Source organism: Eleutherodactylus coqui, chromosome 2 (genome assembly GCF_035609145.1).
Source record: "Eleutherodactylus coqui strain aEleCoq1 chromosome 2, aEleCoq1.hap1, whole genome shotgun sequence".
In the NCBI taxonomy this organism is placed as follows: domain Eukaryota; kingdom Metazoa; phylum Chordata; class Amphibia; order Anura; family Eleutherodactylidae; genus Eleutherodactylus; species Eleutherodactylus coqui.
This window is the reverse complement of record NC_089838.1, coordinates 134,643,267-134,715,355: the sequence shown is the minus strand read 5'-3', so window position 1 is coordinate 134,715,355 and position 72,089 is coordinate 134,643,267. Positions and strand designations below refer to the sequence as shown.

The following is a 72,089-nucleotide window of genomic DNA, read 5'->3' as shown; positions in this document are numbered from 1 at the left end:
CCGTAAAAATTGGGTGCTATTATCTAGCTTTACATTTTCATGTTTATACAAATTGGCATTTTGGAAATTTGCCATGGATGGTTTCTTGGATCAATGTTCTTGTGAGCCTTGAAACTGCTTATAGAACGCCAAGTGCTGAAAAATGTTCAGTCCTGGATGAAAATATAAATTACATTGCAATTGTGTCAGCGCAACTCTATAAATAATGACTAATACAGATAAGCAGAAGCGAGAAATACACTAAAAGCATTGTTGAATTAATACAAATTATTATTTCTATTGCGCCTTTAATTTCCAGGTCGCTATAGCCATTAAATACAGAGGAGTCTAAAACACATAACATATACAAACATGATAAAAATACATTAACCATGAACATACTGGCAAGAGGCTGCTTCTATAGTAGTATAGTGGATACAGGGTTATTACAGGTTCTTCGCTCTAGAAGTGGGTTAGGGTGCTTTTCAGTTTAAAGGGTTATATACAGACGTATTGGGGTAATTAGTAGTGGGGATGCAATGTCTTGTAGAATAGTGGGGATGTTAGAAATTACTTAGATGTTGATGGCAGGAGCAAACAAGTGGAGAGCAAAGAGGACATTGGCAAAATATAGTAATTAAAGACAGATTGTATGAGTTTTCCTCAAAAGTTTAATATATACACAACAGCAAGGGTTCTAGAATGAAGCCTTGAGGGATACCATGACGCTACGCAAAAGCGGGTGTGGGAGTGGGAGACAAATATTGGGTTGGTGAGGTATGAAAAGGTCCAGCAGGGAGCCAAGTGTGCAATGTGATCTGAAAGAGAGATTGTAGGTGGTCAAAGCTGGATGTGAGGTGAGAGGAGAGTTCAAGGTGGCTATGTTAAGGTACCTTTACACAGAGAAACTATCATTCATATTGTCATTCAGAAGTCATTTGTTTGCCTTTATACACAGTGATGATCATTTGTTAGTTCTTTGTCAAGATGTCGACCATAGAACAATTCCCATGCAAATCCATTTGCAAGTCATTTAAATATAGAGTACAGTGACTTTACACCAGATGACTTTTGATTAGAGATGAGCGAACGTACTCGTCCGAGCTTGATACTCGTTCGAGTATTAGCGTGTTCGAGATGCTCGTTACTCGTGACGAGTACCACGCGATGTTCGACTTACTTTCACTTTCATCTCTGAGACGTTAGCGCGCTTTTCTGGCCAATAGAAAGACAGGGAAGGCATTACAACTTCCCCCTGCGACGTTGAAGCCCTATACCACCCCCTGCTGTGAGTGGCTGGGGAGATCAGGTGTCACCCGAGTATAAAAATCGGCCCCTCCCGCGGCTCGCCACAGATGCATTCTGACAGAGATCAGGGAAAGTGCTGCTGGTGCCGGAGCTGCTATAGGGAGAGTGTTAGGAGTTATTTTAGGCTTCAAGAACCCCAACGGTCCTTCTTAGGGCCACATCTAACCGTGTGCAGTAGTGTGGAGGCTGCTTTTTGCAGTGTTGCACTTTTTTTTTTTTTTTTTTTTTTGTATATCGGCCGTGCAGAGCATTGCGTCCTGCAGTAATTTTACATTGTCCAGGGCCAGTAGTGGTGAGGCAGGGACAGAAGACATATTTAGTGTATATGGGCAGTGGGCCTTTCCAAAAACATTTGGGAAAAAAAATCTATTTGGGCTGCCTGTGACTGTCCTCAGTGTACTGGGTCTCTGCTGGGGGTAGTTGTCCTAATTCATACGCAGCCAGCTAAGTGTTACAGCAGGCTTGCGCAAAATTCTTTTTTGCCTCTGTGTTGCCTCTTACATCACCGCTGTATTCCTGTCCACAAGTGTACTAGGTCTCTGCTGGGGGTAGTTGTCCTAAGTCATACGCAGCCAGCTAAGTGTTACAGCAGGCTTGCGCAAAATTCTTTTCTGCCTCTGTGTTGCCTCTTACATCACCGCTGTATTCCTGTCCACAAGTGTACTGGGCCTCTGCTGGGGGTAGTTGTCCTAATTCATACGCAGCCAGCTAAGTGTTACAGCAGGCTTGCGCAAAATTCTTTTCTGCCTCTGTGTTGCCTCTTACATCACCGCTGTATTCCTGTCCACAAGTGGACTAGGTCTCTGCTGGGGGTAGTTGTCCTAATTCATACGCAGCCAGCTAAGTGTTACAGCAGGCTTGCGCAAAATTCTTTTCTGCCTCTGTGTTGCCTCTTACATCACCGCTGTGTTCCTTTCCACAAGTGTTCTGGGCCTCTGCTGGGGGTAGTTGTCCTAATTCATACGCAGCCAGCTAAGTGTTACAGCAGGCTTGCGCAAAATTCTTTTCTGCCTCTGTGTTGCCGCTTACATCACTGCTGTATTCCTGTCCACAAGTGTACTAGGTCTCTGCTGGGGGTAGTTGTCCTAATTCATACACAGCCAGCTAAGTGTTACAGCAGGCTTGCGCGAAATTCTTTTCTGCCTCTGTGTTGCCTCTTACATCACCACTGTATTCCTGTCCACAAGTGTACTGGGTCTCTGCTGGGGGTAGTTGTCCTAATTCATACACAGCCAGCTAAGTGTTACAGCAGGCTTGCGCAAAATTCTTTTCTGCCTCTGTGTCGCCTCTTACATCACCGCTGTATTCCTGTCCACAAGTGAACTGGGTCTCTGCTGGGGGTAGTTGTCCTAATTCATACGCAGCCAGCTAAGTGTTACAGCAGGCTTGCGCAAAATTCTTTTCTGCCTCTGTGTTGCCTCTTACATCACCGCTGTATTCCTGTCCACAAGTGTACTGGGTCTCTGCTGGGGGTAGTTGTCCTAATTCATACGCAGCCAGCTAAGTGTTACAGCAGGCTTGCGCAAAATTCTTTTCTGCCTCTGTGTTGCCTCTTACATCACTGCTGTATTCCTGTCCACAAGTGTACTGGGTCTCTGCTGGGGGTAGTTTTCCTAATTCATACGCAGCCAGCTAAGTGTTACAGCAGGCTTGCGCAAAATTCTTTTCTGCCTCTGTGTTGCCTCTTACATCACCGCTGTATTCCTGTCCACAAGTGTACTGGGTCTCTGCTGGGGGTAGTTGTCCCAATTCATACGCAGCCAGCTAAGTGTTACAGCAGGCTTGCGCAAAATTCTTTTCTGCCTCTGTGTTGCCTCTTACATCACCGCTGTATTCCTGTCCACAAGTGTACTGGGTCTCTGCTGGGGGTAGTTGTCCTAATTCATACGCAGCCAGCTAAGTGTTACAGCAGGCTTGCGCGAAATTCTTTTCTGCCTCTGTGTTGCCTCTTACATCACCACTGTATTCCTGTCCACAAGTGTACTAGGTCTCTGCTGGGGGTAGTTGTCCTAATTCATACGCAGCCAGCTAAGTGTTACAGCAGGCTTGCGCAAAATTCTTTTCTGCCTCTGTGTTGCCTCTTACATCACCGCTGTATTCCTGTCCACAAGTGAACTGGGTCTCTGCTGGGGGTAGTTGTCCTAATTCATACGCAGCCAGCTAAGTGTTACAGCAGGCTTGCGCAAAATTCTTTTCTGCCTCTGTGTTGCCTCTTACATCACCGCTGTATTCCTGTCCACAAGTGTACTGGGTCTCTGCTGGGGGTAGTTGTCCTAATTCATACGCAGCCAGCTAAGTGTTACAGCAGGCTTGCGCAAAATTCTTTTCTGCCTCTGTGTTGCCTCTTACATCACTGCTGTATTCCTGTCCACAAGTGTACTGGGTCTCTGCTGGGGGTAGTTTTCCTAATTCATACGCAGCCAGCTAAGTGTTACAGCAGGCTTGCGCAAAATTCTTTTCTGCCTCTGTGTTGCCTCTTACATCACCGCTGTATTCCTGTCCACAAGTGTACTGGGTCTCTGCTGGGGGTAGTTGTCCTAATTCATACGCAGCCAGCTAAGTGTTACAGCAGGCTTGTGCAAAATTCTTTTCTGCCTCTGTGTTGCCTCTTACATCACTGCTGTATTCCTGTCCACAAGTGTACTGGGTCTCTGCTGGGGGTAGGTTTCCTAATTCATACGCAGCCAGCTAAGTGTTACAGCAGGCTTGCGCAAAATTCTTTTCTGCCTCTGTGTTGCCTCTTACATCACCGCTGTATTCCTGTCCACAAGTGTACTGGGTCTCTGCTGGGGGTAGTTGTCCTAATTCATACGCAGCCAGCTAAGTGTTACAGCAGGCTTGCGCAAAATTCTTTTCTGCCTCTGCTGTGCGTTTCGTAAGCGAAGTCAGCCTCCAACCACAGGCCAATAAGCGGCACATTTAATTACAGCGTTCTGTTTCTGCACTACTGGTAATACACCATGCTGAGGGGTAGGGGTAGGCCTAGAGGATGTGGACGTGGCCGAGGACGCGAGGCCCAAGTCAGGGTGTGGGCACAGGCCGAGCTCCTGATCCAGGTGTATCGCAGCCGACTGCTGCGGGATTAGGAGAGAGGCACGTTTCTGGCGTCCCCACATTCATCTCACAATTAATGCGTCCATGCGGTAGACCTTTATTAGAAAATGAGCAGTGTGAGCAGGTCCTGTCGTGGATGGCAGAAAGTGCATCCAGCAATCTATCGACCTCCCAGAGTTCTGCGCCGTCCACTGCTGCAACTCTGAATCCTCTGGCTGCTGCTCCTGCTTCCTGCCAGCCTCCTCACTCCATTACAATGACACATTCTGAGGAGCAGGCAGACTCCCAGGAACTGTTCCCGGGCCCCTGCCCAGAATGGCCAGCAATGGTTCCTCTCCCACCGGAGGAGTTTGTCGTGACCGATGCCCAATCTTTGGAAAGTTCCCGGGGTCCGGGGGATGAGGCTGGGGACTTCCGGCAACTGTCTCAAGAGCTTTCAGTGGGTGAGGAGGACGATGACGATGAGACACAGTTGTCTATCACTCCAGTAGTAGTAAGGGCAGTAAGTCCGAGGGAGGAGCGCACAGAGGATTCGGAGGAAGAGCAGCAGGACGATGAGGTGACTGACCCCACCTGGTTTGCTACGCCTACTGAGGACAGGTCTTCAGAGGGGGAGGCAAGGGCAGCAGCAGGGCAGGTTGGAAGAGGCAGTGCGGTGGCCAGGGGTAGAGGCAGGGCCAGACCGAATAATCCACCAACTGTTTCCCAAAACGCCCCCATCCGCCATGCCACCCTGCAGAGGCCGAGACGCTCAAAGGTCTGGCAGTTTTTCACGGAGAGTGCAGACGACCGACGAACAGTGGTGTGCAACCTGTGTCGCGCCAAGATCAGCCGGGGAGCCACCACCACCAGCATGCGCAGACATATGATGGCCAAGCACCCCACAAGGTGGGACGAAGGCCGTTCACCGCCTCCGATTTGCACCGCTGCCTCTCCCCCTGTGCCCCAACCTGCCACTGAGATCCAACCCCCCTCTCAGGAAACAGGCACTACCGTCTCCTGGCCTGCACCCACACCCTCACCTCCGCTGTGCTCGGCCCCATCCACCAATGTCTCTCAGCGCACCGTCCATCCGTCGCTAGCGCAAGTGTTGGAGCGCAAGCGCAACTACGCCGCCACGCACTCGCACGCTCAAGCGTTTAACGTGCACATAGCCAAATTTATCAGCCTGGAGATGCTGCCGTATAGGGTTGTGGAAACGGAGGCTTTCAAAGGTATGATGGCGGCGGCGGCCCCGCGCTACTCAGTTCCCAGTTGCCACTACTTTTCCCGATGTGCCGTCCCAGCCCTGCACGACCACGTCTGCCGCAACATTGTACGCGCCCTCACCAACGAGGTTACTGCCAAGGTCAACTTAACAACGGACACGTGGACAAGCACAGGTGGGCAGGGCCACTATATCTCCCTGACGGCACATTGGGTGAATTTAGTGGAGGCTGGGACAGAGTCAGAGCCTGGGACCGCTCACGTCCTACCCACCCCCAGAATTGCGGGCCCCAGCTCGGTGGTGGTATCTGCGGCGGTGTATGCTTTCTCCACTCAACCACCTTCCTCCTCCTCCTCCTACGCAAGCTCTGTCTCGCAATCAAGATGTGTCAGCAGCAGCACGTGAACTGCTGCAGGGTCTGACAGAGCAGACCGACCGCTGGCTTGCGCCGCTGAGCCTCCAACCGGGCATGGTCGTGTGTGACAACGGCCGTAACCTGGTGGCGGCTCTGCAGCTCGGTAGCCTCACGCACGTGCCATGCCTGGCCCACGTCTTTAATTTGGTGGTTCAGCGCTTTCTGAAAAGCTACCCACGCTTGTCAGACCTGCTCGGAAAGGTGCGCCGGCTCTGCGCACATTTCCGCAAGTCCGACACGGACGCTGCCACCCTGCGTACCCTGCAACATCGGTTTCATCTGCCAGTGCACCGACTGCTGTGCGACGTGCCCATACGGTGGAACTCTATGCTCCACATGTTGGCCAGGCTCTTTGAGGAGTCTACCCAGATGGTGAGCGGCGATGCTGCAATCATTAGCGTCACCATTCCTCTGCTATGCCTCTTGAGACGTTCCCTGCAAAGCATAAAGGCAGACGCTTTGCGCTCGGAAACAGAGGCGGGGGAAGACAGTATGTCGCTGGATAGTCAGAGCACCCTCCTGTCTATATCTCAGCGCGTTGAGGAGGAGGAGGAGGAGCATGAGGAGGATGAGGAGGAAGGGGAAGAGACAGCTTGGCCCACTGCTGACGGTACCCATGCTGCTTGCCTGTCATCCTTTCAGCGTGTATGGCCTGAGGAGGAGGAGGAGGAGGAGGATCCTGAAAGTGATCTTCCTAGTGAAGACAGCCATGTGTTGCGTACAGGTACCCTGGCACACATGGCTGACTTCATGTTAGGATGCCTTTCTCGTGACCCTTGCGTTACACGCATTCTGGCCACTACGGATTACTGGGTGTACACACTGCTCGACCCACGGTATAAGGAGAACCTTTCCACTCTCATACCCGAAGAGGAAAGGGGTTCGAGAGTGATGCTATACCACAGGACCCTGGCGGACAAACTGATGGTAAAATTCCCATCCGACAGCGCTAGTGGCCGAAGGCGCAGTTCCGAGGGCCAGGTAGCAGGGGAGGCGCAGAGATCAGGCAGCATGTACAGCACAGGCAGGGGAACACTCTCTAAGGCCTTTGACAGCTTTCTGGCTCCCCAGCAAGACTGTGTCACCGCTCCCCAGTCAAGGCTGAGTCAGCGGGAGCACTGTAAAAGGATGGTGAGGGAGTACGTAGCCGATCGCACGACCGTCCTCCGTGACGCCTCTGCCCCCTACAACTACTGGGTGTCGAAGCTGGACACGTGGCCTGAACTCGCGCTCTATGCCCTGGAGGTGCTTGCTTGTCCTGCGGCTAGCGTCTTGTCAGAGAGGGTGTTTAGTGCGGCTGGGGGAATCATCACGGATAAGCGTACCCGCCTGTCAACCGACAGTGCCGACAGGCTTACACTCATTAAGATGAACAAAGCCTGGATTTCCCCAGACTTCTCTTCTCCACCAGCGGACAGCAGCGATACCTAAACAATACGTAGGCTGCACCCGCGGATGGAAGCATTGTTCTCTATCACCATCAAAAACGTGGACCTTTTAGCTTCATCAATCTGTGTATAATATTCATCCTCCTCCTCCTGCTCCTCCTCCTGAAAGCTGACGTAATCACGCCGAATGGGCAATTTTTCTTAGGCCCACAAGGCTCAGTCATATAATTTTTGTAAACAATTTTTATACGTTTCAATGCTCATTAAAGCGTTGAAACTTGCACCTGAACCAATTTTTATTTTAACTGGGCTGCCTCCAGGCCTAGTTACAAATTAAGCCACATTAACCAAAGCGATTAATGGGTTTCACCTGCCCTCTTGGTTGGGCATGGGCAATTTTTCTGACGTACATTAGTACTGTTTGTACACCAATTTTTTGGGGCCCTCGCCTACAGTGTAATCCAATTAATTTTTAGCCCACCTGCATTAAAGCTGACGTTACATCAGCTGTGTTGGGCACTGCAATGGGATATATTTATGTACCGCCGGTGGGTTCCTGGCACCCACCCATGCTGTCGGTCCACACGGAGTTGTAACTGCATGTGTCCACTTCTAAAGAACCCCAGTCTGACTGGGGCATGCAGTGTGGGCCGAAGCCCACCTGCATTAAACATGACATTACTACCTCAGCTATGCTGGGCACTGCAATGGGATATATTTATGTACCGCCGGTGGGTTCCAGGGAGCCACCCATGCTGTGGGTCCACAGGGACTTCACAATAGGGAGTTGTACCTGCCTGTGTCTATGAATTAAAAACCCCGGTCAGGTTGGGGCATGCAGTGTGGGCCGAAGCCCACCTGGATTTAATCTGACGTTAGCTCTGCTGTCCAGGGCACTTCAATGGGATACATTTATGTACAGCCGGCGTGTTCCAGGGAGCCACCCATGCTGTGGGTGCACACGGAATTCCCATTGCGGAGTTGTACCTGCCTGTGACTATTTATAAAAAACCGCGGTCTGACTGGGGCATGCAGACACCTTGACAGAATGAATAGTGTGTGGCACATAGGTTCCCCATTGCTATGCCCACGTGTGCAGCTCCTGATGGCGGTGGCACAGGATTATATTTCTCATTGCTTCTGTACAGCATTGTGGGCTATCGCCCCGCCCCTTTTAAAGAGGGTCGCTGCCTAGCCGTGCCAACCCTCTGCAGTGTGTGCCTGCGGTTCCTCCTCATGGCAGACGCACTTATAAATAGACATGAGGGTGGTGTGGCATGAGTGCAGCTGAAGGCTGCGCAGGGACACTTTGGTGTGCGCTGTGGACACTGGGTCGTGCGGGGGGGTTGGGCAGCATGTAACCTAGGAGAAGTGGCAGCGGAGTGTCATGCAGGCAGTGATTGTGCTTTGTTGGAGGTAGTGTGGTGCTTAGCTAAGGTATGCATTGCTAATGAGGGCTTTTCAGAAGTAAAAGTTGTTGGGAGGGGGGGGGGGGGGGCACTCTTGCCGCTATTGTGGCTTAATAATGGGACCTGTGAACTTGAGATGCAGCCCAACATGTAGCCCCTCGCCTGCCCTATCCGTTGCTGTGTCGTTCCCATCACTTTCTTGAATTGCCCAGATTTTCACAAATGAAAACCTTAGCGAGCATCGGCGATATACAAAAATGCTCGGGTCGCCCATTGACTTCAATGGGGTTCGTTACTTGAAACGAACCCTCGAGCATCGCGATAATTTCGTCCCGAGTAACGAGCACCCGAGCATTTTGGTGCTCGCTCATCTCTACTTTTGATGAAGCAGTGACTATTATTTTTTTTAGTAAGCTGATATGAAATGACTAGCGACTTATTGCTAGTCACCCTGGTGGTGGCCAGGTTTACACTGGCCAACTATCATTCGTACTCATTCTTTCGAGCAACTACTCGGCTGAAAATGTGACCCTGGGCCATCCATCTCACTCTGTGTGAAAGCTCCTTGACACGTAGTGAGATGGAGCAGTAGTTAAATGGAGATGATGAGTTGATAAAGTATAAGTGTGATTGTTGTATAGTCAAATGAACAAGGGAAGACACCAAAAAAGCGAGTGATAGATTAAGGCTAGTGCTAGGATGAATGCAGTTGTAAATGTTAGGATGAGGCTGGATGCGATTAGGTCGAGAGCCCGGGTGGTGAGGTGGAATTTGAAGAGTAGTGTAAGAAGCATTTCCTCAGTTGAGCCGGGCAAGCAAATTATTGGGGAGACCCAAGTGGTTGTGTAAATGGGTTATATGGACTGTAGGTTAAAACTCTTAAAAAGGGTTGATCTCTTGTTGAAAGTAGGTAGAAAAATCCTCAGCAGAGCTAAAGGTGCTAAATGATTGTTGGAAGTTGTAGGACAGAAGATAAATACCGTAGGCCTCTTTAGCAGTAGTGAGTGCGGGTTTTGAAATGGAGTTGTGCTTCTTTGTATTTTGTGAGGTCTTCCTTGAAGTGAGATTTCTTCTACTGCTCTGCAAACATGGAATGCAGTCTTGTTTTCTTTCACCAGATTAGCATGTATGGCCTGCAAATTGATGTATTAAATGTTATTGTTTGAGAGTAGCAAACTAAGTTAAGAGCTAAAGTTACTGTGGTGTTGTAGAAAACAGTGGCCATTTCAGCATTATAAAGTGAGGATATAACAGAAAGTGGTAGTCAAGAGTATCAGAGTGCATGAATATTAAGACCTATTTAGGTCTTGATGTAGATATGCTAGTTTCTAGACTTGGGCAGTTGGAAATGGGAGAGAACGTAAAGAGGTTATGGTAAGATAGAAGTAGTGACTTGTTTGGGAGGTTAGATAAAGACTAGAGATGAGTGAAGATACAGTTTAGCCTGTGGCCCTCCTCATAAGTGGCTGTAAAGACCACTGCGACAGAAGTAGTAACACAAGGCCTTTATAGGTGTAAATGCACTGAATGGCTACTTTATTAAAAGGACATGCACCTAGTAGGGTTTTGGACTGCCTTTGGACTTTAGAACCACACCAATTTGTCATGGCATAAATTCCACTAGGTGTTGAAATTGTTCTGGCAGAATACTGTCCAATGTAAATAGGATATCTTCTTGCAGGTACGACATATTAGATGGAGATACTGACATGATAGGAACAGCTGACAGGAAGGGTTCATTCATTGATGCTGCTTGCACTAAATTCTAACCTGCCCCTCAGCGTGGATTCATCTGACGAGACACTATTTTTCCCATGGTTAGTGATCCAATATTTGCGCGCTTTTTCCCACTGGAGTCTTGCCTTTCTCTTGTTCTGAGATTACAATGTCATGCAAACTGCTGCTCTAGCCCATCAATGCTAAGGAAATAGGAGTTGAGCGTTCAGACACGATAATCGGTGGACCTGCAATGTGTTTATCTGTGCACTGCCCGTTTGTCAAAACAATTTTTGAAAACTACTAACCCCTTTTGCGAACGAATTTATTTGAAAATTTTGCATCATTGTTTATCCAATACAACTTCTACATTGCCTCAAAAGGAAGTCTGACAGTGAAGGTGGATTGCTCCTTTAGCTTTTCTCTGCTCTCTCTTCTCTTGACTGTTCTTATCAGATAATCCATGACCAAAACAAAGTTTATCTTTGCTGTGGCCATAAATTAGTTGACAAAAAGTGCAGGAAAGGAGAGGTAAGGGCTTAAAACTAAAGGCCCATTTACACACAGATAATCTTTCAAAAGATTGAAAGATCAGTGATCATTTTGCATAAAGTACTAATAGGCACTGTTAGCGCAATTTATCGCTATTCAATATACTGTGTTTTTCAAATTAGATAATATGTACAGGCCTGGAGAGCCTTTCAAAGACCACATGTCTGACCATCATGTGTCCCCCCCCCCAAAGACTCTGTCTTTATTCACGCGCGTAAAGTTTAAATAAAATCTCAAAACAGGAAGTGAAGTAATTTAGGATACAGTTACATTATTTAGTGAGCTGATAGGTCATTCTCAGAGGGAGGTATTTGTGAGGTAGCTTGTGATGTCATCCATCTGGGAGGAACTTCGGTAAGCACGCTCAGTTCATTCTTGAATTTGGTCTCATGATAAGAACATCCTGTTTCTCCTCTCTGCTTGACCAAGACAAAGCCATTCCTAGATAGGTTTCTGCCAGTTAGAACCAGTTTATGGACAGAGCACTGCTCCTTAAATTCTTGTGGAGGTGGGGGGGCGATGTTCCCTTCTCCCAGAGGTTAACATTATAGACAAAATATAGTATCTTTGCAGTTGACAACAGAAAATACATACAAAATGGTGAACCTCTTGGCCATCTCCCACAGCACTAATTGTAATTAGTACTTTATCAGCTTCATTTGCATTAGAATAAGATTCTGGGAGTGGTTGCAGAACTCAGCTGGTGATCTGAGCTCTGTAATTAGCTTTATTGTTCAGCCAGGGGTTGCTAAGTGAAAGCGATGTAATCTCTATCTCCTTACTGAGAATTGAGCACCATGGACATTTGACACAGCATGCAGTCCTGCTTATGAGCTGTTCTGCCACCCGGGCTGACAGCTGAGACAAAGCCATTAGCTATAATCAGCTCTCCCCTGGCAGAACACAGCGTGTAGTTCTGCTTATCAGCTGTTCTGCCCAACAATGGTTTTCAAGCAGAACCGAAAACCGTAGTTCAGCAGAAAACTGAAAGATGGGCACATTTAGACAATGATTATCGCTCAAAAGATGGCTTTTGAGCGAATTTTGAGTGATAATCGTGTCAAAATTTGCCGTTATGCCCCTTTAGATGAGCGGATTCTCGGTTGAATGAGCGAGTGCTGTCACAGCTAACTCGCTTGTATTTGTGCAGCCTGTTTAGACAGGCAGATCATCATTGAGTATCATTCACTTTTCGTTCAGTGTTTCGCATTCTTATGTGAAACACTGAGCAGGGAGCGCTTAAACACAACGATAAGTGAACAGGCCAACGATGCGTTTTAGGCCTACTGAAACAGAATAACGAACAAAAAGTGCACTATTCTCCTTAGTCGTTGGCTTAAATTTAAACCGAACGATTATGGTTCACTTTCGCTTATTTGAGCAATTTTTTGAATATTATGTCCAAATGCAGCATAAGCCATCAGTCCAGCCTCAGTAACAGATCTCCCATTGAGACTAAAAGGTACTTTTATATGGGGCGAATACTGCCTGAATAATCACTGAACACAGCCACCGCCAAGGCTCTAAGTGAGAACTTGCTCAATAAACACTTCATTTCAGCTCAATGAAATGAAACGACTAGCAAGCGACTTCTCGATTAGTCCAAACAGGAGTTTCTAAATCTTTGAACGACTTCCTGTTTGCAGTGTATGGAGGCGGGCAGCCAGAAGAGATCTCCAGCATGCTCTGCCTCGGTCCCCTGAATGACTATCAATCCTGTATAAAAGCACAGGAAGGATAGTCATTGAGACTGCTGTCGGGCACATTCGCGTCGGACAGTCATCCAATGTAAAAGATACAGTGACTATGGACTAAACCATCAATTCAGTTTCCCTGTCACTACTGGTAACATAAGGTGGTACCTGCAACTCAGTCATGTTGGACAGGTAGTCCTGCTCCTCCTGGATGGCACATCCATATATGATATTGCAAGCAGGTTTGCTGCGTCTTCCAGCACAGGCTCAAAAGCCTGGAGCAAACAGCAGAAGAAGGGCTATTACGTGAGGAGAGCGGGACAGGGCTGTAGAAAGGCATCGATCCAGCATCAGGACCAGTATCTGCTCCTTTGTTTGAGGAGAAGCACTGCCAGAGCCCTAATAAAACGATCTCCAGTAGGCCACTGGCCTGCATATTTTTGACGAAATGGTCAGAAACAGACTTCACGGGGCAGGCTTGAGGACATGAGGTCCTGTACTAGGACATGTTCTCATGGTCCAACAACATGCTGCTTGAATGGCATTCACCAATTCTAGGCAATATAGGAACTAGCCCTCAATTGGTTGACGATTTTAGATTCCATTGACAGGTCATTTTTTTTGTCAAGTTACACTATTTATTTCAATCAATATTTTTTGACTTGCATCTTTCATTCATCGAGATCCAATATGCAACTTAAGTGTTCCCTTAATTTTTTTCAGCAGTGTTTTAACATCAGTACTAATGTAGCCCATACAGTAGCACCTTTATGGAAGAGTAACTGTGGAAAGATATTTTAGCTATATTGCATGTAGATCAGAGATTGCCGATCAGTGTACCAACAAATTTTCTACATTTTTCCATATCTCCCTTTTGGATGACATCTGTATATTTACATAGTGTACATTTGAACATACCTATTCATGTATTCAGTTTTATACAGTACTTCTACTTTTAGCCAACACATTCCTCCACCCCTCTACTTATACTGATGCCCAATCAGATTATTTACAGGAACAAGATTGTTTCAACATATAATTATGCTTTCGCTTTATGCAATTTTCCATAGATCGGTATTACTACATACTAATAGCTATAATTAGTATATTTATAGACAGGGCTATAGGTGTGTCCAGATTTATTCTGGTTTAAAAGTCACCATGTGGATTTTAATAATGGTGTAATCTACCTTCTATTATTATTGTATGCCATAGTACATTTCTTTTTTTTAAATTCGTTTTATTTATTAATAATATGCAGTTTGCGAAATACACAGTAAGAAAAACTTTGCATTGCACATGGTGATATAAACAGAGGTAGTTACATACATTGGATTAACCTCGACTTGGTTGCTGTGTATCTCAATCTATCTATTCATATATTGTAACATTGAACTTTTAAATTTGTAGAAGAAAAGAAAAAAGGAACAAAAAAAAAAAAAATTATCTCAGGCTCTGCTCTTCCTTTTTCCTTTTAGAGTTAAGGGATTCAGGGTTGTGGATCTTCCAGGCGCTTGTCCATGGGGGGGGAAGGGGTATTAAGGAGTGGGAAAAAGGGGGGGGGGATTAGCGCGGGATAGGTTTAAATTTTAGTCTGTGGTCAAAGTGGAGTGAGATTCTAGCCAGGCTCCCCATACTTTTTGAAATTTGGACGGGCATCCTCTTTTTTGGTAAATAATTTTTTCATATGAGGTTACTGTATTTACGGACTGGACCCATTGTGGGACCGAGGGGGGCTCTGTTGCCATCCATTTCAAGGCTATTTCTTTACGGGCTAAGAATAGTGTATTTTCTAGAAAAACGCGGTTATGATGTGGCCATACTTCTTCCAGCAAGCTGAACAGCGCCACCTTGGGGTCTAGTTCTATGGATAGTGGGGGTCGTAGAAGTGAGTTCACAAGGTTTGTCACCTTTGACCAAAACTCCCTAACGAAGTGACATTCCCATATCAGATGCCAAAAGTCCGCCCTAGGTTGGCGGCATCTCTGGCATGAGTCTGAGGTGGTGCTACGCATTTTGTGTAATCGGTTGGGAGTAAGGTAGGCTTGGTGAATGATGTACAGTTGAATTAGCTTATTATTTACAGCTGGTGACACTGATAGGTGAGATTCAGAGATATCCTGCCACTCCTCAGGTGTGAGGGAGGTGATGGCGATTTTCCATCTATCATATGCTGGGGGAGGATTGGGATTTATCTTAGCTGAAAGGAGGTGTGTATATAGGGCTGAGATTAGGCCGTTGGGTCCTTGGGATCTGAGGATGCCTATTGTGGGGAACTTGGATATCTGGGCCAAGGGGGGATGGAATTGGGAGTTTAGTGCATGTCTTAGTTGAAAAAACCTGAATAGCTGGAGGTGTGGGGCCTGCAGCTTATCGCGCAGTTGTGTGAATGTGGGGAGTGTTCCATCTATGTATATATCATTTAGTGTGTGAGCCCCTTGGGCGATCCAATATTGTGGGTCTGGAACTGACTGTAGTGCAGTGAGGCCCGGGTTGTTCCAGAGGGGAAGTTCTGGTAACACCCCCTGGTAGTTCTGCAGTGCCTTTACTTCTTTCCATACGTTGAGAGCCAGTTTGTGAATTGGGGTTAGTTCAGTGGTTTTGGTGCGTTCCGGGAATTCTAAGAAGTTCAGGAGATTGTGTCCAGTTACTTGTTTCGCCAGTTGTCTGTCTGCTATAGGCAGTTCTTTTCCCAAAACCCAGGGTCTGATGTTTCGTAATTGTCCTGCTAGGTAATAAAGCCGGAGGTCCGGAAGGGCCATTCCGGCTTGGTCTTTGGGTCTTTGTAGGATCGATAGGCTCAGCTTGGAGCGCGAGGAATTCCAAATAAATGTTGTAATTAGGGAGTTTAAAGTCTTGAAAAGGCGTTTAGGGACACTTACTGGCATGTGTTGCAATATATATAGGGATTTGGGCTGAATGACCATTTTAATAAGATTTATACGCCCGGCTACGGATAGTGGCAGTTTAGCCCATCGTTTTAGTTTGAGTTTTAGGTTTTCTAAAAGTGGATTTATATTGTCTGTTATTGCATTGTTGTGGTCACGCGACATGATCATTCCCAGGTATTTGAATTTGGAGACTGGTTTTAGTCCATATTTCTCGACGTGGGGGTCATTTTTTGGGTTAGCCTCTGTATAAAAGGATTGTTGATTTGGTCCAATTGACATGTAGTCCGGAGAAGTGGGAGAATCTGTCTATGTGTGTCATGGCTTGGGCGAAGGAGTTTGATGGGTTTGATAAGAATAGGATTGTATCGTCTGCGTATAGTCCTAGTTTACTTTCATGGTCTGCCCATTTAATACCTGTCACACTGGGGGAGTTTCTCAATCGAATTGCCAGTCCCTCGATGGCTATGGCGAACAAGGCCGGGGACAGAGGGCATCCTTGTCGGGTGCCTCTTGTCAGTTGGAATTCTGCCGATGGGATACCATTGACTATGACGTTTGCGCTTGGGGATTTATATATAGTTTTGACCCGTTGTCGGAAGTTGGGTCCGAATCCAAAGCGGATCAAGCAAGCTTCCAGAAAAGCCCATTCCACCGAGTCAAAAGCTTTTGCCATGTCAAGTGATACTAGGGCCCAGGGCATGTTGTGTTGTGTACCTAGTTGAATGGCTGTCTGGACTCTGCGGATATTTATAGTTGTGGATTTTCCTGGCATAAAGCCCGTCTGATCAGGGTGTATGATGGAGAGGATCACCTGATTCAGTCTGGTGGCCAGAATTTTGGTTAGGATCTTGTAGTCTGCATTCACTAATGATATCGGTCGATTGGAGCCGCAGTCTGTAGGGTCTTTTCCGGGTTTTAGAATCACTACTATTGAGGCTTTGTAAAATGAGGTTGGAAGTGTTTTGTCTAGTTGTGCTTGGTTTAGTACTTCGAGGAGTTGCGGGCCTAGTTGTTCGAAGTATTTGCGATATGTCTCTATTGGGAGACCATCAGGGCCTGGTGATTTGTTGAGGGCCATTTCTTGAGTTATTAGTTGGATCTCTTCCAAAGTGAAGGGCGCCTCTAGGAGATCAACCTGCTCTTCGGAAAGGGTTGGAAAATTTAGATCGCTTAGATAATTCAGAGTGTCTGTCGTCGTGTTATGGGAGGAGGAAGTGTATAGGTTAGAGTAGAAATCTTTAAAGCTATTTGTAATGGATGGGGCGTCGGTGACCTCTGTTCCATGTTGATTTTTAATCTTGAGGATCGTGTTCGTATGGTTTTCTCGTTTTATGAGGTTGGCGAGTAGGTGGCTAGATTGGTTTCCTAGTTCAAAGTAGTGCCGTTTGGCGAAGAATAATTGGCGTTTGGCCTTGATGTGTATTTGTTGTTTATAGAGTCGGGATAAACTAAGCCAAGCTGCCTTATTGCATTCGGTGGGGGTTGAAATGTATGTTTTTTCGGCTTCTAGGGTCTGATTTTCTATCTCTTTATCGGCTTGGGACGTTGTTTTTTTAATGTATGTGATGGCAGATTTGAGAAATCCTCTAATATAGGCCTTAAGGGTGTCCCATTTCAGGGCTGGGTGAGTGTTCTCTTGGTGGGCATCCATAAATAGGGAAATGTGGAATGGCATCTGGTCATCCGTTCCGATAAGTTTGAGCCAGAATGGGTGTAGCTTCCAGGTGGGCCTTAATTTAATTTGGGGAAATTTTAGGGTTAATAGAATGGGACTGTGGTCTGAGATGCCTCTCGGGCAGTGTGTTATGTTCGTGAGGTATATCGCCAATTCTGTGGAGCTGAATATATAGTCAATTCTTGTCACCGCGTTGTGACCCGGTGAGTGGCAGGTGTATTCTCGTTTTTCGGGGTGGTGGTGTCGCCAGAGGTCAACCCATCCGACACTCTCAATTAGTTGTTTTAGAGGGGAGTTTGAAGTAGGGGTGGGGTTAGAGGGTGTGTGAAATTTGTCTTTCATAGGATCCATTATCATATTGAAGTCACCTAGGCAGATTACCTCCGCCAATGGGTAGTGGTGTGCGAACGCAATAGCAGTTTGCAGGAGGTGGAGATTATTATGAGGTGGGTTGTATATAGATAGGATTATGTATGGTTTGGAGTCTATTTCTCCGTATATGAAAATAAACCTTCCTTCAGGGTCTCTGCGGGTGACGATTGGGTTCCAACGCACCGACTTATGGATTAGTACGGAGACGCCCCTAGAGGAAGAGGTATGAAAGGAGTGGGAGGCCCATTGGATCCATGGTTTTGAAAGGGTGTCGGCTTTTTCTCTGATGAGATGAGTCTCCTGCAGGCTAATGACGTGTGGACTCAGTTGTTTAATATATGAAAATACTATTCTGCGTTTGAGTGCTGTGCCGAGTCCTCGGACGTTCCAGCTAAGACATTTTAGAGACATCTTGGTTTGCATGGGTGTAGATTTTAGCTCCCATATCTATGATTTTGGGATCAGGGAGGGGGGAGGGTGTTGGTGGATGTAAGGAGAGGGGTTGTGCGGTCGCCTGTTTGTGAAGAGTTCTGGTGGAGAGCAGAGCATAACAATTCAACTCAATAAACATTGACATCTTGCTAAAATTATACCGCAGATATCAAAAATACAACAAAAATAGAAAAGTTGTGGAAAGGGGAGGAAGAGGAGGGAAGACAGGGGGAGAGACAGGGAAATATTAGGAAAAAGGAAAACCGGAATGAAAAAACAATTTAGCTACACTCTGGTTAGAAGTAGCAGTTGTTGTGTTGTTAGGGGGGATTCTGGATGGCCTTTAAAGGCTTAAGAATGACCGTTGGGCTCCAATAGTAACTTTAAAGGTGTCTCGGTCATGTTGCGCATCGTCTATGCATCAAGGGATGTTGAGAGTCCAGATCACGACAAAGCTTAGAGTCTTTCCAGCGAGTGTGGGGAAGGGGGTTGGTCATCCCTTAGAAGTTTCGGCATGCATCTCCAGCCACTCCATGGCTTGGCTTCCGTGGGGGATTGGAGGAAGACCACCTTTCCCTGGGCCATTATTCGTAGGCGTGCAGGGTATGCCATTGACTAAGGGATCTGTCTTTCTTTAAGTTTCTTTTTCGCCTCTGTGAAGGTGGCTCTTTGTTTTTGTAACTCGGCCGAAAAATCAGGAAATATGGAGACCGTTGTGTTGTTATACTTTAATGGGCCTTTTAGTCTGGCCTGACGTAGTGCTGCATCCCGATCCCTGCACTTTAGAATCCTTACTAGGAAGGGGCGCGGGGGGGCTCCCGGCTGCGGTGGTTTTGCGGGGACTCGGTGGGCTCTTTCTACTGTGAAGTGGGTAGAAAAGGTGTCTTCTCCCAGTAGCGTTTTGAGCCAGGTTTCTGCAAATGTTTCTAGGTGGGAGCCTTCTGATTTTTCGGGCAGGCCTATTATGCGCAGGTTGTTACGGCGCGAGCGATTTTCCAAATCGTCTGTTTTTGATTGACAGAATTCTATTGCTCTTGTTGCTTTTTTGACCGCTGTGGTTAACGGGCGTAGTGAGTCTTCTGCGTTAGAGACGCGGTCCTCCATTTCCCGCATTCTGTCACGCATGTTGTGTAGGTCTTGTCTTAAGAGGGAGACGTCGGATTTAATTTCCTCTATTTTGTTGGTGAGAGAGGATTTACAGATGTTAATCGCGTCTAGGAGCTGACGCATAGTGGGTTCTGGGTTTTGCCCCGTTTCACTTTCGAACTCTTTCGCTTGTGTGGGTCGTGTTGCACGCGGGGTGTGATCAGGGGTTTCAGAGCGAGAAAAATCTCTTAATTTTTCGGCGGCGGAGCCGCCTTTCGCCCGTGTGCTCATGTTAGAAGTCGTTGAGTTGGTATGGCGGGTTATTGTTGTAGTATAGACGGTGTCAATGCTTGCTTGTAGAAGTCAGAAGTTTATATCTTGTATTATTGTGGGCTGTAGCGGTGTGCCGGTTGCGCGGGGAATAACAGTCCGCTTCCGTCACTGCGGTTCAGAGACAGGGGGGTAGGACGTTGTTTGCTACGGGGACTTTTATTTGTGGTCCCGCTACAGTAAAGTCCGTTCGCAGGAGAGCAGTAGGGTGGTCGGTCCCCTGGTTGTCCCCTGGGGGGGGGGCAGGGTGGTCTTGTTGTGTCGTGTGCCCCCTATTCGGGGTCTGTGACTGTGAGGGGTTTATGCAGTCCTGCGTGTTGTCCCCTGGCCCCCCGCAGAAAACTTACGGTTTCAACGTCGCCGGCTCCGCAGGGACGGTTTCGAGGGATGGTCTTTTCCAAGATAGTATCTCGTGTAGTGTGGTCCGGCAGCGGCAAAGCGGTCCAGAGCTGGAGCGGGTCGCCACGAGAGCCTCATCAGGGGTAGCCGGGTCCGCCGCAGGCGGCGATGGATGCTGGCAGAATGGCTTTGTCGGCCCGCTAAGACGGGAGCGGGTCAGCACGCAGGTCCGCGCTCGGTGCGCCCCAGGGTGCAAGGTGTTTCGCTATATAGCGGTAGTAAAGTTCTCATGCGGTGGGTCTTGCGGAGTGTAGTCCCCGGCGGGTTCTGCGGCAGTCACGCCGATCTGGAGGTGCTCCGCGCCGCCCCCCCAGGAGCCAGGAACCCGGCGGCAGCGCTCCGGAGCAGGGCGGGAGGAGCATGCGGCCCCGTCTCAGGTGCGGCCGGGAGCGGGCGTTCGCCGACAAGGAGCGGGCGGTGAGCCTCGGACCACCGAGCCGGGTGCCAGTGAGTAGCGCCGGAAGGAACGGAGTCGGCAGCCGGTCCGCGGCAGCCACGCCGGTCTGGAGGTGCTCTGCGCCGCCCCCTCAGGAGCCAGGAACCCGGCGGCAGCGCTCCGGAGCAGGGCGGGAGGAGCACGCGGCCCCGTCTCAGGCGCGGCCGGGAGCGGGCGTTCGCCGACATGGAGCGGGCGGTGAGCCTCGGATCGCCGAGCCGGGTGCCGGTGAGTAGCGCCGGAGGGAACGGAGTCGACAGCCGGTCCGCGGCTCCCACGGCAGCGGCTCCGGCTCGGGTGTGCAGGGAGCGAGCTGCCCCCCACCTCACGTGCAGGCAGTTTCGGCAGGGAGGGTCGCCCCTAGCTGGTTCGCAGTTGGCGTCGGCCCCCGCGGCACGGAGACAGCGCAGCGGGACCTCAGTGTGGGTGAGGTGGCGGAGCCGGTCCCGATCGCCAGGGGGGTCCTCCGCTAGGTGGTGGGTGGGAGGATGTGGGTCACCAGGACTTCACCGCAGCCGGGCGACAGGGCAGGATGGAGAGGTAGTCCGTGTGCGAGGCGCGGGAAAATGGCGGGCGTTGGCGCCCTTTCTCTCCCGTGGCTCCGTTACCGGGATCAGAGGTCCGCACCCGTCTTTAGTCGCGGTCCATACCGTCTCTGGGGGTTTAGGAGCCCGCTGGTCTTGGTTGAGTCGTTCTGGTGTCGGTTAGGCCAGGATTTTAAAGGATTTTATTGTTCCCCCTGGAGAGCACCTCTTATGTGCGACTGCTCATGCTGGTCGCAGGCCACGCCCCCCCGCCATAGTACATTTCATATGTTATGTTACATACACATGCCTCTGCTGGAACATAACATAGTAATATAATGGGTAAGGCTGAAATAAAAAAGACATATGGCCATCCAAATCAGCCTATTACCGCACAATGTTGATCCAATCAGGCAATCAGAATAACTCCTTGGATCAACAACCCTTTTGGAGTTATCAGTGACTAGACCACATAATACTGTTACACTGAAGAAAGACATCCAGGCTCCTCAAACGCTTTTATCGAGTTCACCATGACTGCATCCTCAGTTTGAGAGTTCCACAGTCTCACTGCTTTTACAGTAAAGAACCCCCTTCTATGTTGGTGGAGAAACTCTTTCCTCTAGCCATAGAGGATGCACCTCTTGTTGTGGGCCTTTCACAGATATAGAATATTTCCACTGATACGCAAAATTCTGCATTAAAATCTGCATGGAACTGTGCAGATTTTGCTGCAGAATTTACCGCAACTTGTGGTGTGAAAAATTCCCCCTGTGTGAAAGGTCCCTAATAGTCATAGTCCTGAGTACAAACAGATTCTGGGACAGATTGTCCCTTGATAGATTTATACATATTTATTAGGTCACCTCTCACTCTTTTTCCTAAACTAAATAACCTCTCTGGGCATTCTAGTCCGCCACTTCCATTACTTTAGTTACCCCCCTTTGAATCCACTCCAGCTCTGATAGGCCCTGCTTGAGTACCGGTGCCCAAGGTGTTCTTTCATGGGTGGTAATGATTTAGTTCAACTGTTCCTGTAGGACTGTATGTCTTGCAACTCTTATTGATGCCCTAACCACCACCGACCTAGGACACATACCCTAAGCTACACCCATGTACTCCCCGACAACCCCTTTAAATAAGTTTCAATACAATGAATTATTTCCTTTTAATTTAAAGGGGCTGCATAGTATTAAAAAATATGGCCAATTTAAAAACAAAAAACACAACAGTACAACACGGTATGAGGTATTGCAGCTCAACACTTATTAAATGCCCACAGACAGGTGTGACGGTGTGCTTTCTTCAGGTCTTTCTAAACACCTACAATCCTTTTAATCATTGTCCATTTTTACTGCATGGTATCCCAGCCCAGGATGTAATTCATCAAGATGATTGCATATCAGTGAATGATAAGATATCCCAGATGCCATAGCACAGCTGTTTTATGCAAGTTTAAATACAAATAAATGAACAATTTATATCTTAGAGTTGCTCTCCTCTGCCAGTAACATCTTATTAAAACCCTATTACTTCTGATCTGTTTGCCAGAATCTTGAAGAGTGGGATGGAGACAGTAGAAAACTAGATCTCATCAGCTAGTTGGCTGCAAGTCAAACAACAACAGTCATCTATTAAAGCCTACTACTTACACTGGGATTAAAATTGATATTTCATTTGGGATACTCCTCCATATTTGCAAAGTAAATAAGAATTATTTGCATATTCCAGTTCTATAGTCAACCCTACTAGCACAAGTCATGTATGTAAACATGACTGAAAATATAACAGTAAAGAAAACCTAATAGGAGTACAGTAGTGTAAAGATATACTATGATCAGCCAAATATTAATACCTCTTGCCTAATATTGTGTCAGGCTTCTTGTGCCCCCTAAATTGCTCTGACCCATCAAGGCGGATTCCACAAGATCTTTCAAGGTATCCTTTGGTATCTGTACCAAGACATTAGGAGTAGCATATTACACCAAGTGAAATTAGCAGTCTCGATAGGGTATGTAGGTGGTTGGTACACATCCTAAGGAACCTGTCCTGGTTGGATTAGACAGATTCTATAAAAGAACAGCTCTCAGCTTTTAATGCAATAAAGTAGCAATTTCTTTTCAGTATTAAAAAAAAAAAAAAAAAAAAAGAATAATGCAAATTATCCTGACGAAAGCCAGAACCCAACATTTTCAAGAAGAGCATTGCCCAAAGCAGCACTCTGCTTCAACTAGCTTGGTGTCTTCCCAGCATGCATCCTGATATTTTTGATACACACAGCATGCCATCCATGTGATGTAAAAAAAAAAAACCCGATTCATCAAACCAGGCCATTGATCCATGGTCTAGTTACCCAATGTAGGTGCTTTTAGCACTTGGCATGGATTAGCACGGGCAGTCTGACTGGTTTCCACTTTCACCTGCAATGTACTGTGTATTAGGAGATCCTTATGGCAGAGTCAGCATTAACTTTTCAGCAATTTGTGCTACAATAGTTCTTCTGTGCAATGGGACCAGATTAGCCATCATTCCCTACACAGATACAGCAGAGAGTTGGGAGACCAAGAACCTGTCAAAGGTTTTCTCTTAGACCACTTTTGCTAGGTACTGATCCCTGCATACTGGGAAAACACAAAAATCTGTTTTTTGGAGATGCTCCCATCCATTCAACTACCCATCACAATTTGGCCCTTGTAAAAGTCGTTCAACTCCTTCTCCTTGCCCATTTTGCTGCTTTCAACACATTAACTTCCAGAGCTAACTGTTACCTTGCTATCTAATATATCACTGTCCTTAACAGGTGACATTGTTGCAAGAAAATCAATGTTTTTCACATCACCTGTCAGATTCCTAATGCTAGGGCTGATCAGAGTACATTTCAAAATTATTACAATAAAAAGAACCTTTGGGACTTCTAACGCCCACTTTCACCTCAAGAAAATCCTACATATTGGCTGGATGTTAGTCAGCTGCTGTGAATCTCCCCAATGCCCGATCAGCAAGTGCTCTGAGCAGCATAACCCCACTGATCAGCTATTGATGACCTATCCTAAGGATTTTGAGAGATGAAGGGAAGAATTATTTCATACCATTTATTCGGTTTTCATGAGCTCTTGGCTACAACACCCATTGGAGGTTGTTCCAAGCGACAAGAACAGAGGTTAGAAGTCAGCTCCCCCATACAATCACAGCGTTTTCTAAATTACTACACTACTTCATTAATATTGTAGAAAACCAAGGGAGCGAACTGGGGTGATGTCATGAAAGGCTCATGAAAACCAAACTTGACAAAGAATAATTCTTCCTTTTCTCTCTGCCACTTCATGACGGCACCTAATGGAGACAAATAACTCGCCCCCTAGGAAGGGACAATTGCTTGTAAAACTTTGCACCTGAAGGCCATATTCCAGTTAGCTAGAATATCGTTCAGCCTCTAGTGTTTGAGGAATGTGTTTGCTGCCCTCAAATCCATTCCAGTGAACCATCAGCCCTTTCTGCCCAGGAGGAAGAGACTACTATCATGGAATGTTCCTTAATCAAAGTATGAGAAAGTCCTTGTGTCTTACAAGATTCTTCAAGTGCTGCTTTATTCCATTTGCTTAAAGTGCTTTTGAGGCTTTTCTCCTCCCCTAGGGTGGGTCCACACAGGGCTGATTTCCAGCAGAATGTCCACAGCGGGCATTCCGCTGCAGATCAGCCTTGGAAAGTTTGCCTCCAAACCTGCACCATTCAGTGCGGAATTCACCCCCTCGTTGAGAAGAGGTGAATTCCGCAGCGGAGACTGATCAAATTGACAATCCACGGAATTGAATTCCACGCCACACGTTACTTTCCAAAGGGGTTTTCTGTGGGTTATTTCCATCCACTTTGCTACTACTATAAATACTGCTGAATTTCTGCACGAAAATTCTGCGACAATTCCACTTCGTGTGAACCCCACCTTACATTTCTATCCGAACTGAATGAACAGGTTATCTTCTTTCCTCCAAGGTTGGGTAATTACTCGAGAGTTGAGAACGGTTTGGGCTTTAAAACATCTAAATATTTGGAAGCTTTGTTCCTGAGCTCTTGCTACCATCTTCCTTGGAGATCCCGAGACTCAAAAACTGAGCCCACCGCAGCATATCTTGCTTGCATCCGTGATTATCATTAAGACTGGTTCCTGGATCCATTCTATGCTTTTGGAAAGATTTGAATGTTTCTGCCACCTCACAGGGCATGCCTTACATCTGATATCACTACTATTTCTAATTCAATGACAGAATTTCCTTGTCCCATGATGATAATCATTTTTTTGTAAAATACAGGCCATCATTGTTCCTAGGAGACTCATACTTAACCTTCTAAGAAGGTCAGTCTTTGTAACAAAGAAATTCTCTAAAATATTTTCTGCTTTTCGTCTTCTGGAAGAAAGGTGCATTGAAGATCTGAATTTAACAGTACCCCTATAAAGTTCTTCTCTTTTGATGGAATAAAATCCTACAGTACGTCACTTACAATCAACAACTTACTGTTCACTTCAACACAATTATCAGTGAACTTACAATTTGGAAGACAACAAAATTATCTACCTGTAGTAAAATAAGTATTAGCTATAGGTCCATAGTTACTATTAAGGTGGTCATACAGCTTCAAACAGCTGTTGGCCAAAAATTCATTCGACCAACTGCTATTCCTTCCAATAGCTCTATACACATGTATACTCAATTCAACTGAGCATGCATCTGTTCTTAATAATAGGAAGAGGGGAGTGAAAAAACAAACAAAAAAAACACCTTTACATAGGTCGACCATCACCCAATTAAATCACTTGAAACAGCGATTTTAGGCAGTAGTCATAATGTATACCCACAGCCGATCAACAGGGCTCCAAGCAAAAATATGGTCAGTAGTCGCTTTTCAACTCCCTGAAACAAAGCAGCTCAAGAGAGTGACCCCTTGCTCAGTGCCAGCAGGAGTCACTCATTATTTGAGCAGCTGCCAGGTCAAAGCGAATGAAGTCAGGAAGAGATCTCCAGCACGCTCCATCTCCATTCACTGAACGACTATCCCTCATGTGAAAGCACAGGATCAATAGTCGTTAGGAAGACTGTCAGGCTCAGAAGAGCCAACAGTTGCCCCATGCAAAAAGATACCTTAAGCCGCTGCCAGTCACCTCTGACGACAGCTTATTTACCTTTACAAAGGAAGGGGCTTGTCGAAATTAAACATTCCCCATCTGCCCAATGAACGTCAGCCAAATATCTAATACAAATTCGATAATCAGCTGGTCCCACTGAAATTGCCAGACTTTAGTACCTACTTCAAAGAATTTTCCTGTAAACGTTCTATTAAAGGGGTTGTCCCGCGCCGAAACGGGTTTTTTTTTTTTTTTTTTTAACCCCCCCGTTCGGCGCGAGACAACCCCGATGCAGGGGTTAAAAAAAACCAAACGGAGAGTGCTTACCTGAATCTCGGCGGTCCGGCGTCTTCATACTTACCTGCTGAAGATGGCCGCCGGGGTCTGCTCCCTCTGTGGACCGCAGCTCTTCTGTGCGGTCCATTGCCGATTCCAGCCTCCTGATTGGCTGGAATCGGCATGTGACGGGGCGGAGCTACACGGAGCCGGCATTCTGCACGAGCGGCTCCATTGAAGAGAGCAGAAGACCCGGACTGCGCAAGCGCGGCTAATTTGGCCATCGGAGGGCGAAAATTAGTCGGCTCCATGGGAACGAGGACGCCAGCAACAGAGCAGGTAAGTAAAAAACTTTTTATAACTTCTGTATGGCTCATAATTAATGCACAATGTACATTACAAAGTGCATTAATATGGCCATACAGAAGTGTATAGACCCACTTGCTGCCGCGGGACAACCCCTTTAAGATCATTTACTATCTGACAGTGCGGCTGGTAATAAACTTTGTTATGACGTGTAGAAATCACAAGGAGATTCAGATTAATTTATGAAAAAAACTGCAGAGCAGGTTTGTAAAAAACCCAAACCCTCCAACTAGTTATCCAAAACTTAAAAAAAAATCCACAGTGCCCTTTAATGTATACTGCAGGCTTAATGACTTGTGAAACTTTCAAATTAAAATGATCAATTTTCAGTAAAAGTGGACTTTGATAATTCTTTCCTCAAGCCCTTCAATTAGCCAAAGAGGTGGATGCACCTGGAATACATTTAAGCACACTGCATAAGTTAGCGATTAGCGAAAATTAGATAAACTGAGCAAAGTCCATCACCTACTGTGCAGAACAAATCAGCCTCTGCTACTATAGAGTATAAATCCCACTATGGCTAAAAAGGGATCATTTATATATTAATGTGCAGGGCAGTTCTGGATTGCTTTTCATATTGCCTCTGCAAATGTGCTGCCCTTCTCCCTCACCATTAATAATAGTAGCTACCCTATGGCGATTCGGTTCAGCAGAACGGAGGTGGGATAGGGTGTTGTAGCCATATTATATTGCTCTATATAAAAGGGCATTATGTTCTCCCTAAATATTGAATTTATGGCTCCCTCCGAGGTAGACAGCAGCTTTCCTGCATTATATCAGTGGCCGCTTGGGATTCAGCAGAAGTTGATTACAAACATGAACTCACGACTAAGGAAGAAAATACAATTCCTGATCATGTTCAGCTAAGGCTACATCCACATGTGGCATTTGTACTTCAGATTTTCAACTAGCCATTAGTACAATGCAAGTAAATGGAGTTTAGGAAAGAAAACAAAAACCTGCATGTCCGCAGCCTGGGAACAGTTACTAAAATAACCCAATTCGCAGAAGTAGCCTTGTCTATTCAACAAGAAAATTCAAGCTAAATTGCCTTCCCATCTGCAGTAAACGGGTTGTATTGCATTATGTAACTGCACAACAAGCACCTTCAGGATACTTTGCAGAAGAAAGGTCTCTGGCCACTTCGGTTTCATTAAAATGACTTGGCTTCTATTGTAAGGGCAGCATGCTAGGAGCATGAAAGTAAGAGCTGGAGGATGACTAATTTAATAGCGTTAGAACAGGTTTACCATAGGAGCAGCTGTTCAGTTTATACATTCAAGAGATGATCATTTGTGACAGACAGAAACCATAAGACAATGCAGCCACAGCCTTCTCGGGAAGAAGACATGGTATAATGCACCCCTGTAAACACCCGATTGCCCTCTATATGCAACACATGATAAAATGAGGACAGGAAAAGGAATAAAAGACCATGAAAGTTATAGACTAGATATAGCTTAAAGTCAGCTGATTAGTATCATTTGCATTGAAGCATTACATGGACTCCACAGTCTGTATGGTTTTAGCGTAATACACTCACAGATAGATTATTTATTTATGCAAATCCTCCTTCAATAAATGGAGCTATCTTCATCCTACGATTTTCTGCGTGGAAGAGATTTCAAACTGTTAAAAGTGCATTAAAATAATAAATGTAAGTGAATATCATCTGCCCTGATCCTGTTAGGGCTCATGAACACTGCAGAGTCCTCTGCCCTGCTGTACAGGGTCCGACAGTCAGTAGGTATAGAGATAGTCACCCTTAGAAGAAGAGGAGTACCTAATGAAGTCTACATGGAATCTGATGGAGCGTGCTAGGAATGCATCAGAGATAAGCACAGTATGACATCATGGAGGTACAGTAGAGGCTCCATGGACTAATATGGAACCACTGTTGCGGCGTGCACGAGCCCTTACTGCGATTACATGTTGCCGATTTGCTGTAGATCTGCAGCAGATGTCCCACTTAACGGAATTCAAATGACAGAGGTGAAATCAACTGAAGATCTGCACCAAAATCCACGGCAAAATCTGGAGCAAATCAGCGACATGTGAACGAATCCTTAAACTGCAATCTATGGGCAGCTTTAAACCCCTTAACGCCACAGGTGGCCTGGTACTCATAGGGGTTGTCCGGTTACCTTGCCAACCTCTTTTTAATAGGACCCCCTGTATGAAAACAATAAAACACAATTATACTTACCCCTTCTCGGATCCAAGACTGTAGCCTGCCGTGGTCAAGGTGATTCCTGTGACACATAATGGCAAAGGAAATCTGTTGACCGCTGCAGTGTCTCCGCCTATTCTCCTGGCATTGATGCTCACATCCTAAATAAACTGATGCCAGGAGAATCAGAAATGCAGGCTTCCTTGAACTTTCACCATGGTGGCCTTTACAGTATAGGTAGAATATTTACGGTTTTCCTTTTTACTACACAGAAATTGTATATTCTCACTCTTAACCCTTTCCAATCCACTGTCTGACATCTAAAGACATTCTGATTGAAGGCTGTACAGCTCCAATGCCAGAACACGTCCGGCAGGGTATTCTTACTGTATATTACTGGCCGCTTTGTTGTCGGGGGGCTCTCCAGCATGTCACATACCATAGTACTGGCTCTAGCCAACAGATGGCGCCATTGTATAATGGCAGAAAGAGAAAGCCCCCTAGGAAACCCTGAACCCAAAATTGGATTGCAAAGGCTTAAACATAAAGACATCCCAACTGAACTATAAAACAGGCAAAATCAATAAAGGCAAAAGGGACATACATTTTATTCTGAAATGATCTCTGGCCACAACAACAATAAAATTTAACAAATATTCACTAGAAATTCATACTTCTGTCATTTGCTGTACAATACATACAGTATTATAAAACTGGCCACTGATTCTAGTCCACTAGAACATCTCCATTGTAAAGTGGAGCCAGCAGCATCTCACAGAAAATGTACACAAAATATGCACAAGTCAACATTCAATCCAAGTGTTTCACATATCAGTACACAATTGCAGCATAGTACAGTCACATGTCTAAGATTTTGCTCAATAAGCAAAGCAAAAGCCTAAAGTCGTGGTTATTCCCATCAATCCCAAAAAGAGAATGCTTTGAAGACCTCATGGAATAGAATGATCAACTCTCTAGTATTAGATTACCCATGAAAAACACGCTCTATTTAGGAAGCTGGAGGACCCAAATTAATAACCACAGACCAAGGCAACTGTCGCGGGTTTGTGAGCATTCACATACATTTCTTCAGAACAAAATATCTGCCAAGATGTAAAAAGCTTCAATTAAAAAAAAAAATAAAAAACAAAAAAAACCTCACATTGTCATGTTTTTATGATAACCGTATATCGTAGGGCTATACTGTAATCTAACGGAGAAGTACAGATTTGCTGGAAAGGATTCTTCACTTGACTGAATGCCAACTTGTCTGTCCGGATTACAGTACTGCCCAATGTAAGAGCATATGCACTCCATAGTCGTACATGAAATGAGAAAGGCTCAAATGCCTTGCACCTAGTAAAAGTCCCTGGTTCGAGTCATTACGCCGCCAGGGTTTTAGAAAAGGAATGCACTTTGGTTCTTACCAAATGCCCTGGGATTGAACACACTACAAAAAACTCAAAACTTGAGGTAATTCTTACAAAAAAAAAAAAAGAAAGATTTCCCACTATGTCTAGCATAACAAAACATTGTACAAAAAGGAAGGGTTGGTGTACAAATGCAGGTAACCAGGAAATCATAGATTGTACCGATTGTACCTGTTGATTGACTCAGAGCTTCCTCAAACCCTCAATGACGTGGAAGCATCTTTCCAGCAGTCCGATTGGTCAGCGAGAAGAAAAACAATACTACCATTTTTAGTTCTTTGTAAGGCCTCAAAGTAGGATGGTGGTTTTAAGACAAGTAGTTTGAATCTGTAATAAAAAGGCCTTTAACCATTGAGAGTAAAATGCGAGGCCAAAACACGCCTAGCATGGCATCAATAACAAAAAGGCACATGGTTCACAAAAGGGCACAATTTCTCCGGTATCCTGTTGTTGCACAATACACTTACGTGTTAAATAAGCCCCAAAGGGTTCATGAAACCAAGCCAAACAAGACTGCAACCAAAGAAATAGCAGCGGATTGTGCTATCACGACTGCTGTAAATAGTCAAGCCGTCCCTCGACAATGGGAACACGTGAGACGCAATATTGTTTCCAGGACAACCTGGCAGCTCAGTCGCCAGAGCCCTTAAGAAAGTAACTTGCACTCGGCATGTTAGCAGTTTCTTCTTAACGTTACAAAATAAATCCAAGAAGAGAGCAGCTAGAAAACTGAGACATTACATGGCTGTATGTGAAGAGTTCAATAGCAAAAATAGAAGAAAGTTTCATTCAAGAAAAAGGGGCCTTGTTCACTTTTGATACTACACCGACTAAGTCGAAAAAGTGTTCAATCAGCTTGGAAAAACATGGCTGTCGCCTTCCAAAAAAAAAACAAAAACAGTACCACTCTTCTGCATAGGCTATGTTTGGTACTGCAGCTCAGATTCATTCATTGCCAAGTTGTAATACCACGTGCACCCCAAAAGGTCACCGTTTTAGGAAAGAATGCAGCCATGCTTCTCCAATCTCATTCAACTCCTCTAAAAGGGTTCCAGAACTCCAAGCTACAGATACAAAATAGATGACAAAATAAGTGCATTCAATGCCCAGTGGGCATAGGAAACATACAATATTAATGGGCTCTTATTAAACTAATGTTTAGAATATATAGTCAGTATACGCCTGGCCAAGTCTGTGATAGCCAGTGGTTTTGCTTTCACTAAACACAAAGTGCAAATTACCAGTGTGGATATTTAGTCTGTTAAATATATAGAAAATTCGCCTTCGATAATAAATACATTCCTATAATTAGAGTAGCGGGATAGGTTTTCTTCATATTATAGAATATTTACTCTGCAACAAGGGAGAAACTGTCCAGTGAAAAGATCACAAAAACACTGTAAAACAAAAATGTTAAAATCCATGTTGCCCCACATCCGACAGCGCTGACTGAAATTTGCCTTTATCAAAAGGAATATAAGAAAATGGAAAACCAGCAGTTTGTTCCAGCGGTATTGGGGGACCATGCTTTAAGTGTTACTTAAAAACAAAGCTGGAGGGTTACAGTGTAAATAAAAAGGTTTAACAGTCAAACACTGTTCTTCATTCCTTCCAAATACTACAAACTCAGACACTTCCGAATATATTGTATCAACTGGATGATCTTCAAACTTACTCTTATAATTGCCACCTATAATGTTGGGTCCTGATTAAAATATATACTTAAAATGTAACTTAAATCTAAACTGAACCCCTCCTTCTAGAACGGAACGTTATTCTGACCGTGTCCTAAAAGGACATACAATTCGGGCAGATGTCCAACTTTAAATTGGACAATCCTTGTTCAACCATAAGTCACCTTGACACTAGCCAACTGGTATGTCCCACTGCCGAGGGGTGCCATAGTATAAATGCTTAGAGCATGGCAAATAAGAGGTATGCAGAACAAAAATATATGGCCGTCTGTTTCTCCATAGCGAAGGCCCGTTCTTAGAGTCACGGCATTGAAGTTTAGTTATTCCTTCGTATTTGAAACTTCCTGTAGTCCTTCTACTCAGCAGGTCATGTGATCTCAATTCTGACCAACTAAAGATTTACTTGGTTTTATGTGCTCTCAAATTAAAGGGGGCTTTCCATGGAAGTACTATTGATGACCAATTATCAGGATAGGTCATCAATAGTTGATTGGCAGGGTGGGGGTCCACCACTAGGGACCCCGACCGATTAGTTGTGCAGGCGCATGCTGTCAGTGTCGCAACAACACAGAGGTCATAGTGGAAGCCTATGCGCTGACCCCCGTGTAGTGGCTGGCGCTTGTAAGTGCAGGCACGGCTCTCATTGAAATCGAGAGCCGTGCCTGCAGTTACAAGCACCAGCCACTACATGGGACGTCAGTGCGGAGACTTCTGCTCCAAATACACACAGGTCGGCGCGAAATCCTCCGCGCTGACCTCCTATGTATTGTCTGGTGCCTGTAAATGCGAGCATGGTTCTCATCGATTTCAATGAGTGCCGTGCCTGCAGTTACAAGCACCGGCCACTACATAGAGATCGTTGTGAAGGCTTCCACGCCAACCTCTGTGTTATTGCGGCACTGACAGCATGCGCCTGCACAGCTAATCGGTCAGGGTCCGCTTGTAACTACAGGCACGGCACTCATTGAAATCAATAAGAGCTGTGCTCGCATTTACAAGTGCCGGACACTATATGGGAGGTCAGCGTGGAAGCTTCTGCGCTGACCTGTATTTGGAGCATAAGTCTCCGCATCGATGTCTCATGTAGTGGCCGGTGCTTGTAACTGCAGGCACGGCTCTCGATTTCAATGAGAGCTGTGCCTACAGTTAGAAGTGCCAGCCACTACACAGGGGTTGGCGTGGAGGCCTCCACTCCGACCTCTGAGTTATTGCAGTGCTGACAGCATGCGCCCGCTTAGCTGATCGGTGGGGGTCCCGAGTGGCAGACGCTGGCCGATCAACTATTGATTAGTATTTCCATGGAAAATCCCTTTAATATTTCATTCAGTCCTGTGTGATGGATCCAATCATACAAGAGTTTTGCAGGGGGCCATACCTCCAATCACAGTTACTGCTGATGATTAGAGACTCCTGTCACACAGTTCTAATGAAGGAGATGATAGTTTAGACTCCTGACTGCATACTTATGATCTGTAGTTTATTTAGATGACTATACAGAGAATGGATAATCAGTGTCTTCCCTGCAAGCAGAGGGTACAGTCATGTGATGCTATGCATCATGGGATTCATAGCCCAGACTAGAGAAAGCAGGGAGAAAAATCACAGCATCAAGATGGTACCTGATAAGTATCAGACAGGAAACTGCACTGCATGGAAATTACTGCACTATACATAAGAAACCTTGAGAGTGTGAATGGCAATCAGTTGATGGGTGCAGTGATGGGGAAAAAAAAGATGTTTTGCCAAAGTGGCCCTTTAAGTATTCCAGATATAACTGATACTCTCTGGAATGATTAGTGGGGGTCTTAAGGGGTGGTACACGACACAGAGATTCTCTCTTTGGTATTCTGTGTCATGCCCCACCGCTTCAGAACCTGCACTATGCATTACATAGTGAAATGCTCTAGTAAAATATGGTGTTAATTGGGCATAGAAAAAGGGATGGTCTAAACCAAAGGATCCCCAAGTACCTATGATATATGCATTATTATATATTTTTTCTTTAAGGCCGGCTGTCCACGGGCGTTGCGAACTCCCGTGGCAGATCTCCGCCGGTCAGCCCTATCTGATAGATAGGCTGGCCGCGGAGAATCGGGGCAATTCGCAGCATGCTGCGAATAGCTCGCCGCGAGCAGAGAATCGCAATGATTCTCCGCTCGTGGACAAGGGCCGGCGCTTTCCATAGCAACGCTATGGAAAGCTTCAGAGGGCACGATTCGCCGGCGGCCAACACGTCCGTGGACAGGGGGCCTTAATGGTTCACTTTCCCTCATATTTGCTACTTGCTTGCTAAAACAAAAAACACATTGTTCACCACTGAAAGACCTGTACTATATATGCAAATATAAAAACCTGCATACCCAACAGGGGATCTTTCTACTCACAGTGTGAACCGCAAATGCATGCGATAATGTGCATCACTGTATTAAATAGTTAAAATAGAGGGTTAGATTTTTGTTTACCTACAGTAACGGCTTTAAAATGCATGAATGATGGTTAAACCTTCCGACAAAAATAAGTTATGTTTAACAGTCAACCAGTAGTCAGTGGCCAGCCACTGATTTTGACACTTCCTAAGCAAAGCCAATTGTAAATGATATACTTAAAAAGTAATAAAACCTTAAAGCATCGTCCCCAATGTTTAAATACAAAATTGCATTGTTACTTAAAAACAAAAAAAAAAATTATAATGGCTGCACAGATAAAAGAGTGGATATAAACCGAGCAATTAAAAATATTCTGAATTTGAGCTGTATGCATAAGGCTCAACAAGGTGTTCAAAGAAAGTTGTTTCACTACATCAGCTAACAAGCTTTGGCAACACAGTCCTTTGCTGAATATTTCCATTGGCATCAGTCATTTGGGCCAAATTAGTTCTTAGTTTTGTAGCTGAGCCTGATGTGGGAGGTAACTTAGAAATGGATGTTATAGCACCAGAACTTTCAGTTATTCTTTTGGATGAGGCCTTCTCTCCAGTTGGAGGCTTTGGCAAGCGTCTACGTAGCCAATGGTGTCGTAATGCTTGGCTGGGTGTCATTCGCAAAGCGGGATCCCATTCTAAACACTGTGCTAAAAAATCAAGAAACAAGGGATCATCGCAGCCTTTCAATGCAGTTGCCCATTCTCTATTCCCAGGAGGGCCTCGTAGTTTTCCTCTTCGAGAACGGCCACCATTGAGTACCACAGATCCATCTGACAGAGTTGTAACAGTGCAATAACGGGGATAACCTTTGGAGCTGACAAAATTCTTGCCTCGCTTTGACGAATCAATCAGTTTTTGGGATGGCATCCCAAGCAACTCAATCATACATGCCAACTGATCACCTTCATCTTCTCCCGGTAAGAGTGGATAACCAGTGAATAATTCGGCTAGAATACAACCCAAGCTCCACATGTCAATAGGCATGCCATAGCGACCACCAAGGATTACCTCCGGAGCTCGATAGAAGCGTGACTGTATGTAAGTGTAAACTCGCTGATGCTCATAACAGCTGGAGCCAAAATCGATCACTTTTATGCCACTTCTACCCTGTTGCTTCAGCAAAATGTTCTCAGGTTTAAGGTCACAGTGGATTATTCTGTTTTTGTGCAAAGCATCCAAGCACTGTAGAATAGAGTGCGCAAACTTGCGGACCAAAGGCAGGCTGAAGCCCTGAAATTTGTTTTTCTTTATGAGCTCATAAAGGTTCATGCTCAGCAGCTCAAACGTCATGCAGATATGATTGCGGAATGTGAAGTTCTCCAACATGTGGATGACATTCATATTGTTATCTTTATCCTGCTTCTTGAGGTGCTCTAGAATCCGAATTTCCTCTGCGGCTTGACGATGGAAACGTTTCTCATTCCTTACCATTTTTAAGGCCACGTGCTGATGGAGTTTGTGATCATAAGACTTGACTACTTGCCCAAAACTTCCTTTGCCAATCACCTTAAGAACTTCATACCGATAAGCAATATGATCATGTGGCACTTGCACATATGAGCCCTGGTCATCATCGTAGCCACCATTACTTGGCCCACCGATCACACCTTGACGTTTCTTTGCATTTGGACCCAAAAAATAAATTTCAGGATAGTTAAAAATTTCATGGTGCTCAAAGTCTGATAGTTTTTGCATGTATTGCTTCATTGCTTGTTCTGGGGTTAACGATGAGGACTTTACTTTGGTTGTCCCATCTGTAGATTTCAAAGAGCTAGAACTTCCTTGTCTACGGTGTGTGCTTTCTATTTGCCTTTCTGGTACAGCAGGTAACCCAGTCTTGCTAACAGCCGTGAGCCCATTGGGTTGTGTTGTCAAGACTGTCCTTTTGTTGCTATTATCTTCAAATAGTTGCTGCACTTGGATCTGTCCATGGCTACTAACGTGCAGATGTTCATTCATTGTGTGCTTATTGCCGCCAGTCTAAAAAACACAAGTTTAAAAAAAGGTTTTGAGAGTTTTTTTTTTTTTAAAACTGTTAAATTATGTTAACGATCAGTGAAAATACACCAGCAACAAGGCAAGTCTTGTTTTAACATACTGTTGGCATTCCTCAACAAAATAAGACACAAACTGATAATATACTTTACAAATATGATCATACATAGTCAACAAAACAGACAAGATTGTCAAATTTTCCAGGTATTAAAAAGGGGCTGTCACATTAGGTCAACCCATCCTCAAAAGAAAGCCCCATCATAAGATCAAGTAATCACAGCTATCCAGGTGGTCTTCTTCGACCTGCTACTTGACGCCCATTGGTCACTTGTCTTCCTGCTGCTCAGTGCATTCAAGTGAATGGAATCCTAGCCGCTGGTTAATGTATAGCATTATGCCAGGTATACAAATAAGAAGTTCACCCGAGCGCCACAGTCCCTTTATACAGCTCATTAAGGGTGTCAGGAGTTGGAGCCAAATAATCAGATATTGATGACCTATCTTTTAAATAGGTCATCAATATTTAATTGGGTTGTCAGAGATTTTTTTTATTGCCGAAACCATGTCCCCCCTGCCATAAAATACCAAACAGTCATATTTGCCTCTCCTGCGTCGCTGCTTGGCCCTTTGTGCCCAGTGTTCATTTACAGACTGCAGTCAGCCTGTGTATAGAATGTCACATTGATCGAGCACTGAGCTCCATCATTGGCTGCAGCAGCCTGTGACATTCCATACACAAGCAGCTGCAGCCCATTAACATAGCGTCACAGGGGAGACCAAGAGCAGCAGTGCTGGACACCGTGGAGAGCCGGGAAAGGTGAGTATATGGCAGTTTGTTATTTTATGGCAGTTGGACCATTCTTTTAGAGAAAAAAAAAAGTCTTGGATAACCACTTCAGTGATGCAGTAAAAACTAATTAGTCCTCTGAACCTCCTTGCTTCTTTTCTGGCCTAAGTCATTCAAGAGACTGGTTGCTAGGGACATGCTTCTTGGCAAGCCTATTGAAAACTTCAGTTGCTAGCTGGAGTGTCCCTAGCAACAAGACACCCACAGGACCAAGATGGATTGATATTTTGCTTAAAGCAAAGTAAGGGAAAGACAGCTTTGGAAAATTATGCCGTCAGCCAAAAGTGTACAAATATAAATGGAAAACCACTTTCAAAATATACACAAACCACCGCATTTGGCCTTCCTATCCTGAAGTCTTCTTACATTCCGCTGTGGAGCTACCATCTGTTAGCAGGATGGCAGGAACACATCGAAACAACATATCACAATGTACTTTCGCCTAAGTGTAAGCTGAGCTACAATATGCGTTTTCCACTTGACAGTAGTAAACCAATATTCAGGTAGCAACAACCCCCCATATGCCAAATACTCGATGGAGCCGCTGTTGAGGCCACCCCTGACTAGTGTCTTGTGAACCCAGGTAAGGCTGGCTTCACATTAAGTTTTACGAGTCCATCGCTGGTTCAGCCTCCTGGTTTCCAACTTGTATGCAGAAAACTTTGTGGGGACAGAACCTGGTCAGCACCAAAGGGGTGAATATGTGAGAGTGAGACAGCTTTGGTGTCCGTCTCACAGCTTCCATTTCTGTCAGTCTGGATGAAAGAGGGTCGTCCTCGGCGCTTTTTTTATCCAGCGGAAAAGACAGATGAAAACTAAAGAGGTCAAATCTCCCATATTCTCCATGAAGGTGCCATCCAGGTTTTCTGCATAAAAGTCGGAAATCAGTACCGGACTCACAAAACGTAGTGTTAAACCAGCCTGACTGTCACTACGACAAGCTAATTTTACGAGCCATAACAGGCAAGTCTTAGCTAAAGAGCTGAGGCAGACAGCCGGGCCCTTCATACGGGTCACATGCACATAAAAACATGCCGGAGTGACTGAAAAACATGGGCATAAGCTTACACCAGTGTGAATGAGCAGTCATAGTGGCCCCGGCGGTAATAGCGACCCCCCAGAGTGGCCTCCGTCCGGGCAGCATCCCTACAGGTTTTCCACTCATCCAGCCTGCAGCTCCACTCCAGCGGCAGCCGTTGCAGAGTCGGTGACCACTGACCTCCCACCTTGGCGCCTGCGCTGCGTACAAGACAGCACACACAGACGCCGTGGTGGAGGGAAGATCGGCGGTCACAAACTACACTGCTGCTGCTGCACCCTTGGGGAAATAGAATTCCTGTTAGGTTTGATGCAGGGTTGGTGGCCCACATAAAATGAGGCGGCAAGCTGGATCTGGCCCATGTGCCTTGTGTACCACTGACTGTCTTAACCATGGGAATTTGGAACTCATTAGAGCCTTGCAGGCAGGTACAGGAACATTGCAAATGCTAAAGAAAGCATTTAGGATAATACTTGATTAGGGATAATGGTATGGGCTCCAATTAAGCCATTAATAAGTCATGGCAATGCTTTACTATAGTACGAAATGTTTTAGATTCATCCATACCACTGGATAGATTACAAACACACAAGATAGAGCTAATCGGCCAACGTCATGCATTTACAGCACATGCCCATTAGTCTCCAGACAGGTTGCCCTCATCCTGTTTCCCTGGGAGACAGATGGCACCAGAGATGCCCGGCAGTTACTTATTCCTCCTCTCCCTACCGAAATAAGGATGCAAGCTCAGCTAATTGATAATGGAGCTGTCGGGCAATACAGCCAGAGCATTCAGTCCTCAAGTTTATAACCAGCTTAACACAACTGTCATCAGGTTCATGCTGGCCAAACCATGTGCAGCATGACCCCGGGACAGCAAAGCCTGTTGCCCGCGTGGGCGTTTTATGATGAGACGCTGCACAATTCAGAAGAACTACACTTTGAAGTTTGACTAGGAGTTGAGTCACAGGCAGCACCGACCCTTCCCCACCTACAGCATGGACACAAGAGGGGAGAGAGCTGTCAGCCGCATGCAGCGGGTGGCACTTCACCGTGACTCGGAGGTCAACTCCAAGTCAAACTTCATAGCGTATTTCTTCTGAAGCGCCACCACTTTTTAGTGGCAACAGGCATCCCTGTCCCGGGCGCATGCTGCCCAACCTGGCGACACAATCCCTTTAGGCCGCCTTCACACAGGCATATTTGCATTGCGGAATCTAGAGCGTCTCTGTCCCTGGGTTCCGCAGTAAATACCGTCCATAGCATGCTACAGAAAAGCACTTTTTGCCGCACACGAGCGGAAATAAATTGCAGTTTTCTGCTTGCGGAGGAAAAAAATAATCACAGCATGATCTGTTTTAGTGCGGCGTTCGCACAGACGTCTTCCATTGAAGACTATGGAAATAATGGACCTGCGGCCTGTCTGCAATTAACATTGTGAACAGGTTGCAGATCCAGTGTCATCGCCTAGCGCCGGCGTGGGAAAATCTGTCCAAAAGCGAGCGGTCCTGACCACCCGCAGTACAGATAAAGAAAGACGACACGTACGCGGGAGTCACCGGCCGGGCACAGGGATCTGGTCATGTGCAGCCGGCCTTAAACGGAATTTATCAATTGTATACCGTTCTTGTACCAATTAAAACCAGATACTGCTACATTTTGTTTCTGTTTTTGTCAGATTGTAAAGTGTTTATTAGGCCTCCTTCCCACGAACGGATTTCCGCCGCGTAATTCGCGGCGAAAATCCGCTGCGTTGCCCGCAGCTATTAGGTTCTATTGAACCTAATAGCACAATGCTCACGATGCGTAATTCCAGCGCGGAATTACGCACCGCGATTTCTCCCGTCCTCACCCGCAGCATGCTCTATTTTCTGCGGGTGAGGACGGGCTGTACGCACTGACGGCTTCCATTGCAGTCAATGGAAGCCGTCCGTTCACGCTATCTCCCGCTGTAACCAGCGGGAGATAGCGTGAAAAAACGCTTTCCCGCCCACCGCCGCGCGTCATATGACGCCAAATGACGCGGCCGGCCGCGTCACGTGACACGGCCGGCCGTGCACGTGACACGGCCGGCCGTGCACGTGACACGGCCGGTGACGCGGCGGTGGTGGGCGGTGACGCGGCGGTGGTGGGCGGGGAAGCGATTTCACGCTATCTCCCGCAGGTAAGTATAGGGGCTCTGGGGGGCGCCGTGACGGGCTTCACTGCGTAATATTACGCGGCGGACCCCGTCACGCTCGTGGGAAGGAGGCCTAATACTGCATGTATTCATGATGCGGACTGTCATCTTATTTGGATCTCTAGGCATGATCTGTGACGTGTGGAGGTCTGTGTAAGGAAACCATCACCATCCTGTCTGGGAGGTTAACGGCATGACTACTGCAAAGAGAGTTCTACAGAAAAGGAAGGGTCAGCCCATTATCAGGCTTTGTCCAGTGTGAAAACTGAAAGATACCAGGATTTGGAAAATTAAGGGAAAAAAAAAATGTGTAAGAAAAAATAAATGTATGAACGACTGATCTTCTGATGACACTCCCTTTAAGAGCAACAAGTGAAGACATGCTTAAGGAGAATAAAAGAATAGCACTAAAGGAGAACCAGGAAGTAGAGATTCACAACAAAAGCTTCTAAATTGTAGCTGGGAAGGTACAAACAATAAAGGCTCGTTTACACCAGGGGTCCCCAACTCCAGTCCTCAGGGACCCCCAACAGGTCATGTTTGCAGGATTTCCTCAGTATTGCACAGGTGATGTAATTATTCTCAGTGCCTCAGACATTGCCACAGGTGTTCTTACCATAGGAGATCCTAAAAGCATGACCTGTTGGTGGTCCCTGAGGACTGGAGTTGGGAAACACTGGTATCACAGTGCGCAATATGCACCAAGATAAGCCATGCCGCAAATATCGGCTGAAACAATACACACCTGTGAACAACCCCATTGAAGTCAATGGGTTCTATTCACTGCGTATCACACACGCAAAAATGATGCGTACAATACGTGGCGCAGATATGCCTGTGTGAGCGAGCCCTAAAAAGGGAAAGGGTCACTGGTTGAAAACTGGGATAAACTGTTTCTGAAGACGAGCAGCAAACAGCCGCAGAAAGCGATCGAGACGCTGTACTCCTAAAATGTTCCAATCCGGAGCAGCTGCCAGCCACCTGTCCTGCCAAACCGGGGCGTCCGACAGCTGCCATACACCAAGATGGAGAATGGAGCTGTTTGTGTAAAACGGGCGCCGCATGATACGACCACTTGTGACCCAGCGCAGATAATTAACTATAGACTCCCCATGATACAGTGCTGCTGTGCAGAACACACCGGGCGCCGCTGGTCTCTGCCAGGAGAGGGTCATCCGAGGTGAAGTCTATGATAGAGCACGACTGATGGGGAACAGGACTGCAGCGCAAAATACATGTCGCTACAGAGGCTCCGAAGAAGAACAAAAGGCATAAAACACAAGTCAGAAGGGCGCACATTGCCCCTACAGCTGAGCCGTGTAGCCTGCGCCCGCAGCGGAGCCTCGCACATCTACTTCTATAAATACCAGCGCCGCGGCCGAGAATAGACAGCGGCCCGCTAACAGACAAATTAGGAATGTGACAGAATCCAGGCGGGAGCGAGAGAGCAGTTCATGAGCGGACCGGCTTACCGTGTGTGCTGCGTTGCTGCTCCTCAATGGTGGCAACGACACTGGCGACGATGGCCCCGTCCCAGCGGCAGATCGGGGTAAGGCGGGCGACGGCTGCAGCTGACTCGCCCCTTCACTTCCTCTGCCTAAAGATACAAGAGGTAAAAAGTGTGCCAGTCACTTCAGATGGACAGCAAACCGATGGCCGCCGCCCTTACAGCGCAGGCTCCGGCGCCATATCCGAAATAACGGAGAAAGTGCCATTTATAGTATGCGCATCAGGTGTATTTACACATGCGATATCAGTCCAGGAAACTCGGACCAATATTGCACTTGCGATTGTAACGCGAGAAAAATGGACGTGCGTGAATATCGCGTTTCCATAGTAAAAATAGTATAAAAAGAAAAAAAAAGAAAATCACATCGCACTCCACTCACATTTATATGTGAATACAAGGGTTTGGGTTTTTTTTGTTCCCATAGCGATGGGCGATTCAATTGCCCCAAACCGCCGCGCTTCTTCATTTGTCGGACTTTCAGTCCATGAGAGAAAAAAAAAAAGATTGCACGTGTAAATTAACCCATTTCAAACAATGGTCTGTTCTGGCAAGGCACAGAAGTGAGCCACCCTACACTGTAATACCCAGCAGTACAGCGCAGTACTGCACGGAGGGAGCAGACAATAGGTGCACCTGGGGGGCTCCTGCACACACGTGGGACATACATGACAGCCCCGCACACTCCGCTGTCAGCCGCTGCCATTGTTAGGGGCACGCCGGGATTACCTGCAGACAGGAGGCGCAGCCGCGGGTCTCCCGGCAGTGACAGCTCCGCCGGGGGTCACAGCCGGCCACCAGACAAAGCCGGGCAGGGTTAACCCCCTCCTGTCCGTGCAGCAGGCCCGCACAGCGGCGCAGAAGGCGGCCCTCTCCCGTGCGGACGCGGCGCTCCCCTGCTATTGTCACCCTCGGGCCTCCCCGGCCAGCGCCGCGCTTACCGCTCGCCTGCACAGCTGCAGCCGCAGCAGCCTTCCTCGTTAACATGGCGGCCGAGCAGGGAGAGGCCAGTGGGGGGCAAGGACCCGAGCTCCGGACTGCTGATCCCCCACTGTCTCCACGACCTCCGCTCCCCGGCTTCTTCTCCGATCAGCGCGGCAGCGCCCCGGCATCCCCGACCCGTCACTGACTCCTACAGCACGGCCAGCACCGATGCCTCCTCCGCTCCCAGGGGAGTCAGTGTGGGCGGAGAGCAGCCGGGAACACAGGCCCCGCCCACTGCACTGCGGCCCGCCCACACACTACAGGCACCGTTAGGCCGCCCACCACACTTCTCCTCGGGCAGCAGGCAGTATAGAGGACACGACCGCCAGAGCCGCCGTTCAGGCCGAACTGGCCCGTGTGACTCAGGGGCGGCCGGCAGTCATACAGTGTGGAAGAGGAGGCGGAGACGCGACTCCAGGTGACCAACCGCTCGCAAGCGGCTGTGGTTGTTGCTAAGCAGCGATGCGACACACGCTTCACAGACTATCAACAAGGAAAAGCCGAGCGGGAGGGCGTTTGTTTTCAAGAAGGCAGGAGGCGGAGTCCACCCGTTCCAGACAACTGCCACAAATTGTACGAGGGCGGGAGCGAGAAACGTGTGCTGGTGAGCTGCGGCTCCCTGGTGACGGGCTCTTCATTGGTACAGACATCCAGTAGGGAGTGCTATACATCAACGTGGAGCACCACAGCGCCCTCTTACGTCAGGCTCAGTCATTGCACCGCCACATGAGATGACTGGAATGACCTTAGGTCAGCGCTCTGGTAACGAGCCGTGTGTTAGCGGGCGGCACTCGTGTTACTAGGCGCCATTGTTTGTGTACTGTAGCAGCAGCAGCCGCGAGGACACAGGATGTTACAGAAGGTTGTCGGTCACCACAAGGCTCCCCCTGTGATCCGATGGGCACAACCTCTGAGTCCATGTGATTGCTATGACATGCATGGACATCATGGTGCACCAAGGGGTTAAATGACATAGGGTTTTCAAGAGAAGAATAAACAGAAGAAAACTCCAAGGATATCCAGAAGATACAATGTGATTGCCCTCAATCTAGTAGCAACTTGTAGAACGGTCAGACAACAGAAGGCACCCAGCGGAGAAGATGTTAGGATTAGGGGGCTCAGAGACTTATAGAATAAAAATGAGGGCCACGGCGCTAATTAATAACGCGGAAAGGCAATATAATAGGCAATCGGAAGACGCGGTTCAGCATCGGAGCAGTGCCTTACTTGGGCCATCTGAGGAAGATACCCCTTAAGTGTTGAAACGTGTTGTCCGATTGCCTATTAAAGCCCAAATAAGCAAATAGGTGCAGCAGCACTCCACTGGAATGCACCATTAGGTGCGGGTCTGGTGTGCAAAGCTCAGCAAGTCCTGACTCCAAGGACTAACAACATCATCCAATTAGAAAGTGAATTAAGCAGCACAACCAGTGATCCCAAATAGCACTTCTTTATGGATCCATAAAGGGCAGAGCAGCAACGTTTCAACTCCCTCCGGAGTCTTTGTCAAGCTAGCTCTGAGTAAAAACAACAGATACTATATACACTGCACAAGCCAATCACAACATACGATCAATGACAGATAATTAAAAACACAGGATCTCACCTCTGAAGTAACATTCCAACTCCCCCAGAGTGGCAGGTGTGTGCCCAGGAGCGGCTGTGGCATGTATAATGAATGAACCAACACAGAATTACCATGTGTAGCGTGGATGCGCAGGGTTAAATAACCCTTGCAGTATATGACTGGGAGCAAGTGCGGCATACACCATAGGTTAACACAAAACATCCGCCTATACCGCGCCTGCGTGAGATTAGATAACCCTCGCGGTATATGGCTGGTACGTTTAGTGCCAAACTTCTATCTCTACTGCGCATGTCATAAACATTGCAATCATAGCAGCACTTATCGACTGCAAATAGCTTCCTCTATTTACGCCCAAATGTTGCCATGGCAACCCAGCACCTAGCAGATTGACGTTATCGGCCTCTGCAGCAGTGCTAAGTGTGGTCATCTGAGGAAGATACCGCTTCAGTGTTGAAACGTGTTGTCCGATTGCCAATTAAAGCCTTGATTGCTCTGTTCACGGCCTTTCTGCCTTAGGCTGCTTACACACAACAAAGCCCGATATCGCACTACGACTTCCATCACTCCAGTACAGGTGCCATGCGGGAAAACATCACTCATGCATATGACCCCATCCAAAAATTGGGGTTCATATTCGTGTTCTCTTGCCCTAGGTCAGGATGTAACTCTCTGTCCTTAAAGAAGTTTTGTCATTATAACAAACCCCGTCCACCTGCTCGGCCTGGCCTAAAACAAAAAAAGAGGGCATACTCTTCTGTCCTGGAGCAGCAGGACACAGCTGAGAGCCGTCGCCGGTATCAAGGGCGACTTCCAGGTTGATGACCTGGCAAAAGTCAGGTGTTGTCTGCTGCCTATTGACTTAGTACTGATGCTCAAAAATCGCAGACACAAAGCTGTGATATCTTCGTGATTTTCTCATGGCGATATCGCGATCACCTGTGTGAAACTGGCCTTAAATGCCACTTAGGAGTCCTAACCTGCTGGGAATATTGGGGCAGATTTCCTGTTGATAATGTGCCAGTTTTATGGTGCAAATTGCACCAGAAACTGTCTTACATGCACGGCATCACATTTATGATGTGTTTTAGCCACATTCAATGAATTTGAATTCAATGAATGGCTGAGCGCTGCCTCTGATTGGCTGAATGCCGTGACCAATAACAGGCAGTGCTCAGCTGTCATTCAATGATGAATGAGCGCTGCCTCTGATTGGTCACAGCACCCAGCCAATAAGAGGCAGCGCTTTCTGGAGGCGGAGATTTTTTTAATCCCCGACCACCAGAAGACAGATGAAGACTGATGTGGACGGAAAGAAGAGCCGGACTGCTCTTCTAGGTGAGTTAATTAATTAATTTTTTTACAGCCAGGGATGATTTTTGGGGTAGGGCTTATATTTCAAGCCCCCCTGAAAATCATTGCTGCAGGGGATGCTTTCATCCCACTGCTCTCAATCGGGCGGCAGCAACGCCAGCCCCATTGAAAGCAATGGGATAGCATCGGGGACCTCTGCCATAGCTGTCTGTGACACGCGGTCCCCGTGGGGATGAGGGAATTCCCTGCTATAGCGGTCATAGCTGTGTCAGGGGAGTGGCAAAATTGCGATTGCCCGTGTGTAATTAGCCTAAAGGTGCCTTTCCACTAGCCTTTTTTTATTGCTGCGGTTTTTTTTCACGCGATTGTCAATGGGACTTTCTAATGTTAAAAAGACACATTGCACAAAAATCCCAAAGCACCAACTTGCGATGCATTTTTAACATTAGACAGTCCCATTGACAATCGCGTTAAAAAAAACCCAGTGATAAAAAAAGACTAGTGGAAAGGCACCCTTAGGGTGACTACCCACTACAGTTTTTTTTCAGTGCGAAATTCGCAGCGTTTTTTCTTCTGCAGGGGTCTATGGGACTTGTAATGTTAAAATGGCGATCATGCAAAATCACAATTTCGCGGTAAATTGCGATTTTGCGCGATCGCGATTTTAACATTACAAGTCCCATAGACCCCTGCAGAAAAAAACGCTGTGAATTTCACAGTAAAAAAGAACTGTAGTGGGTAGTCACCCTAAAGCTTCTGTTCCTGCAATGTAGCAGGAGCCGGTCGTGTCCTCGGCTGTCAGACACAGCTAAGAACCCAGAGGAGAAGGCAGAAGTGTTTTCTAACCATTTCTGCCTTCTCTTTTACAGGCTACGTAGTGCTCAATGATCACTATGAAGTGAATAAAGAAAGCGGAAGTGTTACTGCTATTTGACCTGGTGATCACGTGACCATCTGGTGCCTCTTGCCAAATCAGAACTCTAGGGTCTGAGCAGACCCTAACTAGCTCTGTTAGTGACAATTGTCACTATAGGGGAATGTTTTCCCCTGTAACTGGAGCTCCTATGCGCACCAGCAGTGGAAAAAATGTGAAATGAAGAAAAATAAGTCAATGTTAATGATCCCCAGAAGTCTTATGTGACGTCCTGAGGGACATAAATGTTAAAAAGAATATGTAAAAAATAGGGGGAAAAATATATAATAAATATATAAAATGACCACCGTCACCATATGCACCCTGTAATATCAAAACGTCCAAAACAAAATGAGTCACCCATTCCCATACTTTATTTTAGTGTAAATATACTAATTTTAACAAAAAACATCCATATTCTTTTTTTCCTTTTCCTTTCTTTTTTAGCCTTTTACCCCAATTAAAAATTAGCCCTTAGGGCTTATTCAGAGGACCGTATATCAGCCGGGTTTTCATGCACGGCTGATATACGGTGTCCCTCTCTGCAGGGGGAGGAGACGGGGGGCGGGGAGCAGTGCACTGAGCTCCTGCCCCCTGGCGCTATTTGCAATGAAAGGGGCAGGCGGGGGTGGAGCTAAGTCTGGGAACTTAGCAAAAACGCAGCAAAAATAATTTTGGTAGCTGAAGAAAAAAGAATAGGGCAGTAAAATCCCTAAAAAGTGTGTGGTCCTTAAGGCACAAAACAGCCTGGTCCTTAAGGGGTTAGTGGTGAGTCTTCTATCTGTAGAGTAATAAAATGCAACCTGAGCAGTTTTAAGATATCTTTGCATGGGACAATTATTGCTGGAAGCGTCAAATTCTGGCGCTAATCGTCCCGTGTACACAGAAGCGGCCGCTGACAGGGCACTGAGCAAGAAATCGCTCATCTGTCACTTGGTTTCTAACAGAACTAAAAGCCAAGTGACTGTCAGCCATGTAAACAGAAGACACTCCAGTTTACGGTGATTGAGGCGGGCTGGGATGATCCCCGGCCGCTCCGCCTGCATTCACTTGAAGGCCTATCGTTCCTGTGTAAAGCATGGGATGGCTGTTGGGAGTGAGGGAGTGGGCATGTTGGATCTGGCAGCCGCTTATCTCCCGTTCCCCACTAAAATAAACCAGCACCCTTAGCCAAAATGTTTATGATGGAGTTGGTAGAGAGCAGCTATATGTACGGCTGGCTGTAGGACAAGGACAAATCTCACCCAATTCATATGTAAGGGCTAATGCCCAAAGCCGGATTTCAGCTGTGCTTTACGTGGCGGAAATCCACGGTGTTGCCCCACAGCTATTAAGTTCTATTGAACCTAATAGCTCAATGCCCCACTCACCGCCGGCCGCGTCATGTGCTGTACTGCACATGCGCGTCTTCCCCTCCATGCAGGACGCGTACGGCGGATCCAGAGTGGTAAGTATGGGGGGTTTGGGGGGCGCCATGGCGGACTCCGCTGCGATATTCCGCTGGCGGAGTCTGTTACGGCCGTGGGCATTAGCTCTAAGTGTTGTCATTGTGTTTGAAGTGAGATAATAAGTATGATTCCTGATAAACGTTTCCATGTTAACATAAAATATACATGGTTGTGAAGCAAATCTCCTGCCTTCACTTAAAGTTCTATTTCTAAGTCTAATACATTTACATTTCTGACGGAACACAATCCTCTCCTATTATATTTCATCGTCTATAATAAAATAATTCCGCACACGCTCCTGTGTTATAATTATTTTCTCACATTCTGACAGATGGCTGTGGGAACGCTATGTTGGCATAATGACCTTGGCAGTGGGAGCTACACCATCTGATTAATGACGGTGCCAAAGGCTATGTGTTTCTCACCAGGACATTTACTAACCAATCTGTACTATGGCAAGTGGAAAGTCCATTGAGAAAATACGGACTGAAATTATACTATAGTATTACATGTTGGCAGGGAAGAGCTAATCATCATTGGTCGTGCAAAAAATATCTGTTTTTACACATCTTATTGAAGACTAAGGCCCCCTGTCCATGGTGGAGGCTGTCCATGTCCATATTCTGCCGCGGGGGAGGAGGGGGAGCACTGAAAGGGTCCCCGAGATGAGCCTATCTAATAGATAAACTCACCACAGAGAATGGCAGCATGCCGTTATTTGAATCCTGCGAGCTGAGAATCGCTATGATTCTCCGCTCGTGGACACCGGCGCTGCACTTTCCATAGTAATGCTATGAAAAGCTTAACAGAGAGTGATCTGCGGGCGATTTATCGCCTGTGGACAAGCAGCCTAAAGTTAAGTAAAGCTTAACACATTTCACACAATAGCAATTGTCCAGCTATGCCTTTCTTTTTCTAGCACTCCACAAGTAGTCAGTGCGTCTTCTGAGTAATATCAGTCATCTGTATGTTGTATGACATCAGGAAGTTAGAGAATTAGGGATGAGTCAGTCAGTCAGTGAGGGCTTTCACATTTATATATATAGATAGAGAGCTGCAAACTCCTCATCCATGTGACGTCACGGAGAACATGATATGCACGTATAAGTGCTGTTAGTTATCTCCGACTAAGACTCCTTCTGTGCTAAAATATAACTTCCTGCAGCCAGCACACGCATGCATACTGATGACTGATACTACTCAGAAGACGCACTGACTATTTGTGGAGTGCGATAAAAAGAAAGGCATAGCTGGACAATTGCTATTGTGTGAAATGTGTTAAGTTTTACTTAACTTTAGGCTGCCTGTCCATGGGTGATGATACACAGACGATAAATCGCCTGCGGATCATGCTCTGTAAAGCTTTCCATAGCATTACTATGGAAAGCGTAGCGCCGGCGTCTACGGACACAGAATCGCAGCGATACTCCGCTCGCAGGATTTAAATTGCGGCATGCTGCGATTCTCTGCGATGAGCCTATCTATGTGCATGTGCTGGCTGCAGAAAGCTATATTTCAGCACAGAAGGAGTCCTAGTCGGAGACAGCTAACAGCACTTATATGTGCATATCATGTTCTCCGTGATGTCACATGGATGAGGAGTTTGCAGCTCGCTCTCTCTCTCTCTCTCTATTTATATATATATATATATATATATATATATATATATGAAAATGTAAAAGCCCTCACTGACTTACTGAATCATTACTAATTCTCTAACGTCCCGATGTCATACAAACTTGAAATTTGGCACGAGCATTCTTTAGGTCCGAAATAGGAAAAGTAAAGGGGTCACAACTCAATTATTCAATTCTAAACATAAAAAACATGATTCATGAGATAGTTCTTTTCTCCGAAACCATAAAGTCTAGGGATATGATTATTTGCACACACACTACTTTCAGTTCGTGGAGGCGTGGAAAGCAGGCCTTTTTCAGAAATTTATTGTCCAACTGCGATAATTGGCCATCATAGCGCAAATTTTGGAAATTCGGTACATAAATAGTGAAGGTAAAGGAGTCACAACTTGATTATCTATCTCACCTCTATGTGTATATAATGAGGAGAATCTACCTTACTTCTATGTGTATATACTGAGGAGAATCCACCTCACCTCTATGTGTATATACTGAGGAGAATCTACCTCACCTCTGTGTGTATATACTGAGGAGAATCTACCTCACATCTATGGGTTTATACTGAGGAGAATCTACCTCACCTCTATGTGTATATACTGAGGAGAATCTACCTCATCTCTATATGTATACACTGAGGAGAATCTACCTCACCTCTGTGTATATACTGAGGAGAATCTACCTTACCTCTTTCTATACACTGAGGAGAATCTACCTCACAACTCTCTGCTTATATACTGAAGAGAATCCACCTCATCTCTATGTGTATATAGTGAGGAGAATCCACCTCACCTCTGTGTGTATATACTGAGGAGAATCCACCTCACCTCTGTGTATATACTGAGGAAAATCGACCTAACCTCTGAGTATATACTGAGGAGAATCTACCTTACAACTCTATGCATATATACTGAGGAGAGTCTACCTTACGTCTATGTGTATATACTGAGGAGAATCCACCTCACGTCTATGTGTATATACTGAGGAGAATCCATCTCACGTCTATGTGTATATACTGAGGAGAATCCACCTCACGTCTATGTGTATAAACTGAGGAGAATCCACCTCACGTCTATGTGCATATACTGAGGAGAATCCACCTCACGTCTATGTGTATAAACTGAGGAGAATCCACCTCACGTCTATGTGCATATACTGAGGAAAATCTACCTCACCTCTATGTGTATACACTGAGGAGAATCTACCTCATCTCTATGTGTATATACTGAGGAGAATCTATCTCACAACTCTCTGCATATATAATAAAGAGAATCCACCTCACCTCTATGTGTATATACTGAAGAGAATCCACCTCACCTCTATGTGTATATACTGAGGAGAATCTACCTTACCTCTGTCTATACACTGAGGAGAATCTACCTCACAACTCTCTGCATATACACTGAGGAGAACCCACCTCACCTCTTTGTGTATATACTGAGGAAAATCTACCTCACCTCTATGTGTATATACTAAGGAGAATCTACCTCACGTCTATGTGTACAATTCACCAAACTTATAATCAACGGCACTCACCAGTCATCCGGCTCTGGAGGGGCTCAGATTTTTCCTATATGCATTTGGAAATTCGAAATACCCCTTTCTGATGCTGCTCCCTGCTTAAACTCACGTCTATGTGTGTATACTGAAGAGAATCCAACTCACCTCTATGTGTATATACTGAGGAGAATCCATCTCACCTCTATGTGTATACACTGAGGAGAATCTACCTCACAACTCTCCGCATATATACTGAGGAGAATAGACCTCACCTCTTTGTGTATATACTGAGGAAAATCTACCTCACCTCTATGTGTATATACTGGGGAGAATCTACCTCACGTCTATGTGTATATACTGAAGAGAATCCAACTCACCTTCTGTATATACTGAGGAAAATCTGGCTTATCTCTATTTACATATAATAAGGAAAATCCTCTTCACCTTTATGTGTGTGTACTGAGGAGAATCTACCTCACATCTGTATATATAAAGTATAGATAAATGCAAGAGCTTTCACCGATTGATTGACTCACTCACTGACTCATCACTAATTCTCTAACTTCCTGGTGTCGTACAAACTTCAAATTTGCCACGAACATTCTGTAGGCTCTAAACTGAAATAGTAAAGGGAGCCCAACTTGATTATTCAATTGAAACCGTGAAAATGCGCAAAAAAACTTGCAATACATGAAATTGTTCTTTTTGCAGAAACTATAAAGCCTAAGAAATGATTTTTTGCACACACACTGCCTTCATGTTGTAGAGGACTACTAAGCAGGCCTTTTTGAGAAATTAAGTGTCCAACCATGATAATTTGGAATCAAAATGGTCCTCTCCACATGGTGTTTCCTGGATAATGCAAAGAACCATGCAAAATGTTAAAGGTATTTTATTCCTCGGTTCCTCTGAAGTAACCCCGGCTTCATAAAATTTTCTGTGCGAACAACAGGTAAACACCTGTACCAAATGACCTCTGGCGAAGCTTGGTATGTCAGTTAGTTGTATATATGCTGGGCAGCGCTGCTGCAGTGATGGAAACCATGTTAAACAGATAGTTTATAATAAATAATCATTACATAGTTACAGAATGTCACATTTTATGCACTTTTAGTATCAATGAAAATGCACATATTAATAGAAAATGGACAGCCCCTTTAACATTGTAGGACTGGTTGTCAGCGTAAAAAGATTAAGATGAAAATAAACTACAGACTTTGACCCTTGAGGAACATAAAGGAGTTTATCACCTTGTATATAAAATGTCCAAGACAGTGTTTGCTGAACAGGCTGTAAGGGCTACTGTTACGTCTGTTGCGTCTCAATCCTCCGCGAATTGGAGAACTGCATACACAGAACACCGAAAGCAAGTAAATTGCTAACTGGACTCACGTTCATACATTACATAATGACTAACAAACGCCCCAAACGCTCACCAAGCATACCTGCACGTATACACAGATGGAATAGACTAGGTACGAGTTATTAATTTGTGTTTTGGCCAAAACACTTAAGCCCATGAGCCTGCAACAAGTGGTCTCATCTCGCAGGTCCCTACTCTAAAGAGACAACTAACCCCAGGAAACCTGCCTGCAAGTGGGGCAATCGTCCCGATAGGGACGGCCCCACGCTAGAACCTAGGGACCTTCCATTACCCTAGATGTTAAATGGTCCAAGCAGCACAGGACACAGTTTACACCACACCAACATACCAGGGATTGCATACCATACAGAACACCATTTACATTGAACAGGACTGTTCACCTTCCATATCCAGCCACTTGCACAGACACTCAGAACATGTCGCTGTACACACTAGTTCACACTGAACCGAACTGTTCACCTTGGCCATGTCTGACCACCTACACAGACACTCAGAACAGATCGCTGTATACACCTACAGAATAACATCCTTTAAAGCAAACACCAGAGTAGTGGGAAACCAGCATCCTCTATATAGAGGGGCTGGTTTATATGTGCAGCAGACCAGTGGGGATTGGCTGGCTGGAGAACACCACACACAGCCAGCTCAATTAACCCTCACCTGTGGAAGTGTGCCCCTGGAACCTCATAGAACTACAGGTCCCAGCAGCACAACATGACAGCTACTTAATAATGTGTACTACTCAGTAATTCTGCGCCATTTTATTTTATTTACAATCCACGCTTCTTCACCATTTTTTTCCGCAGACTTTAATTGTGGAATTACATCTTCTGTATGTTAGAAATTCACAATAAAAATTCCACAAAATGTTTTTTCCGCTGCGGAATTTAATCTTGCAGTTTTGAAATAGAGACTTATGATTTCAACATGTGCAGAATTAAAGCCCCATAGGGATAACGTTGTGACACAGAAATGTCCAAGCAGACTAATTCCGCCCTGTGTGAAAAGTTCCTGAAAAGTGGAGATGAAAAAGCTGTTGCATCCTCCAAAATAGGCTGTGTCACTAAGGGGTTAAAGAAGTGCTTGACAGTTTAGCCTTTGAATTTTGTCACCAGTTTGGGCTGCTATCTGCCCTGCTTTTAGATAAAAGTATCAAAGTCTAATGCTTTGATTGTCAGCATTGCTCCTGTGCAGAGCAGTAAAATTATATGTATACCAATGATCTGTGAATATAACTATTACATACGAGGGGCTCGGGGAAAGAATGATCAAAGTCACTTGTTTAAAACAGAAACACATTTGTTGTAGAATGTGTTGGTGAAGGCAGCTAAATGAAAACATGATCATAGTCCATAACAATGCAAACAGCAAATGTACAAAATTCTGATATATTTTTACATTTATTGTACCTTTGCCAGTGTCCTTTTTACATTAAAAAAACAAGGGATTGGAAAATTACATCTCTAGCGCCCCATACTGTGCAGCACAGCAATGCATACAGTGAACCTTGAACTTTGTCAAAATTCACAAAAGAACATCATTCCAAAGATGCTGGAACATTGATTAGTCTTGACTTTACTCTTCTCCCATTAAATGTGGAGAAATACAATGATTTTCAGGCTAAAACAATATATGCCAATGGAATACCATAGATATTATGACAATTTGCCACAATCAGCCAATTTTAACTTACTTGACTGCATTTTAAGAAACAGCGCTCCGATCAAATAACCTCCAACCTCAATACAACCAAGAGTTTCTGTCATTAATCCAAATTTCACACTAAACAACCATACTAATATTTGGCTGGCCATATAGTTTAAATAATTGCTACTTTTCCAAAAATTGACATTTTAGGGTTCCCTAACATGGGCGATGCGATCTTCGGCCGCACACATCACAGCTGCTGCGCAGCCAGAAATTGTATGAACGGGAGGCAGCCACGACCAAGTTACATCTCCCTTTTAAACGCCCGTTCAGACAGGGTGGATGCGGCGTATACACGCCGCAGCCTCAAATACCATTGAGCAAGGGGAGAGAGTTTAACTCTACTATACTCCCTCCCCCTCTCCGCCCCTTGCCGGCTGCTGGCAAAGGGAGGGGGCAGGATGGGGTGTGAGTAAGTATGTTAACCTTCCACCCCCTCTCTGCCCCTTGCTGGCTGCCAGCAAGGGGAGGGGGCAGGACAGGGCAGAGCTAGTGTGCTAATCTCCTGCTCTGTCCTACCCCTTCCCTTTGCTGGCAGACGGCAAGGGGCAGAGAGGGGGAGGGAGTTTAGCAGTGGCTCTGCTAAATTCCCTCCCACCTCCCTTTTTCTGGCAGCTCCCATAGGTGTTTATGGGACCGTCCGACGTATTCCGGCCAAAAGATAAGTCTAGACCTATCTTTTCTGGCCGACTTAAAAATCGGACAGCCGGAAAAGATAGCGCACATTGTGCGCATTGCAGCTGGTCGATTTTATGCCTCCAAAAATTGCCCATCTGAATAAATCCATCAGATGGTCGCGATTTTCATCTGACATTTTATTGCATAAGTCCCAATATGTTGTAATAATCGCAGCACAACAGATATATAGGAGAGAAATACTCACTAGAGCTGAATGGGCTCACTGGGTGCCAAGCTGAAAATGGATGCAGACCTCCCATCCACAGTCAATCAAGATATATAACGGTGTCTTCAGCAGCATCCAGGGTTGTTGAAAAATTTGCAGTAACTTCTTAGAGATTTAAAACTTCACCTTTAATCCATTTCGCATATAAATACAGCAACGTTTCGACTGTGTAGTGTACAGTCTTTATCAAGCCAAATGCAGTGAAGTTTTAAATCTCTAAGAAGTTACTGCAAATTTTTCAACAACCCTGGATGCTGCTGAAGACACCGTGACATTTTATTGCAGCAAAATTGCCGCCATAAAACGCCCGTGTGAATAAAGCCTCAGTTTGACAAGGTGTGGGAGGGGTGAGCTTCTGTCACCACTTATGTCTTGGTGAAAAGAATAGGAATCTAAATTTACTGTGAAAGCAGATGCCCAAAGAAAAAGTGGGATCTGCTGTAACAAATTTAATGAAGCACTTAAACGAGATGTACGAGTTAATTTTTGACCAACAATATCCCCAATTTCTATAAACATTCGGTAAATTGTATACCTTTTGGAAACTGCTCCAGCTCTGTGCTCCAGTGGCTTCTGGCATAACTTGTGACATCACCAGCTCTTCTGGCCCTAGTGACATCCCATATACAAGTCACATGGGATAGTAAAAGCTAGCGCTGGCTCTGCATGTGGCGCGTCAGTGCTGAAGTTTCAGGGCGGTCAACTTTGGAAATTGGAATTGATTGAATAAAAAAAAATGTGGCCCCTAGTCACTGTCACAGTAAGTTCACTTTTGGTCTAATCTGAAGAAAGACATACAGACAACAAGTTCTATTAAAATCCCTTATTCTGTAAAAACTAGAGATGAGCGAGCACCAAAATGCTCGGGTGCTCGTTACTCGGCACGAAATTATCGCGATGCTCGAGGGTTCGTTTCGAGTAACGAACCCCATTGAAGTCAATGGGCGACCAAAGTGTCCCTGCGCAGCCTTCAGCTGCCCTCATGCCACACCACCCTCATGTCTATTTATAAGTGCGTCTGCCATGAGGAGGAACCGCAGGCACACACTGCAGAGGGTTGGCACGGCTAGGCAGTGACCCTCTTTAAAAGGGGCGGGGCGATAGCCCACAATGCTGTACAGAAGCAATGAGAAATAGAATCCTGTGCCACCGCCATCAGGAGCTGCACACGTGGGCATAGCAATGGGGAACCTATGTGCCACACACTATTCATTCTGTCAAGGTGTCTGCATGCCCCAGTCAGACCGGGCTTTTTAATTCATAGACACAGGCAGGTACAACTCCCTATTGTGAAGTCCCTGTGGACCGACAGCATGGGTGGCTCCCTGGAACCCATCGGCGGTACATAAAAATATCCCATTGCAGTGCCCATCACAGCTGAGGTAGTAATGTCATGTTTAATGCAGGTGGGCTTCGGCCCACACTGCATGCCCCAGTCAGACTGGGGTTCCTTAGAAGTGGAAACCAGATGCATTTACAACTCCCTGTGGACCCACAGCATGGGTGGGTGCCAGGAAGCCAACGGCGGTACATAAATATATCCCATTGCATTGCCCAACACAGCTGAGGTAGTAATGTCGTGCTTAATGCAGGTGGGCTTCGGCCCACACTGCATGCCCCAGTCAGACTGGGGTTCTTTAGAAGTGGAAACAGATGCATTTATAATTCCCTGTGGACCCACAGCATGGGTGGGTGCCAGGAAGCCACCGGCGGTACATAAATATATCCCATTGCATTGCCCAACACAGCTGAGGTAGTAATGTCGTGCTTAATACAGGTGGGCTTCGGCCCACACTGCATGCCCCAGTCAGACTGGGGTTCTTTAGAAGTGGAAACAGATGCATTTATAATTCCCTGTGGACCCACAGCATGGGTGGGTGCCAGGAAGCCACCGGCGGTACATAAATATATCCCATTGCAGTGCCCAACACAGCTGAGGTAGTAATGTCGTGCTTAATACAGGTGGGCTTCGGCCCACACTGCATGCCCCAGTCTGACTGGGGTTCTTTACAAGTGGACAGATGTAGGTTAAACTCCCTGTGGACCCACAGCATGGGTGGGTGCCAGGAAGCCACCGGCGGTACATAAATATATCCCATTGCATTGCCCAACACAGCTGAGGTAGTAATGTTGTGCTTAATGCAGGTGGGCTTCGGCCCACACTGCATGCCCCAGTCAGACTGGTAATATGTACCTTAACAGTAACCTCGTTGGTGGTAATGTGGTGGTGACTGCGGACCTGGTAGCGCGGTTTTATGTAGTTGGTTTTCGGAATGTGGCCAGGATTAAGTGGGCTGTGGCGGGGGGATGGTGGTGGTGCTCTCTTGTTGTGTCGTTAAAGGTGAAATTCTTGGACTGCCACCAGACGGACCAATGCAAAGGTATTTGCCAAGAATGTTTTCATTGTTGGAGGAGGAGGGGGATGTTTTGGAGGCACTATGTGTCCTCTACACGTGTCCGTGGTTATATGCACGTTAACAGTAACAGCGTTGGTGGGAAATGGCCTCGCCGCCATCATGTCTTTGTGAAGCCTCTGTTTCCACACCCCAGTGACATACCATTAGCAGCGGTATAGGCAGAGCCCACAATTATTAACATTTCAGCGGTAGCATTAGGGACAGGCCCCACTAACATATCACTAGCAGCAGTATAGGGGGAGCGCAGTCTTAGTTCCATTTCAGTAATAGTAGCACTCAAGACAGGCCCCAGTAACATTCCCATTGCAGCAGTTTAGGGAGATAACAGTCTCTTTCACATTTCAGTAGCTGCAGTATAGACAAGGCCCCAGTTACATTTATGTAGCTAAAGTGTAGGCCAACCCCACACACCTTTCTGTACCATGAGTGCAGGCGAAGAACATAGAAATTACTATGATTACACTGTAGGTGAGGGCCCAAAAAAATTGGTGTACCAACAGTAGTAATGTACCTCAGAAAAATTTGGCCATGCCCAACCAAGATGGCAGGTGAAACCCATTAATCGCTTTGGTTAATGTGGCTTAAGTGGTAACTAGGCCTGGAGGCAGCCCAGTTTAACGAAAAATTGGTTCAAGTTAAAGTTTCAACGCTTTTAAGAGCATTGAAACATATAAAAATTGTTTAGAAAAATTATATGACTGAGCCTTGTGGCCCTAAGAAAAATTGCCCGTTCTGCGTGATTACATGAGGTTTCAGGAGGAGGAGCAGGAGGAGGAGGAGGAATATTATACACAGATTGATGAAGCAGAAATGTCCCCGTTTTGGATGGTGAGAAAGAACGATGCTTCCATCCGCGGGTGCAGCCTACGTATTGCTTAGGTATCGCTGCTGTCCGCTGGTGGAGAAGAGAAGTCTGGGGAAACCCAGGCTTTGTTCATCTTGATGAGTGTTAGCCTGTCGGCACTGTCGGTTGACAGGCGGGTACGCTTATCTGTGATGATTCCCCCAGCCGCACTAAACACCCTCTCTGACAAGACGCTAGCCGCAGGACAAGCAAGCACCTCCAGGGCATACAGCGCTAGTTCAGGCCACGTGTCCAGCTTCGACACCCAGTAGTTGTAGGTGGCAGAGGCGTCACGGAGGACGGTCGTGCGATCGGCTACGTACTCCCTCACCATCCTTTTACAGTGCTCCCGCCGACTCAGCCTTGACTGGGGAGCGGTGACACAGTCTTGCTGGGGAGCCATAAAGCTGTCCAGGGCCTTAAAAACTGTTGCACTGCCTGTGCTGTACATGCTGCTCGATCTCCGCACCTCCCCTGCTACCTGGCCCTCGGAACTGCGCATTCTGCCACTAGCGCTGTCGGATGGGAATTTTACCATCAGCTTGTCCGCCAGGGTCCTGTGGTATAGCAACACTCTCGAACCCCTTTCCTCTTCGGGAATGAGAGTGGAAAGGTTCTCCTTATACCGTGGGTCGAGCAGTGTGTACACCCAGTAATCCGTAGTGGCCAGAATGCGTGTAACGCGAGGGTCACGAGAAAGGCATCCTAACATGAAGTCAGCCATGTGTGCCAGGGTACCTGTACGCAACACATGGCTGTCTTCACTAGGAAGATCACTTTCAGGATCCTCCTCCTCCTCCTCCTCGTCCTCAGGCCATACACGCTGAAAGGATGACAGGCAAGCAGCATGGGTACCGTCAGCAGTGGGCCAAGCTGTCTCTTCCCCCTCCTCCTCATCCTCCTCATGCTCCTCCTCCTCCTCCTGAACGCGCTGAGATATAGACAGGAGGGTGCTCTGACTATCCAGCGACATACTGTCTTCCCCCGCCTCCGTTTCCGAGCGCAAAGCATCTGCCTTTATGCTTTGCAGGGAACTTCTCAAGATGCATAGCAGAGGAATGGTGACGCTAATGATTGCAGCATCGCCGCTCACCACCTGGGTAGACTGCTCAAAATTTCCAAGGACCTGGCAGATGTCTGCCAACCAGGCCCACTCTTCTGAAAATAATTGAGGAGGCTGACTCCCACTGCGCCGCCCATGTTGGAGTTGGTATTCCACTATAGCTCTACGCTGCTCATAGAGCCTGGCCAACATGTGGAGCGTAGAGTTCCACCGTGTGGGCACGTCGCACAGCAGTCGGTGCACTGGCAGATTAAACCGATGTTGCAGGGTCCGCAGGGTGGCAGTGTCCGTGTGGGACTTGCGGAAATGTGCGCAGAACCGGCGCACCTTTACGAGCAGGTCTGACAAGCGTGGGTAGCTTTTCAGAAAGCGCTGAACCACCAAATTAAAGACGTGTGCCAGGCGTGGCACGTGCGTGAGGCTGCCGAGCTGCAGAGCCGCCACCAGGTTACGGCCGTTGTCACACACGACCATGCCCGGTTGGAGGCTCAGCGGCGCAAGCCAGCGGTCGGTCTGCTCTGTCAGACCCTGCAGCAGTTCGTGGGCCATGTGCCTCTTATCTCCTAAGCTGAGTAGTTTCAGCACGGCCTGCTGACGCTTGCCCACCTCTGTGCTGCCACGACGCGCGACACCGACTGCTGGCGACGTGCTGCTGCTGCTGACACATCTTGATTGCGAGACAGAGGTTGCGTTGGAGCAGGAGGAGGAGGAGGGTGCTTTAGTGGAGGAAGCATACACCGCCGCAGATACCACCACCGAGCTGGGGCCCGCAATTCTGGGGGTGGGTAGGACGTGAGCGGTCCCAGGCTCTGACTCTGTCCCAGCCTCCACTAAATTCACCCAATGTGCCGTCAGGGAGATGTAGTGGCCCTGCCCGCCTGTGCTTGTCCACGTGTCCGTTGTTAAGTGGACCTTGGCAGTAACCGCGTTGGTGAGGGCGCGTATAATGTTGCGGGAGATGTGGTCATGCAGGGCTGGGACGGCACATCGGGAAAAGTAGTGGCGACTGGGAACTGAGTAGCACGGGGCCGCCGCCGCCATCATACTTTTGAAGGACTCCGTTTCCACAACCCTATATGGCAGCATCTCAAGGCTGATAAATTTGGCTATGTGGACGGTTAACGCTTGAGCGTGCGGGTGCGTGGCGGCGTACTTGCGCTTGCGCTCAAACACTTGCGCTAGCGACTGCTGGACGGTGCGGTGCGAGACTTTGGTGGATTGGGCCGAGGACAGCGGAGGTGAGGGTGTGGGTGCAGGCCAGGAGACGGTAGTGCCTGTGTCCTCAGAGCGGGGTTGGATCTCAGTGGCAGGTTGGGGCACAGGGGGAGAGGCAGCGGTGCAAACCGGAGGCGGTGAACGGCCTTCGTCCCACCTTGTGGGGTGCTTGGCCATCATATGTCTGCGCATGCTGGTGGTGATGAGGCTGTTGGTGGTGGCTCCCCGGCTGATCTTGGCGCGACAAAGGTTGCACACCACTGTTCGTCGGTCGTCAGGCGTCTCTGTGAAAAACTGCCAGACCTTAGAGCACCTTGGCCTCTGCAGGGTGGCATGGCGCGAGGGTGCGCTTTGGGAAACAGTTGGTGGATTATTCGGTCTGGCCCTGCCTCTACCCCTGGACACCGCACTGCCTCTTGCAACCTGCCCTGCTGCTGCCCTTGCCTCCCCCTCTGAAGACCTGTCCTGAGTAGGTGTTGCAAACCAGGTGGGGTCAGTCACCTCATCGTCCTGCTGCTCTTCCTCAGAATCCTCTGTGCGCTCCTCCCTCGGACTTACTGCCCTTACTACTACCTCACCAATAGACAACTGTGTCTCATCGTCATCGTCCTCCTCACCCACTGAAAGGTCTTGAGACAGTTGCCGGAAGTCCCCAGCCTCATCCCACGGACCCCGGGAACTTTCCAATGGTTGGGCATCAGTGACGATAAACTCCTCTGGTGGGAGAGGAACCACTGCTGCCCAATCTGAGCAGGGGCCCGAGAACAGTTCCTGGGAGTGTTCCCGCTCCTGAGCATGTGTCATTGTAGTGGAGTGAGGAGGCTGGGAGGAAGGAGGAGCAGCAGACAGAGGATTCGGATTTGCAGCAGTGGACGGCGCAGAACTGTGGGTGGACGATAGGTTGCTCGAAGCACTTTCTGCCATCCACGACAGGACCTGCTCACACTGCTCATTTTCTAATAAAGGTCTCCCGCGTGGACCCATTAATTGGGCGATGAATGTGGGGACGCCAGAAACGTGCCTCTCTCCTAATTGCGCAGCAGTCGGCTGCGATACACCTGGATCAGGAGTTCGGCCTGTGCCCACACCCTCACTTGGCCTTCCGCGTCCTCGGCCACGTCCACGTCCTCTAGGCCTACCCCTACCCCTCAGTATGCTGTATTACCAGTGATTTGATTTCCCAGCCAGGAAATAAATTGGCGCAAGCCTGGTGTTAAACTTAGCTGGCTGCGTATGATTTTTTTTTACGTTCTCCACCCAGCACACACGTACCCAGAACGCTGAGGACTGTCAGAGGCAGGCCAAATAGAATTTTTTCCCTTTTTTTTAAAGGAAAGGCCCACTGCGTATATTCAATCAATAATAAATGTGTTGTGGCCCTGCAATGTGTCACAGAACTGCAGTGTTGCAGAGTTATTAACTACAGCAGAGCGGTGATTTCCCAGGCAGGAAATAAATTGGCGCAAGCCTGCAGGCCAAATAGAATTTTTTCCCTTTTTTTTAAAGGAAAGGCCCACTGCGTATATTCAATCAATAATAAATGTGTTGTGGCCCTGCAAATGTGTCACAGAACTGCAGTGTTGCAGAGTTATTAACTACAGCAGAGCGGTGATTTCCCAGGCAGGAAATAAATTGGCGCAAGCCTGCTGTTAAACTTAGCTGGCTGCGTATGATTTTTTTTACGTTCTCCACCCAGCACACACGTACCCAGAACGCTGAGGACTGTCAGAGGCAGGCCAAATAGAATTTTTTCCCTTTTTTTTAAAGGAAAGGCCCACTGCGTATATTCAATCAATAATAAATGTGTTGTGGCCCTGCAATGTGTCACAGAACTGCAGTGTTGCAGAGTTATTAACTACAGCAGAGCGGTGATTTCCCAGGCAGGAAATAAATTGGCGCAAGCCTGCAGGCCAAATAGAATTTTTGCCCTTTTTTTTTAAAGGAAAGGCCCATTGCGTATATTCAATCAATAAAATATGTCTTCTGGCCCTGCCTACACAATTCTGTCCCTGTAGTATTACTGCAGGGCGCAATGCTCTGCACGGCCGATTTGGAAAAAAAAAAAAGTGCAACACTGCTAACTGCAGCCTCCACACTACTGCACACTGTTAGATGTGGCCCTAAGAAGGACCGTTGGGGTTCTTGAAGCCTACACTAACTCCTAACACTCTCCCTGCCTAACCACCACTTCTGTCCCTGTAGTATTACTGCAGGGCGCAATGCTCTGCACGGCCGATTTTGAAAAAAAAAAAAAATGTGCAGCACTGCTAACAGCAGCCTCCACACTACTGCACACTGTTAGATGTGGCCCTAAGAAGGACCGTTGGGGTTCTTGAAGCCTACACTAACTCCTAACACTCTCCCTACAGCAGCTCCGGCACCAGCAGCACTGTCCCTCAGCTATCTCACAAGGCATCTGAGGCGAGCCGCGGGAGGGGCCGACTTTTATACTCGGGTGACATCTGATCTCCCCAGCCACTCACAGCAGGGGGGTGGTATAGGGCTGGAACAACACACGGGGAAGTTGTAATGCCTTCCCTGTCTTTCAATTGGCCAGAAAAGCGCGCTAACGTCTCAGAGAGGAAACTGAAAGAAACCCGAACATCGCGTGGTACTCGTTACGAGTAACGAGCATCCCGAACACGCTAATATTCGCCCGAGCATCAAGCTTGGACGAGTACGTTCGCTCATCTCTAGTAAAAACTCTTCAAGCAAAAAAAATGTGAATCTGCTTAAAAAACGATTCTAGTAATTATCCCACAAAGCTAATCTTGAGCTGTGATTACGTGAGAATTGAGAACAAAACGACTGTTACATCTGTGTTATGCTTGTAAGGATTGTAATGATTTCTCATGAGAAAACCATTCTGCAGTATTTGCCTTGGAGACAGAATTTCTGTATGTGTCCAATCTTATTCCTATTTGTAAATAAGGTAGATTGTAAAACTGAATCACAGTTTACATCCACTATATGTTAGTCATTTATGATGTCAATTAAGATTGATTACTCAAAGGAAGTAAATAAAGTTTATTTCAACTTATTTTAGGCACTATACAAAGACTGAAGAGATACAGTGCTATATACGGTATATTCTTCTTTATACTGATGTTAAATATTAAAATTGTCATGTTTCTTTATGGAAATATTTTTACATATTAACCCCCTCCCTCTACAGGACGTAAGGGTACGTCCTCGTAGTAGGGTACTTCCCGCAACCGGACGTACCCTTACGTCTTGGGGATGGCACGAGATCATAAGAGATCTCGCACTATCTGGCAGCAACACCTGTGCTTTGATTCATATTAGCATTAAAAAAAAATCCCAAATATTTGGTATTGTCGACACGTACAATAAGTTGAAGATGCTTTTTATCCTGCATGGCAAAAAGCGTAAAAAAGCGCTAAAAAACTGAGGCAAAATGCAAATTTTTTGCATTTTGCCTCCCAAAAAACAGATCAAAAGTGATCAAAAAAGCTGTATGTACCACAAAATGGTACCAATAAAAACTACAGCTACAAAATAAGCCTTCACAGAGCTTCGTCTATGGAAAAATAAAAAAGTTATAGGACTTTGAATGCAGCGATTTAGAAAAAAAAAGCATTTCCAAAAAAAGGGTTTTTATTGCAGAAAAGTGGAAAAACCTAAAAAAAAATAAGAATGTTGGTATCATTGTATTTGTACCAACCCGCAGAAAAAATATATCGTGTCATTTATGCTGCATAATTAACGCTTTAAAAAAACACCCAAAAATCTATGGCAGAATTGATGCATTTTCTCTCCCTGCAATCATAAAAAAAAATAATAAAAGTTTTACAATATAGTCTATGTACCCACAAATGGCACAGATGAAAACTACAGTTCGCCACGCAATAAACAAGCCCTTACATGGCCGAGTCGATGGAAAAATTAAAAAGTTATGGCTTTTGAAAAATGGAGATTAAAATCTGCCAAAAATAGTTGCATCCTTAAGCCCAAAATAGGCCATGTCCTTGGAGATGGCGATGAGTTGGAGATGAGTATAGTATACGTTTAGTTCAGTTGAAATGCCAGAAAAATATCTTTATAAGTGATAGATTTAATCTGCATGACATTTCATATATGTGTCACAAATGAGATTGGAGAGGACTCTGTATAATGTCTATATTTTCCTCATGGATTGCATTTTAGATGGACGTAATTAGCATTGCATGATAATATGAATCATGAGACGATAATTTGACTTGCTTTGCCCCAAATAATAATCAAAACTTTAACATTGCAAAATGGGTATTTAAAAAATAGATTGAATTTTCAGCGCTGTGGCCTCCAACCTGTGACTCTTCAGCTGTTCTAAAACTGCTACCTTCCAGCATGCCTTATTAGCCTCCAACTGCTGCTCTAATATATATGTGCGAAAATGATAATAACATTGATTTATTTAACAGAAACTTGTCAGCAGATTCCTGCTGCCCTAACCACAGGCGACATGAAATACTAACAGGCTCCCTCATTACAAAGAACTATGTTCTATACACAACTAGATGCAAATAGGGAGAAACCTGAAATCCAGTTAAGTCCAGCAGGGAGAAGCCCGAGTAGAGCTGCCCGGTGGATACTTCTCCCTGCAACCTGATATAGCTTTAATTTTTTTTTCTCTGAAATGCTGCAGCGATTGTATACAAGGAGCCTATTGGTATTTCTTGTTGCCCATAGCTTGAGCAGTATTAATTTCCAGCCAGGTTCTCTTTAACTGTGGGTCCAGAAAGTCTTCAGACCCTTCAATTTTTTGAAATTAAAAAATACTTCAAGTTTTTTCCCATCAATCTGCACTCAATACCTCATAATGACAAAGTGAAAACAGAATGTAATTTTTTTTTTAAAGTGAAGAGCTAACATTTTGTGTTGACATAAAATTATGACCTTTGCTATGACACTTGAAATTTACCTCTGGGGCCTCCCATTTCTCTTAATTAACCTGTGGTAAATTCAGTTGATTAAGCATAATTTTAAAAGACACAGCCATGTATATATAAGGTCAAGCAGCTCACAATGCATATCAGAGCCAAAACCAAGCCATGAGGAGGAAAGAACTACATATAAAGCTGAGAGGCAGGAATGTGTGTAGACAAAGATCTGGAGAAGGCTACAAAACCAACCCACACTCTTCCTAGGGCTGGACGACCCACCACACTAAGTAATTGTAGGAGAAGGGCCTTAGTTAGAGAGGTGACCAAGAGCCAAATTGTCACTTTGGCTGAGCTTCAAAGATCCTGTGTGCAGATGGGAAAAAACTTCCAGAAGGCCAACCATCATTGCAGCCCTCTACTAATCTGGGCTTTATGGCAGAGTGGCTAGATAGATGCCTCTCAACAGTAAAAACACATGAAAGCTCTACAAAAGTTTTGGAGTTTACCAAAAAGCACCCACACATAGTGTGAAAAACATTCTCTGGTCTGATAAAACCAAGATTAAACTTTTTGGCCTCAATTTTAGGCACTATGTCTGGAGGAAACAGTTTCTGCTCGTCATCTGCCCAATACCATCTCTACTGTGTGCAACATGGTGGCAAAAGCATCATGATGTGGTGGTGCTTTTCAGCAGTTGGGACAGGGAGACTAGTTAGGGTTATTGGAAGGCTGAATGTAGCAAAGTACAGAGATATTCTTAATGAAGACTTCATCCAGAGTGAAAGGGACATCAGATTGGGCAGAAGGTTCACCTTCCAACAAGACAATGACCCTAAGCACACAGCCTAGACAACACAGAAGTTGCTTAGGGACAAGTCTTTGAATATCCCTCAATGGCCCAGCCAGAGCCCTGACTTAAACCAAATATCTCTGAAGAGACCTGAAATGGCTATTCACAGATGGTCCTCATCCAACCTGACAGAGCTTGAGAGGATCTGCGAAAAAGAATGGTGGAAAATCCCGAAATCCAGGTGTGAAAACCTTATGGCATAATACCCAATAAGATTGGAGGCTATAATCGCTGCCAAAAGTGCTTTAACTAAGTATTTAGTACAAGGTGTGAATACTTATGTTAATGCAAAATGTTTTAGATTTTTTTTTTAAATTTACAAAGATTTCTAATATTCTGTTTTCACTTTATCATTATGGGGTACTGAGTCCAACGTCGTGGCATGGTGGCTTCAACACAAGCAAAGACCTGTTGCCTTGTTAAGCAGGCCAAGGGTTAATGCACCATGTGCAGAGTCTGCTGGTGCTGTCTGCCTTTGCTGCATGGTTATATGCTGGATTAGTCATGCCTGGGAGTAGGGTGAAGGTGTGGTCTTTCTATTCACTCTGCCAGTTTTTGAGGTGCAGATTGGCTATATATTCTCACCCCTCCTGGTGTTCAGTGCTGCTTATTCCATTCCATAGTAGAGAAGTTGGAGTTTAGAGCTCTGCTGTGCTGGGTGTTTTCTCTACTTGCAGATAAGTTGCTGCGGGTTCTTTTTCAGTTTATTGTTGCTTTTAATTTCTGTTTTTGCTTTGCGTGTCGGTTTATCTCTCCAGGGGTTCCTATAGGGACAATCAGGGCCCAAAAAGAAGACTGTGGGGCCGTCTTTTATTGAGGCGATGACTCTGCTTTAGGCAGGGACCTGTCACCTCCCTGCTAGGTTAGGGCAAGGCTTCCTTCCCTCTCCCTTGAGTGGTGCTACCATCCCACATAGCGTCATGTGCAGCTTTTTTCAAGTGTGTGTACACCCCTGTTGCCGTGCTGAGTGTAGTACTTGTTGTGTCGCACAGGCTTTACATCTCGGCTACGTATTTCAATTTTGGTGCACACTGCGCTCCGTTGCATAAGTCTGTCTACTAAAGTAGTCGTGTACATCACCCTGCGTCCGTGCTAAGTGTGGTGCTTGTGAGACGCACAAACGTGACACTCAGGAGCTCAAGGATGTCAAAGGCACTCTCAACATGTTCCACTTTATAAATCACAACTGCATAAAACATAGTAAAGAGTTGTGCTATGCAGCTTGTTAAGCCTTTCCCTTAGATTCACCTCACACACATACAGTATTGTTGTTGCATTGCTTTACCCTTGATAAAAGAACCAGTGTTCTTGTAACTGGTTTTGCTGTCTTCCTGTTGTCAGAACTCCTCTACTCTCTGTATTCTATAGTCCGTTCCATAAAACACTGGGCAATTTTCATACTGATGCATCATTGCAGAATACACTACTGTATATGAATATGGGATGGGTTCTGACTACAGTATGGAACAATTAGGATTTCCTTGTTTCTCTTATAGGCACCATAAATCGGTATCCCGCAAAAACTATTTTGTTTACACTAATAATTTTAATTGTATAGTTACCTAATTGTATATAAAATATGATCCTATATTGTTTCACGAGTAAACTATGAAAAAAATCCAGTAAACTGCCAGAGATATCTGCAGTAACTATATATGCAAAGATATACTCAATATCATTTGAAATATCAGAACATCTGATCACAGCATACATGCACCACTGTTCCCATTCTAGTTTAGTACTACCTCACACTACTTCTACAGCACGTGTAATCAAGTTCTTGACATGTGGACCAATATTCTAAAGTACATTCCAAACTCCAAGCAATCGTATATGTGATCGGAGGGCTATGAATAGCAGCTTACATGTCTCCTACACAAAGTATGCCAACTGCTGGGACCAGGTACCCTTGTTCTTGAGATAAGTGGACCCCCCCAACCAGTACATTAGCACATTATGTCAATAGGCCATACCATTTAGTGAAATTATCAAAATAATCTACAGTGCTAAAAAAAACAACACATCTTTGCGATTATCAACAAGAAAACTGGGCAAGCTTGCATCTACCAGCATTTGAGTATCTTACTGTAATATATTGAAGAGCAAAATATATCATAGTAGGCTCCTTTGTATATATATTTTTTTATTTCACTCAGTTTGAACATAGAATCTCAATACGAATTCCACTTATAGAAACTAACTTACAATATGCACTCTAAAGACATAGCAGGTCAAGTACCAAATAATTTCCATTTAGTGTTTTCTAAAACTTGTTAGCTGTACAATTAGTGTAATTATGGTGGCTTTTAAAATTACACAAGCGTAAGACTGCAATTGAAGGAAAGGTTCTACTTACCCATAATTATTGCTGTTTATTTTCTGAACTGTTCATTAGAAAAGAAACTGCAAGAGAATATCACTGAGAGGTGAAAGCCTGGTACAGACGTAGCGGAGCTATTTAAAGTCTTGTTCCTGCACTCCTGGCGCTCTTATCATTAACAGGAACACTGCTGCTCCATGACAAGTTTAGCAAAAGAGAAGGAAACAAGGAACAAATTGTCCACTTCCTGAAGTTTCTGGATGGGAGAAGATTACTATTTGTATCCATACACTGACTGCAAAAGATGCCAGATGGAGTTTTCCACATAGGAGTGGGGATGTCACACTAGCTGTCTTCTAAGATGAGATTAGAGAACATAAGGAGTGGGAGTTCATCATTATGTCAACAAGACAAGCAGGGTATTTTTTTACCATGCTGCCTACCACAGACCGGCATCAAATATCTTGTGTGGCCAACACTTACTTTCTACATTAAGCACATAGAGAATAATTTCCACAACTAGATGTACAATATTCTAGAACACAAATACTCCGAAAAAAAGAATGAAGAGAAGGATTTTCATTGTATTTGATGATAAAACCTACTACATCCCTGGATCAGTGGGCCACCTACTGTGAGCCTATAAGCTTAGCTAATAGGGCTCAAAGTAGCTGAGTCTCTTTAAGCTGGTTTCATATAATTTGTGTGAAAAACACCACATTTTTTGCGGACATTTTCATAACATTTTTTTTGCAGTTTTTTCTTGCCCAAAAATGCTGCGACCAAATGTTACATTAAAGGGGTTATGACAAGATTACAAGTTATCCCTTATCCACAGGATAGGGGATATCATTTTTTCATTAGTGGTGGTCTTTGCACTGGGACTGCTACCGATCACAAGAATGGGGTCACAAAGGTCCCCAAATAAATGAAGTGGACAGTGGAGGTTGAGCATGTACGCTGCTGCTCCATTCAATGGGGTTGCCAGAGATATAGTCAGGTTTAAGCACTCCCCTATCTCCAGCAATCCAATTAAAATCAATGGAACAGTAGTGTGTATCCTCGACCACTACTCTATTCATCCGGGAAGCTTCTGGATCTTTATGATTGCCGGCGGTCCTAGTGCTTGAACCATGACCTGTGAATAACTTCTAATCTTGGCACAACCCATTTAAAGTCTACAGTTAAATATAAAAAAAACACTGTTTGCAAAGTGTTTCAGTTTGTGGCATTTTTTGGGTCCACAATACAGCATGCTCTGGGTGTGGCATTTCTGCTGCAGTTTTTCCCATATGCTGTTACGATCATGTGGGCAAACTAAGCACGGGGCCCACACGATCATGACCAAGAGAAGGATATGCACACGGGTTTCAGACAACTGGCCCTGTACTACAGGGAGGATGACGTAGCCCTACCTGAGCAGGGACATTGCCCCGATAAAGGGCGGCCCAGCGGTCTTCGGAACTGGGGCCTGGCTGCTCCTAGGAACCACGCACCAGGACAGAATACATAAACATGCCACGTGACAGGGACAGAAGAACAGAACACACAGAGCCAGAAAACACAGCATACAATAGCCAAAATGCAACCACTAGCAGCAGGTAGTAAAGCTGAATATAAATACCAGGTATTAGTTGACATTTTGATCAACTTCACGGCTCCTGGCTATACCGCTAGTCCCTACACTAATCAGGAGTCCAGCAGTACCGGGCACAGGTCACACAGCAAGCTGCAACAGGACAGGAACAGAACACAGGTCACACAGCAAGCTGCAATAGGACAGACACTGGCACGGACTCTACCGGCACGGACTCTACCGGCATGGACTCTACCGGCATGGACTCTCAGCAGACTACAACATGTAGTGGAAACCACACGGACTCCACCCAGAGCTCACATGCACACAGATGGAACTCCACAGCAAGTCTAAGTGTCCTCAAACAGGGGGGGTAGACAGTCAGCCACCGTGCTGACATAGGGAACTGTGTCAGGGATCCACCAACTGAAACACAGAGCAAGACATAAGATGTTTGGAGGCCGCACCTGCCAGGGGAAGGGAAAAGAGGAGCTGCATCTGCTGCAGACTAGGACTACAGGTGTCCGAACCGTCTTTGGGAAGCAGAAAGACACAACAGACCTACATGCAAACACAGATCTGAGTGGGAACAAAACAGATACATCCAAACAGTACAAGACCAGCTTCAGACTTGCAGGAGCTGGGTTTATATGTGCTGCAGACTAAAAGGGATTGGCTGCTGGAGAATAGCACACCCAGCAGCTCAATTAACCCTCAACCACCTGTGGAGCTGTGCTACTAGGAACCTTAGTACTACAGATCCCAGCAGCACACGTAACATACGCTTTTGGAAAAAAATGCATGTACAGAATGACACAAAATAAAGAAAACATTAAGAAAATGCACATACGTAAAACAAAACACTGGCATTTTAAAAATAGTTTTTTATGTGCTTAAAACAACAGAAAATAACACTTTGTTTATTTATATAAAATCGTCTTTAAAGCCCACACTGAGGAAAGATATATGTGAGAGAGATGAACATGGGGAGTCTCTATGGTTAGAAATAAATAGAGGGAAAAACAATAATAAAATCCTCATAGGGGTTCTCTGTAGGCCACCAAATATAACAAAAGCTACTGAAAAGCTATTACTGAGGCAAATAGATGAAGCGGTAAATCACAATGAGGTAATTATTATGGGAGACTTTAACTATCCGGATATAAACTGGAAAACCAACACCTGCGGATCTTATAAAGGTAGCAAGTTTCTATCAACAAGTAGAGACAGTTACCTTTCCCAACTTGTACAGGACCTACCTAGAGGAACGGCCATTTTGGACTTAAAGGGGTTGTCTCGCGGCAAACCTCAAAATTTTACCTTACCCCATTCCCCCTGTCACCCCCCTGGAATAAAATAGCAAATTAAAGCGGTTTTTAAACCGCTTGCTACTCACCGAGCTGACGAAATAAGGACTTTAAAAAATCTTCTCCCAAAGATGGCCGCCGATCCTTTCCCAGGGATGCACTGCGGTTTTCTCCCATGGTGCACTGCGGGTCTTCTCCCATGGTGCACCATGGGCTCTGTGCGTTCCATTGCCGATTCCAGCCTCCTGATTGGCTGAAATCGGCACACGTGATGGGGCGGAGCTACGATGACGACGCGGTGACCAGCTCTCTGGCACGAGCGGCCAC

At 46.0% G+C, this 72,089-nt stretch overlaps 1 protein-coding gene across 2 annotated transcripts; it reads right to left on the bottom strand.

The window, feature by feature from the left end:
• Positions 1 to 29,382: 29,382 nt before the first annotated feature.
• On the bottom strand, positions 29,383 to 68,976 carry DYRK2 (dual specificity tyrosine phosphorylation regulated kinase 2). Of its 2 annotated transcripts, none has more exons than XM_066591605.1 (3): positions 68,916 to 68,976; positions 41,877 to 42,001; positions 29,383 to 36,324 (listed from the first exon to the last, which is right to left on the bottom strand). In XM_066591605.1, the coding sequence occupies exons 1-3, from the start codon at positions 68,917 to 68,919 to the stop codon at positions 34,723 to 34,725; spliced, it is 1,731 nt and encodes a 576-aa protein (XP_066447702.1). In that variant the 5' UTR covers positions 68,920 to 68,976; the 3' UTR covers positions 29,383 to 34,722. The 2 variants fall into 2 exon arrangements, with proteins under 2 accessions (XP_066447702.1, XP_066447701.1); XM_066591604.1 differs by lacking the exon at positions 68,916 to 68,976 and adding an exon at positions 42,853 to 43,321.
• Between the last annotated feature and the right edge of the window lie 3,113 nt (positions 68,977 to 72,089).

Excerpts from the sequence above, each read along its gene's own strand:
- DYRK2 (XM_066591604.1), bottom strand. The coding sequence starts at position 42,898 with ATGTTAACGAGGAAGGCTGCTGCGGCTGCAGCTGTGCAGGCGAGCG. Across the intron at positions 42,002-42,852 it reads TGCAGCTGTGCAGGCGAGCG|GCAGAGGAAGTGAAGGGGCG; the intron begins GTAAGCGCGGCG and ends TTGTATCTTTAG. Across the intron at positions 36,325-41,876 it reads GCAGCAACGCAGCACACACG|ACTGGCGGCAATAAGCACAC; the intron begins GTAAGCCGGTCC and ends TGTGTTTTTTAG.